This window comes from Hevea brasiliensis, chromosome 3, assembly GCF_030052815.1.
Source record: "Hevea brasiliensis isolate MT/VB/25A 57/8 chromosome 3, ASM3005281v1, whole genome shotgun sequence".
Lineage (NCBI taxonomy): Eukaryota > Viridiplantae > Streptophyta > Magnoliopsida > Malpighiales > Euphorbiaceae > Hevea > Hevea brasiliensis.
Window position 1 is genome coordinate 104,174,963 of NC_079495.1, and position 60,948 is coordinate 104,235,910.

At 35.4% G+C, this 60,948-nt stretch overlaps 6 protein-coding genes and 1 long non-coding RNA gene across 10 annotated transcripts; 2 read left to right on the plus strand and 5 right to left on the minus strand.

The window, feature by feature from the left end:
* The first annotated feature begins 21,951 nt into the window (after window positions 1–21,951).
* LOC110651979 (tubulin-folding cofactor A) lies at window positions 21,952–26,383 on the plus strand. The gene is made up of 4 exons (XM_021807462.2): window positions 21,952–22,360; window positions 22,494–22,652; window positions 23,441–23,527; window positions 26,097–26,383. Exons 2-4 carry the CDS (start codon window positions 22,500–22,502, stop codon window positions 26,196–26,198), a joined length of 342 nt encoding a protein of 113 aa, XP_021663154.2. The 5' UTR covers window positions 21,952–22,360; window positions 22,494–22,499; the 3' UTR covers window positions 26,199–26,383.
* Window positions 26,384–27,299: 916 nt separating this feature from the next.
* Window positions 27,300–31,975, minus strand: LOC110651978 (uncharacterized). Of its 2 annotated transcripts, XM_058144383.1 has the most exons (4): window positions 31,867–31,975; window positions 31,599–31,782; window positions 28,771–29,438; window positions 27,300–28,173 (listed from the first exon to the last, which is right to left on the minus strand). In XM_058144383.1, the coding sequence occupies exons 3-4, from the start codon at window positions 29,376–29,378 to the stop codon at window positions 27,495–27,497; spliced, it is 1,287 nt and encodes a 428-aa protein (XP_058000366.1). In that variant the 5' UTR covers window positions 29,379–29,438; window positions 31,599–31,782; window positions 31,867–31,975; the 3' UTR covers window positions 27,300–27,494. The 2 variants fall into 2 exon arrangements, with proteins under 2 accessions (XP_058000366.1, XP_021663153.2); XM_021807461.2 differs by having other exon boundaries at window positions 31,599–31,948.
* A 9,164-nt stretch (window positions 31,976–41,139) lies between these two features.
* LOC110652827 (glycine-rich protein A3) lies at window positions 41,140–44,419 on the minus strand. 2 transcript variants are annotated; one of them, XM_058144384.1, is made up of 4 exons: window positions 44,241–44,419; window positions 42,765–42,843; window positions 42,327–42,659; window positions 41,140–41,686 (listed from the first exon to the last, which is right to left on the minus strand). In XM_058144384.1, exons 3-4 carry the CDS (start codon window positions 42,634–42,636, stop codon window positions 41,451–41,453), a joined length of 546 nt encoding a protein of 181 aa, XP_058000367.1. In that variant the 5' UTR covers window positions 42,637–42,659; window positions 42,765–42,843; window positions 44,241–44,419; the 3' UTR covers window positions 41,140–41,450. The 2 variants fall into 2 exon arrangements, with proteins under 2 accessions (XP_058000367.1, XP_021664130.1); XM_021808438.2 differs by lacking the exon at window positions 42,765–42,843 and having other exon boundaries at window positions 42,327–42,660; window positions 44,241–44,400.
* Window positions 44,420–46,567: 2,148 nt separating this feature from the next.
* LOC110650968 (uncharacterized) lies at window positions 46,568–48,952 on the minus strand. Its single transcript, XR_002494072.2, has 3 exons — window positions 48,686–48,952; window positions 48,376–48,532; window positions 46,568–47,986 (listed from the first exon to the last, which is right to left on the minus strand). It is a non-coding gene; the product is annotated as an uncharacterized LOC110650968 (long non-coding RNA).
* Window positions 48,953–49,457: 505 nt separating this feature from the next.
* Window positions 49,458–52,908, minus strand: LOC110651111 (uncharacterized). 2 transcript variants are annotated; one of them, XM_058144385.1, is made up of 8 exons: window positions 52,632–52,908; window positions 52,452–52,508; window positions 52,209–52,284; window positions 51,603–51,682; window positions 51,406–51,455; window positions 51,221–51,305; window positions 51,019–51,117; window positions 49,458–49,965 (listed from the first exon to the last, which is right to left on the minus strand). In XM_058144385.1, exons 1-8 carry the CDS (start codon window positions 52,887–52,889, stop codon window positions 49,741–49,743), a joined length of 930 nt encoding a protein of 309 aa, XP_058000368.1. In that variant the 5' UTR covers window positions 52,890–52,908; the 3' UTR covers window positions 49,458–49,740. The 2 variants fall into 2 exon arrangements, with proteins under 2 accessions (XP_058000368.1, XP_058000369.1); XM_058144386.1 differs by having other exon boundaries at window positions 52,669–52,867.
* Window positions 52,909–53,118: 210 nt separating this feature from the next.
* On the plus strand, window positions 53,119–56,293 carry LOC110651124 (uncharacterized). Its single transcript, XM_021806343.2, has 7 exons — window positions 53,119–53,323; window positions 53,438–53,610; window positions 53,719–53,771; window positions 54,420–54,534; window positions 54,721–54,843; window positions 55,543–55,714; window positions 55,880–56,293. The coding sequence occupies exons 1-7, from the start codon at window positions 53,201–53,203 to the stop codon at window positions 56,063–56,065; spliced, it is 945 nt and encodes a 314-aa protein (XP_021662035.2). The 5' UTR covers window positions 53,119–53,200; the 3' UTR covers window positions 56,066–56,293.
* A 744-nt stretch (window positions 56,294–57,037) lies between these two features.
* Window positions 57,038–59,106, minus strand: LOC110651141 (protein TRI1). The gene is made up of 2 exons (XM_021806376.2): window positions 58,686–59,106; window positions 57,038–57,369 (listed from the first exon to the last, which is right to left on the minus strand). Exons 1-2 carry the CDS (start codon window positions 58,965–58,967, stop codon window positions 57,244–57,246), a joined length of 408 nt encoding a protein of 135 aa, XP_021662068.2. The 5' UTR covers window positions 58,968–59,106; the 3' UTR covers window positions 57,038–57,243.
* Between the last annotated feature and the right edge of the window lie 1,842 nt (window positions 59,107–60,948).

Below are 60,948 nucleotides of genomic sequence, written 5' to 3' on the forward strand. Positions count from 1 at the left end.
CCTTAGGGTCTGCTCCAGTCGGTCGGTCGTACCATTAAGGCGTCTGCGCCCTTCTTCAAGGAGAAGACCCTTCCCATAGACGAGCTTAGTCGGTTCTTGAGAATCCGCTCTGCGATCGTTTGTTCAAGAATACAATATTTGTCTGATTCGTTCGAGCTAATCAAGTGCCATGGCGACCTTCGTGTCGATCACTTCTTTGAAGAGAACAGCGGGGTTATGGTATATGAGAACGATTAAAGGCGATGCGAGGTTCCCTCTAGGCGATTTCTATAAGGAAGTCCTAAAACTTCACCGAGCCTCCATTGTTCAAATTCACCCAAACTCGTGGCGGATCTTGGTAGCTTTCCGAGGTCTATGCCGAGCTAAGGGAATCGGACCTCGGCTAAAGTGTTCGCCAAGCCGCACTGGCTAACTCACCGAAAGGGCGATGACCACTGGTTCTTTCAGTGAAGCCTAATTGCGAGCTCTTTTCCGATCCGCCTCGTCTCTTAAGAACTGGAAGAATCGTTTCTTCATTGTGAGGAGCAAAGATCCGAGCCGCTTTGAGGACTTCCCATTTGGTGGTACGGGGACCCTTGCTTCGAACCATATTACCCTAGCGAAGAGGAAAGTTTGATAGTGATGGATCTCAAGAGTGAGGCTGCCACTAAAAGTATTCTTGTTTGGATTCGGTGGATTGAAATGCACCATTAATTTGTTCGGTGCTCCATGGCCAAGGCGCGAACTTCCGCTCTCTAACCTCGGCATCGGTATTTTCTATACCTCGGATCTCGGGACCTTAGCGATCTCACTAACCTTTTCTTTGTGCGGTATGGCGGGTGGTGAGGTTCAAGGAAGCGGAAGAAGGAGAGAGATCTCGGAAGATAAAGGAGATAAAGCGTTGAACGACTCCAAGCGCCCGGTCACGAACACAGGGAGATACAAAGTGATCCTCCCAACCTTGGTCCGGACCACTGAAGCTAACCGATCTCCTCCTAGATCGGAGGAGCGACCTCCGACTCTTGCGGTTGTTCCAAGCGGGAAGGGGGCCTACTCAAGCTTCAGGAGGACCTCTTCTCGGGCGCTCAAATCTTGATCATCGCTTGAGGAATAATCGGTTGTCAAGGTGAACTCTGATTTCGCCAAAGTCCTAGGGTCTACCATCTTCTTTCAGGAGGATCGGGACAGGCTATCCCAGAATGGTCTCGCCGACATATTGACTCGGACCATGAGCTTAAACGTGGAGTGTGCGTGAACCGGACCATGATCAGGAAAGGATTCGGCGCACAGGTAAGGAGATCGGAAGAAGAATCGGGTGGATTCCCTCCGATCCCAACTCTCATCGCTCGGGATTATATATCTCAAGTCGAGGGCGGGCAAAGCTCCATGAAGACCGGTTGGCGAGCAGATCGTGCTTTGGATGAGAGGACCGTGCTCTTAAGGAAGTCAGTGCTTCACGCCAACGAAGCGCTCAGTCGCTCAACTTATAGAGGAACTTGAGGCGAAGGATAAGGAGCTTAAGGAGAAAGACAAGGAGCTTAAGGAGAGGGATGAGGAGATGGTGGCGGAATAGCCGAGGCCTATGTGAAGGCTCACAAGGATCTCTTGGCCGCACTCCGGGGCGTTACCGAAGAAGACTTTTCTTGGATGGCGATGTGGCTCCACGAGGACAATGATGAAGACAGTGAGGATGAAGCCGAGGTGAGAGGGAGAGAGGAGTGATCAAATGTAGATCAGTGGGGTGATCCCCAGAATAACTTGTACAAATTATGACATGAAATGAAATGCCTTTTGTTCAATGAATGATTGTGATCGGAAAATTTTAAACCATTGTTTATCCGAGTATTTGATTGTATGAGCACAACAAAACAAAAACTAAATGTGATTATTAATCTAAGTATGAGAGATCGGAAAGCACTTTGAACATGAGATCGGTAGGGAAGAAATCTTTGAACAGAACTTGGTGAAAATTTAACTCGAACACTTAAGATCGGAATCGAACCAAAACTTTAGCTCTTAAACTTTCGGAAAGGAGGTCGGCAATAAAGCGGTAGGAAAAGATCTAGTGCGTTCATTTTATTCATCAACAGAGATCGGGAATATACCCACGAGTCGGAAATTGACAGCGGGTTTGAGGATCGGTAAATGATTTGAGAGATCGGTGAGTTTTAAGGGATGCTAGGACTTAGCATTGATTCAAGTCTTTGTGAGGAGAGATCGGAAATGTGACCGCCTATCAAGGAGGGACCGGAAACGTGATTAGCTGTTCAAAGAAGAATTTTTATTGATTCTAGGGATCGACCAAAATATGGTGTCGACAGCTGCCCCTCTTTACATAATTTCTATTAAAGGAAAGATTTCCGTATAGGAATTATGTAAAGAATCCGACTCATATTTTGGACGATTAGGTATTTGAAATTAGGGAACTAAAGCACACCTAAGTTAATGACCTAGAAAATTAAAATCAACTTGGATCTAGAAACCAGAGGTTGATAACAGGAATGTAAATTGCATGACATTAAAATCAACTTAGATCAAGGAACCAGAGGTTGATAACAGAAATGTAAATTGCAGGAAATTAAAATCAACTTGGATCAAGGAACCAGAGGTTGATAATAGAATTTTAAATGGCGAAATTAAAATCAACTTAGATCAAGGAACCAGAGGTTGATAACAGAAATGTAAATTGCATGAAATTACAATCAACTTAGATCAAGGAACCAGAAGTCGATAACAGAAATGTAAATTGCATGAAATTAAAATCAACTTAGATCAAGGAACCAGAGGTCGATAACAGAAATGTAAATTGCATGAAATTAAAATCAACTTAGATCAAGGAACCAGAGGTTGATGGTGGAATTGCATGAAATTAAAAATCAACTTAGATCAAGGAACCAGAGGTTGATAACAGAAATGTAAATTGCATGAAATTAAAATCAACTTGGATCAAGGAACCAGAGGTTGATGGTGGAATTGCATGAAATTAAAATCAACTTGGATCAAGGATCCAGAGGTTGATGGTGGAATTGCAGGAAATTAAAATCAACTTGGATCAAGGAACCAGAGGTTGATAGCAGAAATTTAAATTGCAGGAAATTAAAATCAACTTGGATCAAGGAACAGAGGTTGATGGTGGAATTGCAGGAAATTAAAATCAACTTGGATCAAGGAACTAGAGGTTGATAGCAGAAATTTAAATTGCAGGAAATTAAAATCAACTTGGATCAAGGAACCAGAGGTTGATGGTGGAATTGCAGGAAATTAAAATCAACTTGGATCAAGGAACTAGAGGTTGATAGCAGAAATTTAAATTGCAGGAAATTAAAATCAACTTGGATCAAGGAACCAGAGGTTGATAACAGAAATTTAAATTGCAGGAAATTAAAATCAACTTGGATCAAGGAACCAGAGGTTGATGGTGGAAATTTAAATTGCAGGAAATTAAAATCAACTTGGATCAAGGAACCAGAGGTTGATAACAGAAATTTAAATTGCAGGAAATTAAAATCAACTTGGATCAAGGAACCAGAGGTTGATAGCAGAAATTTAAATTGCAGGAAATTAAAATCAACTTGGATCAAGGAACCAGAGGTTGATGGTGGAATTGCAGGAAATTAAAATCAACTTACAAGGCGAGTCTAACCCTGACACATGAAGTTCTTTCCCTGAAGAAGTGTACTTAACAAGATAATGAAGGCGGATGATTAATGGAGGAGGAGTTGCAAGACCTGACCTATGATCTCATTCTTTCGGATGCCCTTTTTCATTCCCGACTTTCTTCTTACTCTACGGAAAGCGTCCTTACAGGTTTTCACTTTCTCTTCGTCCATTCGACCAGAAGCGCCCTTTCGGGTTTTCACCTCTAGAATTTTTTTTTTTTTTTTTTTTTTTTTTTTTTTTTTTGAAGGCTATTTCCTGCAAATCTCATAATAAAGTACGTGAGGTTATCAATTTTCAAATTCAAATCTTATGGCAAAAATAGCGCATTAAACAAAGAGAAAGGATAGTAAAAAGTGAGTAGGCAGAAAAATAAGAGCAGAAGGAACAAGGTATAACTTTATTATGGTCTTAGAAAAGCGAAGATAAACTTTCAAAGGGAAAGGGCATAAGGTTAGATCTCACATATTCCTTATGGTTAGTTTTGAAGTCTTTTAACTGCCATTATTTCGATTCTTCTGAAGCCTCATGCCGTAACGGTCTCTTCTCTATCCGTGGTTGCATGCCCCTTTCCTTATTTCTGCTTGGTTCTTGGGGCCCTTTTGGGTTTTCACCCCAAGAAGGTTTTTTTTTTTTTTTTTTTTTTTTTTTGAATTCCCTTTGGGTTTTTCATCCTTTATCCACCGTAGGCATAGTATCTCTTGACGATTATCGGCATTCCAGTCTCGGGAATTCTTCACCGTCCATGTGGGTCAAGATCAAGGCTCCTCCAGAAAACGCCTTTTTAACCACATAGGGTCCCTCATATGTTGGTGACCATTTGCCCCGGGGATCGTTTTGGTTTGGCAGCACTTTCTTCAGAACTAAGTCCCCAGGTTGGAATTCCCGTGGGCGTACATTTTTATCAAATGCTCGGGCCATTTTCCTCTGGTATAATTGTCCGTGACATGCTGCGGTTAACCTCTTCTCATCCAGCAAGTTCAACTGATCCAACCTTGACTGGATCCATTCTGACTCATCGATCCCTGATTCATTCAGAATCATTAGGGACGGGATTTCAACCTCAATAGGCAATCGACTTCCATCCGTAGACCGGTGAGTATGGAGTTGCCGGTCGAGGTTCTTACTAAGTCCGGTATGCGTGAAGAGCGTGAGGAAGCATATCATGCCAATCCCTATATGTGACCGTCATTTTCCGGATTATTCTCTTGAGGTTTTGTTTGCGGCTTCCACCGCTCCATTCATGCAGGGGCGGTATGGGGAGGAATTGAGGTGTCGGATTTTGTATTGGTCACATAATTCCTGAATCTTGGACCATTCAAGTTCTTGGCATTATCGGTGACAATTTCATTGATGAACCATGCGGTAGATGATATTGTTTTGAAGAATTTGAGAAGCGTGTTACTGCGTGATGTGAGCATAGGATGTCGCCTCGACCCACTTGGAGAAATAGTCGATGGCTACAAGGATGAATCTGTGCCCATTGGATGCCTTGGGATTGATGGGACCAATCACATCTATGCCCCACATTGCAAAAGGCCACGGTGAGGCGAGATTGAGCGACTTGTGAGGTGGCACATTTATCGGATCTGCGTCGTCGACACTTGTGGCACTTAGGAAATACTCGATGCAATCCTTTTCCATTGTGGTCCAAAAATACCCACGTCGCATGATTTGCTTCGTCATCATGTGACCATTGGCGTGAGTGGCACAATTTCCCTCATGAGTTTCAAAGAGGATTCTCTTTGCTTCTTTTGCATCTACGCATCTCGATGGTCGCCGTTGGAGCTTCTTTTGTATAGGGTTTCTCCACCGGAAAGTACCTAATGCTAACCTCGAATCATCTTCTTTTCATTTTTGCTTGCCCCTGAAGGGAATTCTGCAGTTCTCTGATGAGACTAGGATGTCATGATACCAAGGCTTTCCGTCGGGCTCTTCTTCAATCATGAAGCAATAGGTGGCTCATCCCTTACCTTAATCTTCAACGTCAAAGCGTCTGTCCTTCTTCGATTTGAGCCATATGACTAGAGTAGCTAAGGCATCGACAAATTGATTCTTGTCTCTACTCAGGTGAGTGAAAGAGATTTCTTCTAATTCTTGATCAACTCCAGTAAGTACTTCTGATATGGGATCAACTTGGGATCCTTAGTTTGCCATTCTCCCTTGACTTGATAGATTATCAGAGCCGAGTCTCCGTACACCTCCAACTTTCTGATTTTCATCTCTATAGCGGCATGTAGACCCATTACACAAGCTTCATACTCTGCGACATTGTTGGTACAGTCAAACCCCAATTTAGCGACTATCGGAAATGTTTTCCGTCGGATACTAAATGCGACTCGATTCCATTTCCTGATAAATTGACTGCTCCATCAAAATACATTTCCCATACATCGGTTGGCTCGTCTTCTTTGCAGTCTACCTCATTAATATGTTCATCAGGGAACTCGAAATTCAGAGCTTCATAATCCTGGATAGGGTTTTCTGCTAGGAGGTCAGCAATCACGCTACCTTTCACCGCTTTTCGGGTCATGTAGACTATGTCGTATTGGGAGAGTATAACCTGCCACTTGGCTATCCTTCCCGGCACGAATGGGCTTTCAAATACGTATCTGATAGGATCCATCCTGGAGATAAGCCATGTCTTGTGATTCAACATATAGTGCTTGAGGCGATTTGCTGTCCATGCTAACGCGCAGCAAGTCTTTTCTAAGAAGGAGTACCTTGACTCACAATCATTGAACTTCTTGCTCAGGTAATAAATGGCCCTCTCTTTTCGGCCGAAATTATCATGCTGCCCCAAAACACACCCCATAGAATTCTGTTGGACTGCCAGGTACAGGATTAAAGGCCTTCCTGCCACAGGTGGGACCAATACTGGTGGATTTGACAAATACTGCTTGATTGTCTCGAAAGCCTTTTGACAATCCGAATCCCATTGGGTAGGGTTGTTCTTCCGGAGTAATCTGAAAATAGGCTCAGCTTTGGCAGTGAGATTAGAAATAAACCTCGAAATGTAGTTCAACTTTCCCAGAAAACTGCGCACCTCCCTTTCTGTTTTGGGGCGGCATTTCTTGAATAGCTCGAACTTTGTGCAGGTCCACTTCTATCCCTTTCTCGCTTACTATGAATCCCAACAATTTTCCCGATCTAGCTCCGAATATGCACTTAGTAGGGTTCAGCTTCAACTGATATTTCCTGAGCCTTTCAAACACCCTCCTTATCCCCTGAACGTGGCTCTCCTCTCCCCGGGATTTGATGATCATATCATCCACATACACCTCCACTTCTTTATGCATCATATCGTGGAATAATGTGACCATTGCGCGCTGGTAAGTAGCCCCGGCATTCTTCAACCCGAAGGGCATGACCCGATAGCAGAATACCCCCCATTGGGTGATAAAAGCAGTTTTATCCTTGTCTTCCTTGTCCATCGGAATCTGATTGTACCCTGATGCCCCATCAATACACGAACATCTGCCCAAACCCGCGGCATTGTCAACTAGCACATCAATGTGGGGAGAGAAATCGTCTTTCAAACTAGCTTTATTAAGATCCGGTAGTCAACGCACACCACGACTCTCCGTCTTTCTTCATTCTGGAACGACGTTAGCCACCCATTGGGGGTATTTGACCACTTCTAAGAACCGGCGTCATCTTGTTTCTTGACTTCATCCGAACCTTGAGCGGTGTGTGGGATTCATTCTCCTTAACTTTTGTTTCTGGGATTGTCCGGGATCAAGGGAATTTTGTGCGTTACTATCCGAGGGTCCAAACCGACCATGTCATCATAGCTCCAAGAGAACACGTCGAGAAATTCCTTAAGCGGCCGATCATATCTCCCAATTCCTCACTCTCCACTATCTTAAGTTCCCTTTTTACTTCTTAGTGCCTAAGTTTATTGTGCGCGTTTCACAAGGCACGAGGAGGTTCATCTTTTCATTGCTTTCCTCTGTAAGGTCTTCCTCGTAATCACTTGAAGTAATGGCGATTATGGGGATTTCAAAATTAACGGAGGATTCTGAGTCTATTGGATTATTAGGTGTTAATTGATGAATTGTCCTGAAGGAGTAAAGAATAGAACATGTTATAAGGATGGAATTAAAAGGAAAGAAAAAAGAGTATTGGATTAAAAATGCGCTATTAATTCATTAATATTAATGCCATAAGAAAAGGTCCATTTACAGTATTACACTTGTCACCATGGACAAAGTGATCAAGTGTAGATAACCAGAGGTACTTTACTCGAGATTGAGTACAGGGATATCCTCCGTTGTCCAGTTGTCAAGCTCCTGCTCTTCAGCCATTGGCGAAACTAGGGCCTCATACAAGGAATCCAGTTGGATGACATCTATGGATGGATCATCAGGTGATTCTTCTGTACTTGCCGGATGTTGAATGACCGGTTTGGTGAAGATTTCCGTGATTCTCGGGACTACTTTCACCTTTCCCATCTTCTGGTCAAATCTCTGATCCCGAAGCATTTTTCTCATCCAGAATCGCCCATCCACGAGGGCATCCTCCTCATACCCCAAACCACAACGGCCTATCTTCTGAATGGCCGGTATAGGCTCGACAATCCCTTGTAATGTGGCGCCTAGGCCTTTACCCTCTTCATACCCGCTTCTTGACATTACTTTGGCCACCATAGCCATGGCCCCCTCCTTCCCAGTATCTTGCAATTCAAGGGCCTGGAAAGAACTTTCCAATGACTCCTCGGCTGCTTCCACATAAGGGAGTGATTGCGGCTTGGTGACCAGTATGGCCTCTTCGCCCCTTACTGTGATGATTTTGCCGTCCTTAATGTATTTGATCTTCTGGTGCAAAGTCGAAGGAACAGCATTCGCAGAGTGGATCCACGGCCTCCCTAATAACATAGTGTAAGCCGGCTCAATGCTCATCACTTGAAACGTGACGTTGAAAGTACATGCCCCGACTTGGATTGGCAAGTCAATGTCTCCCAGTACCTCTCTCCTGGTACCGTCAAAGGCTCTTACCACCATAGCACTTTGACGTATGTCTGATTGGTCAACTGGCAATCTAGCCAAGGTAGCGCTAGGCAGTACATTGAGGGCTGATCCGTTATCGATGAGGACCTTGGCCACTATACAGCCTTTACATTTCACCGTTACATGCAGAGCTTTATTGTGCCCTAAGCCTGCGGGATCTACCTCTTCTTCAGAAAAGGCTACAGAGCTGGATGCCTGGATTTGTCCTACTATTTTCTCAAACTGCCCCGGAGTAATGTCGGGGTTCACAAAACTTGATCCGAGATTCTTTGTAAGGCTTGTCGGTGGACTTAGAGCTCGGGATCAATGATACTTGATGATATTGGCGGGGTTTTCCTCAATTGCTCCACCACGTCATACTCGCTCTGTTTCATTATTTGGAGCAGCAGCTCCTCCTCTTCTCTATGCTCAACAGGCTCTGCTTCCCCTGCTTTCTCAACCTCCTCTTAGTGTTTTTGTGACTCTCTCCCATTTTACTTTCCCTTTCCTCTTCTCTCTTTCTTCGTTCAGTAACACCTTCCACTTGAGTTATAAAATCGACTTCATGTTCAGGTCGAGAGGATCTTGTTGCAATAACGGGCCGAGAACTGGTTTGGGGAGTGATGTTGCTGGTAGGTCCATCATAAGTCATCCTGAAATGCTCGTGACGAGCACAACAAGGGTTTGGTGGTGCCGAGGCAGGCGAACTAGGAGCGGATGTCTTTGACGCTCACGAGTAAAAACTTGGAAATTGTAGTTCCAAGGGACAACATGAGTGTTGGTGATGGGGAGCTGAGGTGGAGTTCGGATAACCGTTACCGGCGGTGAGGCTACCGGGGGTGAGAAGGTGATTCTGGGTTTGGAGGTGGAGGTATTCAGTGTATCTTGTGGTGTTCACTTCCCCTTCCGTCTTTGACCTCTTCTGACATCTCAGAACCTTAAAAGACAATAAGTTCCGGACCTCTTGCCTGAACCCCTCACAATCTCGCAGCTCGTGGTCAGCTGCCCCTCCGTGATAAGGACACCCCGTATCCTCCTCAGCTCCCGCTACCGGAGGGGAAAGGTAACCTTCCCTCATTGCTATAGCAAAAATCTCCTCAAAGTATGGAACCAGCTCATCCACTTCTGGTGTTGATCCCTCTCCTTTAGACTCTATCATATTTACACCACTGCCCGCATTGTGGTTAGGCAGTGGGTTTGAGGTAACATTGGGGAGGGAACCATTTCCCTCGATTTTCAACCACCCGTTCCGGATTAGAGCGTGCACTCTCCCTCTGAGTGCCCCGCAGTTGTCAGTTGAATGCCCTTGTGCTCCTCCATGATACTCACAACGGGCTGTGGCATCATACCACACAGGATATGGCGGTGGATTGGGTCTAAAGGGACTGCGATTTGGTTTATACCAGCAAGGTATCGGTATATTTCAGCGAGAGGAGGAAGGGGTGGATCAGGATTCCTTGGAGGTCTTGGGTTATTTTGTGGTGGCCGTGGTTGAGCTGGAGGAGGAGGTGGTCTTGGTTGGAAATTTGCAGGTGGGGCGTATTGTGGGCGTGGTTGTGAATAATTAGGGAAAGGGGGTGGGATGTTCGCGATAGTTGGGCCATGAGAGGGAGGATATGGCCGGTAGTTATTTTGGGGAAATTGGGGAAAATTATAATTTCTACAGATGGAATGCACAACACTCTCCTTTTTCTTGCCAAAATTGGCAGTCTTTTTCACAGGGTTCTCAGTTAACTCCTGTAGCCTTCCTATTCTCATATTAGCTTCAATTCTCTCACGGCTTGGATGATATCTGAGAAAGCTGTTGGAGGTATTTCCAATCATCAGGTTGAAGTAGGAGCCTTCAATGTTTCGATGAATAGGAGCGAGTTCATTGTCGATCACGGAGGATATACTGCGACCTTCTCCCTCCATCGTTGGGCATCTTTGCTTAAAACCTTCCCGTCTTTCTGTACCGAGGTCCCTCCTAGTGGGAGCCGCATAACAATTGAATTTATCTTTGCTTTAGAAAGGTATCGGCTAAATCCTTCCAGAGTGCAACTTGCTCTGTCAATTGTATGCACCATCTCGAGCCGCCTCGAGAGGCTCTCGTGAAAGAAGTGAATGAGAAGTCTATCGTCTTCCGTTAAGGCAGACATTTTGGCAATGTAGGTTGCCAGGTGGATGCGGGGATCTGAGTTTCCGGTGTACTTGTCGAAATCCGGAACCTTGAATTTGGGTGGTACCACCACATCTGGCACCAATCTCAGTGACGACACATCGACTGAGCCATACATGTTCAACCCTTCTATTGCTCTCAATCTTTCTTCTAGGGCAGATAGTTTCTCGTTTTCTCTCGCCCTATGTTCTCCTTCCACCGCATGATACACTCCTCCAACCGGGGCGAGGGTGGAGTAAAGCTGGAGGATCGGGATTGAATGGTGAGGCTCGGCATTTGAGGCGGCCGGGTAATAGGAAAAAGGTGGGTCATTATTTATGGTCACCGGATTGTGATGATTGTCGGTCCGAATGGGAGGCGAAAGGTAAAAGAGGTTGAAGCTTCGAGGATCATTTGTTGTAGGAGGCGGAGGAGGTAATGGTGGGCTAGGTTACAAGCGGGTTTGCTCTGAGACATTTCCTTCATTAGTCTCATAATTTCAGAAAGCTGATCCTTCAACTCGGAGACCTGTCCTTGTAGGTTCTGTACTTGCTCCTGATTTTCCATTATCTTCCTCGTTCGAGATCTTGTTAAGTACACTCGCTTGGGTTGGATCGTGTGCTTGGTCAGACTTGCCTTGTTTGAATCAATATTGATTTCCTGTGAGGATAAAAAAATTTAAATGAATTTGAGTTTTGCAAAGAAACTAAAAGCCCTTGTCTGGACGAAGGATCTGATGGCGTTTGAGAGCGTGTTGGAGTGCAAAGGATAATCGCCTCAGCTTTATCATGGCATCGTTCGATAGTCTGACCGTGAATGACGGGATTGAATGCGCATTTATGATACCTGTCCATATAGCGCATTTCAATTTTTCACATAACCCTAGCGAGGAAGTTCCTACGGGAGTCATACTATTCATTCACAAATTTTGCTAAACAATGGTCCAAAAATCACTTCATTAACTGAGTAATTTGTACATCGTATCTTTTACATTGGCCTAGGCTCTGGAAGATTCTTTATAATAAGATGACATTTTCTGAGATACTCATATAACCTTTCTTCTTGCTTGGCAGGGTCGAACACTTTCAGAGCATACTCGGATTCAGGTAATAGTTCCTTTTTTCCCTGTGCTATCATCTTCTCCAACTGGTCCACATTTTCTTTCGGTCCTTGATAGAGGCGACTTGTTTCTCTTTCTCTTTCCTTTCTTTAGCACACTCTTTCAAGATGTCGTTGATGAGGAGTGCCTGTTCTTTTAATTCAAGCTTCTTCTTCTTGTTTTCCTGTTTATACTCTTCAACGAGTACCTCTTGGTACTTCATCCTTTCCTGAAGCTTACTATTCTGCCCTTTCATTTCTTTGACCTCAGCTTGGAGAGAGTTTCTTTCTTTTTCCCACTGTACCTCTTGCTCTTCGAACCCTATCCTTTCGGCCCTTGCCTCTTCCTTGAGCTTTCTTATCCTTCTCTTAAGTTTCTGCTGTCGGTCCTCCAATTGTTCCATTCGTTCTTGCAGCTGTGAGTTCTCGGTATTCGCCTTTTGTAGTGAGTCATCCAGGCGATTATTAGCTTCCTCTAATAGGGCGTCTTGGCGAGGGTTGTCGTCCTTGAATTCTATGGTAGAGCGTTCTTGGTCCCTATCAGCTCTCCATTTAAGGTAATCGTCCGAGGCACTCGGGCCTTTGGGTGATCTCTCCATTAGAGTGATGTTTTCCCAGGACTTGCGAGCCATTTTCAACCCTTCTTCTTCCTTGAGCTCATGGTAGAAGTGACCTTGGTGGTATTCTTTAATGTTGAACATGGACTGTGTTGAGCCAAACTGCCTCATTACGATCTTTGGAGTGTAACTTGTATGCGGTTATTCCAATTAGGGACACCACCGAATACCTCTGTACCAATCAAGGCGGTTGGCTTGACGTCCTGACTTCCTCAACGTAATCATGGCTATTGAAACTCAGAATCCGTTCCCGCCACTGTTTTTCATTCTTCGGGCTGATCACTAACCGGGTCATCTTCTCAATGGGAGGCTGGTCAAGGTACCAAGTCAATCCTTTTGTCTCCACAGGACACATGTGACTGATAGTCCAGAGGTATAATAACTGAGAGCAACACTTAATGGACCCTTTCCTGTTATGCGGTAAGTTAGGGTTAACAAGGTTTCGGCAAGGATTGCCGGTATCGGATTGATCCCCTGCCTTTCTCGTCCAAAATACCTCCACTGCATTGCTAGTGATGATCCCTAATGGCCCCGGGAACAGGATCAGACCATAGATTCCCAAGGCGAGTGCCATGGAAGCTTGATCCCTCTGTTTCTCTTGGAGGTTATGATCTAACGGATTCGCAATGTACGTGATATACCATCCATTCGTGTTCGCTTTGAGTGTTTCTCTGGACTTCACTTATTCTTGGGGAGAACCCTAGATATGTGCCAACCGTTTCAGTGCGCCTATTCTCGAGGTATAAGTAGATCCGATTCTGCAATGAGTATGGGATCCCCAGCAATGCCTGATATTCCTCCATAGCAGGGGCCGTATCAATGTCATTGAAAGAGAACACTCCGTACTTAGGATTCCAAACCGTCAACATGGCTTTTAATGCGAGGATTTGGACCTTGACTTGCATTAAGGTTGCAATCCTTCCGTACTTCTCTTCAAAGCGTACCTTGACACAGTGGAAGCAACCTCCATCTATTAAACATACCCTCGAGGTTGTTCATTTTGACCTCTATTTTGTCGGATCTAGCGAAGGTAGCGAGCTAACAGATGCCTCGGAAGCATCATTTTGCGAGGGTACCGGACTATGAACCGATTCGGACCAAAGTTTAGCATTACGAGCCTTTTTTACGATGACTCGAGGATGCCATGATAAAAATGATGCCTATCCTTTTACGGACCCTCGGTTTGTAACGCTGCGGGAGAATTTGTTAGTAAGACAAATTAGGGTAATTTTGAATCATCTTTGTGAGGGTACACGTACACATTTACCAAAGTAGGAAAATGTGTAGGCGTTTTAGTAGGATTCAAAATTACCTGAAAGAAATAAACAAAAGGAAATTAAAGCGAGAATAGGGTAAGAGTAAGTATGCCCTTTTGTCCTATAGTAGGAGACTCCTAACAGGGTAGCGCTACCTATCTGGATAGTTCTATCTTATGAGGCGATTTACTACGGCTTTCGGCTATCGTGACGGTTTAGCTCGGGATCTAATTTTTCTAATAGCCACGAGGTTCCCAAATTGCCCCTCATGCAGTGAGCCCCATTCCACCCCATGATATTGTCGGGAAAATTCCACGGGTATCACGGTAAATAGAACGAGTTTCAATTTGGCGAAGCCTTCACGGATACTAACGGGTAAAACCCACGGAATGCTTACATGACCCCTCCTACTTTCCTAAAAGGGTAAGAAAGCCGGGTTAGGACCATAGTGTGTGAGGATATCGTGTGGGTGTTCGGTGTGTGAAGGACACCTTTACCTCTTCCCGATTCGAGGATTTTATTTTTCATTTTCCCTTTTCCTTTTTTTTTGGCGAAGAGCACCGAGAGGGAATAAAGCAGGCAAAACAAACAAAGCAGTTAGCGACAATAATAATCAATGTATAAAACATCGTCGAGTGAGCCCATCTAACTATAATTTGATCGGACAAAAATTAAGCCTACTTTTGGGCCTCTAGGTGAGGTTGGGTCCTAGGCGTCCCGATGGAGTCGCCAGTCATGATGGGATTTTGCTTGCCTGACGATCACTCACCAAGTGGGAAAAAGTGAGAGTCGCCACCTTAGTTTTGAGGAAACTAAAGAAAACCATTTGAGAGGTTAAATTAAAAATGAAACCACTTCAAAGCAGAGATTCTAAGTTCGAGTCCGTAAGCGGGTGGGGAAGGTGTTAGGCACCCCACCTCGTCCCTTAATAAGGGTAAGTAGATTTAATTCGTCCTTTACAAATTAGTTAGAAGGGCTTAGGCGGCAATGTTAATCCTTTTGGTAGAAGGAATGTTTGATTTTTCACTAAATTTGGATCACCCGGATACATAAGTAAATGAGACAACCTTAGTGAGCGGGTGTGAGAATCGGATAAGAACTCTCCTCCGATCTTTTTAAGTTGTTCATTAAAATTTTGAGGAGACGGATAAGAACCCTCCTCCGGTCTCTTTTAAGTTATTTATTTGAAGTTTTGAGGATGAGACCTGATAAGAACTCTCCTCCGATCTCTTTCAGATGTTTATTAAAATTTGAGGTTGAGGAGGATAAGAACTCTCCTCGATCCTATTAAATGTTTATTAAAATTTTGAGGAGACCGGATAAGAATCCTCCTCCGATCTCTTTTAAGTTATTTATTAAAATTTTGGGAGGAGAGGATAAGAACCCTCCTCCGATCTCCTTTAGAGTTATTTATTAAAATTTTGAGAGGAGACCGGATAAGGACCCTCCTCCGATCTCCTTTAGAGTTATTCGTTAATGTTTTGAGTTGAGACCGGATAAGAACTCTCTTCCGATCCCTACTTAATGTTTATCAAAATTTTGAAGGAGGCAGGATAAGAACCCTCCTCCGATCTCCTTTAAGAGTTGACTTAAAACTTTTAGGCAAGGATAGGATAAGGACTCTTGACCCCTTCTATTTTGATGAGACTCGGACAAAGACTTTTCCGACCTTCAAAAGTTTAACCACAGCTCACGGTCTTAAGAACCTAAACTAAAATTCGACCTTCAAAAATGCCGGGGATAAGCTTTATGGATAACCTGTGGCTGAGAACGAACACTAGACTTGATTCAGACCTTTTCATGTAGTCATTTTACCAATATCTATTAATGACCGATCCACTCTGTTTAGTTTACTTTGGTCTTATTCCATTTCATGACATCTTTGTCGAATTCTTTGTTACGTCGGCCTAATAGTTCGGCTATCTTCCTGACGGTTATTCAGGTCCTCTTTTAAAGGAGACCTCTAAGTTGCAGCTACCTACGTTTACCCAACCATTTACATACTACAAAGAGTTAGAAAACTGGTTTTCAGAAATGACGGAGATCAATAAAATGAACTGATCACTAAAAAAAATGATTTGAGAGTGACTTTCTTTGGGATTGCTTGTGCAGAAATGGTCTAGATGTAAGAAGAACAAGGAAAATGCGGGAAATAAACGTAGACACTTAATAAAACAGTAACATGAACTCTTATAACAATATTTTCTCTTGGGTTCTCTTGTACAAAATAACCTTGAAGAAAGTTGCAGATATATGAAGAACAAAGGAAGTCACGAGAAACAAGCGTAAATGAGTGTGAACTCTTACCGTGAGGAGCCAAATATATTGAAATAAGCGTGAAGTGGTAAGCGGTGATGGCGGATTGATCGGCTGAGAGTTGATGTGCATCGTGAAAGCAGAGATGCTTTAGCTAAGAGGTAGCAGGGTAAGAACCAGTGAAAGGAAGTTGAGCTTGAGCAGAGGAAAGGAAAGCGAGAGATGATGAGAGTATGACCGGATAATGAACAAAGCTGAAATGTAGAGTTCCAATATTCAAAATCTTTTCAAGAAAACACTCCTGAAAACTAGTTTCAAAAGTCTTTTTAATCACTACAAAGCAGAGTAACAAAGCTGAATGAAGTTTCGAGTTCCTCCACGATAATAGCGACCTCTTGCCTATATTTTTTTGTCCGTCCCTTGAGCAGTTTTCATGCGGTATTTATAGGAATCGGGTGCTCCCCATGAAGGGTCGGGATTCATTTTGAGGAGATGGAGGGTCGGGATTTTGAAGTACATGATCGGATGTTCGGGAATTAAAGAGAATCAAAAGCGAATGGTGAGATCGCTTCTCAAAGTATTTGTCCTTTTCCTCTTTTAATCCGGCGGTCTTGAATCCTCTTGTCAGGAACGATCGAGTGAGAGTGAAAAACGCTGGTATTATCATCTTCTCTTTTGATCCAAGGGTTCCGGATTCATCCTTACAAGTGAGATCAACGGTGAAGATTGGGATGTACAGGACTATCATGACATACCACGGCACTGTCGACATTGCGGGCGATTCTTAGGCGTGCGGTGGAGATCTCGTGCCACGCTTTAACTACCTCGGCTCACGATTCGGCGACGGTTATTGGAATTTGTCTTATTCTTTGTGTCTTCCGATCCCTCCCCTAGCTCCTATTCCGATCTCTCATGCTGATCTCCTATCTCCCGATCTCTTTTATGCCTTGATCAGTATGGATTTGGTCCAAGCATTAATTACATCTCAATTTTGAGCGTCCGCCGTTTCCTTCGACATTAAATGCCCATTTTCCCTATATATACCCACTGTTGATAGTGGCATTTCCTTCATTCGATTTTCTCTCTTTCTCCTTGTTTCTTGGTTCTAGCTATTAGGGAAAGTTAAGCTACAAGCGTGGTTTTGATCCTCTTCCGATGGAATTCCCTATTCCTCATTGAAAATTCTGATCCGGTGATTGGATGGTCCTAATTGGCGATGGTGAGAGAAGCTGGATTTGACCGATCCGTATTGCGGGCTTCGGTTGTACCGATCTCGAGTTGCTCAACCGAGTTCATTCGGCTTCTCATCACATTGAGTGTTCCGACAATGATTAAGCTTCCTCGGCAATATCCTTGGGATCGATTATAAAGCGATCCTTAGATCACCTGGAGTATCCTTGGGATTAGTTATAAAGCGATCCTTAGATCACTGGGAGTATCCTTGGGATAAGTTATAAAGCGATCCTTAGATCGACCTCTTCGATAGGATTTTCACGGTCTCTAGAGATCGTCCAAATGATGTAATTTTTCAATGTAATCAGATCTCTAGAGATCGGCCACATGATGTAGCTAGACCTTTATTGTAATCCGATCCTAGAGATCGCCCAAATGATGTAATCCGATCTTTTGAGAATAAAGACTTTATTTTGTCGGTTATCATCTTATTTTTGCATTGATTATTTTCCGATCTCTCTGTGTTTATCCGATCGGTTCTTTACCTGAATGACACTTAACTGATCCTTTATTCAAAATATTTAACTTATTATGCCGATCTCCAATTAACCGATCTCTGAACATTCGGATATTTGAGAGAAGTGTCAGAACAGCTGTCGAGTCTCACCAATCGATGCGCCGCCTAGAACCTCGCGAGCATTAAATGCTCGGACTAGTATAAATAGGGGAGGGTTAGCCAGTTGTTCTCTCATTCCATTTTCAATCCCCTGCTCACAACTTCGAAGTTCTCTCATTTTTTCCAGTTTCTCCGACGCCGATTAGACTCTGGTAAGGACTTTGATCTTCTTTTTTGTTTAAGTTCTTTGTTTCTTTTGAAAATGAGCGGTGCCGAAGGTCAGAGAGCGCGAGCCCTCCTTCCATTGAGTTCTCTTGGTCATCGTCGATGAAGAAGAGGCGATCGAACCAAGCGCACAACTGGACCCCTTAGGGTCTCTGCTCCAGTCGAGTCGGGTCGTACCATTAAAGCGTCTGCGCCCTTCTTCAGAGAGAGACCCTTCCATAGACGAGCTTAGTCGGTTCTTGAGAATCCGCTCTGCGATCGTTTGTTCAAGAATACAATATTTGTCTGATTCGTTCGAGCTAATCAAGTGCCATGGCGACCAACCGTGTCGATCACTTCTTTGAAGAGAAGCAGCGGTTATGGTATATGAGGAACGATTAAAGGCGGTCCGAGGTTCCTCTGACGATTTCTATAAGGAAGTCCTAAAACTTCACCGAGCCTCCATTGTTCAAATTCACCCCAACTCGTGGCGGATCTTGGTAGCTTTCAGGGTCTATGCCGAGCTAAGGGAATCGGACCTACGGCTAAAGTGTTCGCCAAGGCTGCCAGGCTAACTCAGAAAGGCGATGACCATCGATTCTTTCAGTGAAGCCTAATTGCGGGCTCTTTTCCGATCCGCCTCGTCTCTTAAGAACCGGAAGAATCGTTTCTTCATTGTGAGGAGCAAAGATCCGAGCCGCTTTGAGGACTTTCCGCACTTGGTGGTACGGGGACCCTTGCTTCGAACCATATTACCACTGAGCGAAGAGGAAAGTTTGATAGTGATGGATCTCAAGAGTGAGGCTGCCACTAAAAGTATTCTTGTTTGGATTCGGTGATCGCTAGCCGCACCATTACTATTGGTTCGTCAGCCATGGCCAAGACCGCGAACTTCCGCTCTCTAACCTCGGCATCGGTATTTTCTATACCTCGGATCTCGGGACCTTAGCGATCTCACTAACCTTTTCTTTGTGCGGTATGGCGGGTGGTGAGGTTCAAGGAAGCGGAAGAAGGAGAGAGATCTCGGAAGATAAAGGAGATAAAGCGTTGAACGACTCAAACGCCCGGCCACGAACACAGGGAGATACAAAGTGATCCTCCCCAACCTTGGTCCGCCGACCACTGAAGCTAACCGATCTCCTCCTAGATCGGAGGAGCGACCTCCGACTCTTGCAGTTGTTCCAAGCGGGGAAGGGGGCCTACTCAAGCTTCGGGAGGACCTCTTCTCGGGCGCTCAATCTTGATCGGCTTGAGGAATAATCGGATGTCAAGGAGAACTCGATTTCGCCAAAGTCACGGGGTCTACCATCTTCTTTCCGAGGATCGGGGACAGCTATCCCGGAATGGTCTCGGCGACATATTGACTCGGACCATGAGCTTAAGCGTGGAGTGTCAGTAAACCGGACCATGATCAGGAAAGGATTCGCGCTGGGTAAGGAGATCGGGAAGAAGAATCGGAGGTGGATTCCCTCCGATCCCAACTCTCATCCGCGGGATTATATATCTCAAGTCGAGTGTCGGGAAAAGCTCCATGAAGACCGGTTGGCGAGCAGGTGTGCTTTGGATGAGAGGGACCGTGCTCTTAAGGAAGTCCAGTGCTTCACGCCAACGGCCGCTCAGTCGCTCAACTTATAGAGGAACTTGAGGCGAAGGATAAGGAGCTTAAGGAGAAAGACAAGGAGCTTAAGGAGAGGGATGAGGAGATGGTGACGGAATAGCCGAGGCCTATGTGAAGGCTCACAAGGATCTCTTGGCCGCACTCCGGGGCGTTACCCGGAAGAAGACTTTTCTTGGATGGCGATGTGGCTCCTCAAGACAATGATGAAGACAGTGAGGATGAAGCCAGGGTGAGAGGGAGAGAGGAGTGATCCAAATGTAGATCAGTGGGGTGATCCCCCGGTAGAATAACTTGTACAAATTATGACATGAAATGAAATGCCTTTTGTTCAATGAATGATTGTGATCGGAAAATTTTAAACCATTGTTTGTCCGAGTATTTGATTGTATGAGCACAACAAAACAAAAACTAAATGTGATTATTAATCTAAGTATGAGAGATCGGAAAGCACTTTGAACATGAGATCGGTAGGGAAGAAATCTTGAAACAGAACTTGGTGAAAATTTAACTCGAACACTTAAGATCGGAATCGAACCAAAACTTTAGCTCTTAAACTTTCGGAAAGGAGGTCGGCAATAAAGCGGTAGGAAAAGATCTAGTGCCGTTCATTTTATTCATCAAAAGAGATCAGGAATATACCCGACGAGTCCGGAAATTCGGCAACGGGTTTGAGGGATCGGTAAATGATTTGAGAGATCGGCTGAGTTTTAAGGGATGCTAGGACTTAGCATTGATTCAAGTCTTTGTGAGGAGAGATCGGAAATGTGACCGCCTATCAAGGAGGGACCGGAAACGTGATTAGCTGTTCAAAGAAGAATTTTTATTGATTCTAGGGATCGACCAAAATATGGTGTCGACAGCTTCAATGATGGAAGCAATCAAGTGTGTTTGTTGAAAAAGGCACTTTATGGCCTTAAACAGGTTCCAAGGGCCTAGTATTTCAGAAATGACAGCTATTTGCTGAACTTGGGTTTCAAAAGAAGTGTAAATGAAGCTACTTTGTATGTGAAACATCAAAGTAATGAAATTCTTGTTGTCTTCTTGTATGTGGATGATTTGTTAGTGACTGGAAACAACCAGAATTTGATTGACAATTTTAGATTGAAGATGCAGGAAGTTTTTGAAATGAATGATCTTGGGAAAATGTACTATTTTCTTGGCATGGAAATCTGTCAAACAAGTCAGGGATGCTTTGTTTCTCAGAAAAATATGCTTGGGAGCTTCTTAGGAAGTTCAATTTCAGTAAATGTAAACCAGTTAGCACACCTGCTGCCCATGGAGAAAAATTACAGAAAAATGATGATTCTAAGCCAACTTATGTATCAATTTATAGAAGCATAATTGGTTCATTGCTCTATCTCTCAATTTCTAGACCTAACATCATGTATGCTACAAGCATTTTGTCAACATTTATGAATGCTCCATCTTAGATTCATCTTTTGGCAACCAAGAGATTGTTGAGATACATTCATTGCACCATTGATCATGGTTTGATCTATAGAAGATCTGTCAAAGTCAAGTTACTGGGATTTTCTGACAGTGATTGGGCTAGTTCAGTTGAGGATATGAAGAACACCACTAGTTATTGTTTTTCTCTTGGATCAGGAGTTATTTGCTAGGGAACAAAGAAGCAATCCCTAGTGGCACAATCAACTGCCGAAGCAGAATATGTGGCTGCATCTGCTGCTATTAATCAAGCAATATGGTTGAGAAAATTTTTAATTGATTTGAGATTTCAGCAACTTTATGCTACTGAAATTCTTTGTGACAACAAGTCAGCAATAGCAATGGTGAAGAATCCAATTTTTCATGGTAGAACTAAGCACAATAAGATAAGATTAAGTATCATGCCATTAAAGAAGCTGAAAGAGAAAATGAAGTTTTGTTGAAGCATTGCGTAACAGAGGAGCAAACAGTAGATATTGTTACTAAAGCATTGCAAAAGCAGAGGTTTGAATACCTCAGATCTCGTCTTTGTGTTCACTTGCATCAAGAAAGAGTGTTGAAGATTGAAAGAGCTGTTACTATTTTTTTCAGAAGCTGCTACTATGTTTTTCAGAAGATGATGCAAGTGCTTAGATATTTTGTTATATTTTAATATTTGTAATTTTTCATATCTTAGTTAAGTTAAGGCGTGAAGTTGTTATAAATGTATGGATGAGCTTATTTTGAGCTGGAGTTTGAAAGGCAAACTTCCCTAATCATGGAAGTTTAGTAAACAAACTTTTTGTATAAATATGTTAAAGCCAGTAATAAAAATAAGATCTTCCTTTCAAAAAATTTCAGAAATTCTGTTTTCTTTCTCAAAAAAAAAAAAAAAGTCTTTTCTCCAACAAGAATCCACTCTTTGGTGTTGGTGCCGGTGAACCAGTGGGAGCGGAGGTCTGTGTCGAGGACGTGAGAGGCTTTTTGAGATGGAGATTCTCTCGACATTGCCTTCGCTTTGTAGTTCATTGGTTTCACTCTTGGTTCAAATTCTATCTCCACCTCTTGCAAAGGCCTACCTCTATCGCCTGTAACCGAAAAAATTACTCGAGAAGGAAGAAGATGAAGAGGAGCGCTTGTTTCCGACGAAAATGGCTAGCGTTCCTTTTATTATTTTGGGCTAACTAACGATACTTTTCAAGTGGGCTTGGCCCAGTCCACTTGTCTCACACGAACAGAACCATCCATTTCCCTCTCTTCCATAGCTTTGGCAGACACTGGTTTGAACTCTCTTAGCTCTCGCTTTATTCTTTCCATCAAACCAATTCAAGCAAAGGTACTATCTTTCTGTATTTCTCAATGATATTTGTGGATTTGGATTTCAATTGAATGATCTCATTAGTGAAATCTTTTCTAGTCGAGATATAGATTCCAGTTTCTTGAATCATCTCTGTGTTTTTTGGGAATAGGTTAGGATGGCTACCCTTCGAAATCTGAAAATCAAGACGAGTTCTTGCAAACGCATTGTGAAGGAGTTGCATTCCTATGAGAAAGAGGTTGAGAGAGAAGCTGCTAAAACAGCAGAAATGAAGGGAAAAGGATCTGACCCTTATGATCTTAAGCAACAGGTATGCCTAATCCTGAAGACGACACAGACATGGTAATGTTCTGTGAAATTTTATTTTACGAATCTTTGTACATGTTTAAATATAGTGTTTCTTCAGTCTTGCTACTGTTGGGTTGTTTTGGAGCTCCGCATTTTCCTGTTCACTTTTCGAAGTTGGGAGAAGTGTAACGATGAATTTTCAAAATATTTATGGGAGAAGAGAAAATAGAAACATGATAACAAGAAAAAAGAGAAAGGAGAAAAAGAAATTCTAGGATGGAGAGTAGAACATTTACACATACTCTCACAGTCACACAGGAGGATATATATTTGGAATCATCAAGGAAGAAATGATAGAAATTAGGAGGATCAATAGGAAAGGAACAGAGATTACTTCTTTGGATTATTCAGTTCTTCAGATATGATGTCAATGATGACTAAGATCCATTAAATTTAAATTTTCAGCATCATAGAATCTTTAGAGCTTCAGCTCAAGGAACAGAGAACAGGACTTGTCTCGGAATGAAGATGATCACTAACTACTTGTCATGGAAAGTGATTGTGTAGGGACCTATTGCTCTTAATCTGAGCTTGAATTTTGCATTATCTAACTGAAATTGCAACAATCAACCATGTTTTGAATTGATTTTGCTTTCTCCAAAATTCTATTTTCATTAATTTGATCAGCTCCACTTGGCAGTACATTAATTTGGTCTTTTGATGATATAGTAACTATAATTAACAAGTGAAGAAATAGGTTTAATTTGTGATATGAGGTTTCCTTTTTTTTTGTCTTCTTGGTTGATACAGGAAAATGTGCTGGCTGAATCAAGGATGATGATTCCTGATTGTCACAAGCGCCTTGAAGCTGCACTAGCTGGCCTAAAAGTGACTTTGGTAAGATTTTATGTGGAGTTAGTATTCTGTTGATTTTCACCCCTTGCAATCACACAAGAACATTCTGAAAGCTATAAGGTTTTTCATGAATGTTCAAAAAATTTGGTAACTTAAAACAATGAGCTGAACTGCATGAGTTGGTCTTCAATGCTTTAAAAATTTGAGATGTGAAAATGAAATTTCTTATCACTTTTTGGCATGGTTTTATGTATTTGAGCTAAGATATTTCAATGGGGCTGGAGGCAGTGGTGCCACCGCATTGCAGAGAGGAGGGGTGAGCATTTTGCCACTCATTTAACATGTTGGTCAAGTGATTTTAGATGGTAACAATTCCCTGCTCAGTCACTGAGTGTAATGCATTCTTTGACCGCACTTGCAAGAATTCCTTTCTGTTACTTCCATACATTAGTGAGGGTCGAATGTCTAAGCACCAAAATGGTGGAGAAAAATAATTTTACAGGACCTAATTACTTTGGGACTGAGGGTAACTGAGTTAAGTTTGCATAACCTGGGTAGCATTATCAGTGCGATTTAAACCCCTTGATAATTGACATAGGATTAGCTCCTTCCTGTCCTAGATTTACCATTTTGGTTTTTTTTTTTTTTTTATCCCTAAATAGGTGTGTGCCTTTGGGTAGAATAGAAGACTGCCCATTTTGGCTTTTTGCCATCTCGATATGGTTATGCATCATTGGCCGGTTCTACCTAACTGCTTTCATTAGATAAATTCAAGAATGGACTATTACATCCCATTCTGCAGGCTTAAAGAAAAAAGAAAAATGACGAGAGCTAGACCTTGGGCTTTACGGAATTGAAGAGCACATAAGAGAAATTTCTTATGTAAAATGGATTATTACTAGAATATTATATTTGTCAGACGAAGCCCTACATGCAATTCACATTCTCCTATTGCTTGAGCCTTTAGGGATGCATAGTTTGTAGTATATTCAGGTGCAAAATGCAACAGGCATAGCTTTTCTTGTTAACTGATCATTGATCACTGATCACTCATCTATAGTCTTATAAATGCGCTAAGAGAAAAAAATAATGTTGCTTTCTTGTTGTGCCTCTTTATTTTCCTGCCGTGTGTAAATACCAATTGAAGTGTGGAAGTGTTTGGGAGTGGCATGGTTAACTAAATTATTTAATAAGATTCTAAACTCAAAGAAAATGACTGATGAATGGAGGAGGAGTATTTTAGTACCTATTTTTAAAAATAAGGGAGACATACAGAGTTGCTCAAACTATAAGGAAATTAAACTCATGAGCCATACTATGAATTTGTGGGAGAGAGTTGTGGAGCATCGACTGCGTCATGATACTTCTATCTCTCTCAATCAATTTGGTTTCATGCCCGGTCGTTCAACTATGGAAGTGATATTCCTTATTAAAAGTTTGATGGAGAAATGTAGAGATGTGAAGAAAGATCTACACATGGTTTTTATTGATTTAGAGAAGGCTTGTGATAGTGTTCCAAGAGATGTCTTATGGAATGTGTTAGAAAAAAAGAGGGTATCTATTAGGTACATACAAGTATTGAAAGATATGTATGAAGGAGCAACTACTATTGTGCACACAGTGGGAGGAGACACAAGAGATTTTCCTATCTCAATTGGATTACACCAAGGATCAGCCATAAGCTCTTACCTTTTTACATTAGTTTTAGATGAATTGACGAAACATATACAAGAGAGTATTCCTTGGTGCATATTGTTTGCCGATGATATTGTTCTGATAGATGAAATACGAGGAGTCAATAGAAAGCTAGAGCTTCGGAAAAATACTTTAGAATCAAAGGGTTTTAAGTTAAGTAAAACGAAGACAGAATACATGCATTGCAAGTTCAGTGAAGGCCAAACTGGTGATAGGGAAGGAGTTAGGTTGAATGGAGTGGTACTGTCTCAAAGTAATCACTTTAAATATCTAGGCTCAGTCCTTCAAGTAGATGGGGGATGTGAGGAGAATGTTAGTCATAGGATTAAAGCCGGATGGTTGAAGTGGAGACGTGCCACGGGAGTTTTATGTGATCGTAAAATTCCCAATAAGTTGAAAGAAAAATTTTACCGTACAGCCATACGACCGGCTATGTTATATGGTAGTGAGTGTTGGGCACTGAAAGAGTCGTATGCGTCTAAGATAAGAGTTGCAGAGATGAGAATGTTAAGGTGGATGAGTGGCCATACTAAACTAGATAAAGTCTGTAATGAAAGTATTAAAGAAAAGGTAGGAGTGGTGTCAATTGAAGATAAGTTGAGAGAAAGGAGATTGAGATGGTTTGGTCATGTGAAGCGTAGACATACGGATGCTTCAGTTAGACAAGTAGAGCACATTAGGTTAGAGGATAGAAAGAAAAAAAGGGGTAGACCTAAATTGACTTGGAGGAGAGTAGTACAACATGACCTATAAGTATTATACATTTCTGAGGATTTAACCCAAAATCGTTTAGAGTGGAAAAAACGAATCCATATAACCGACCCCAAATCTTTGGAATAAAGGCTTAGTTGAGTTGAGTTGAGCTGAGTTGTGTGTTTTTGCTTACCACCAGCTTCACAAGAAATTCAATTTTCAGGTAGAGTTGGAGGAATCTGATCGCAAGGAAGGACTAGAAATTAAGGATGCTCGAAGCACCATCACAGAGTTTGCACAATTATTTCAAGCAACAGATGCATAGTGCGTGCCAATAATCTCAATGTAAAGAGTTGGGCATAGATATTTATTTGTATGATTTGCTTTCACAGTCCCAAACAGTTGGTATGGATTGTTGCTGTGATGGGTTTTGGTAATTTGTTGTGTGCAAATATTATCTCCTGCCTAATATGCTAGTTAAAGGTTATTACATGAATTTTCTTTCTCCAATAGCTGTTTCCTGGTATCAACTTTCCACAAGTTCTATAACCATATTTTTGTTCAATCCTTTGAAAATGAGTGAGGCAAAACGCTGTGAGGTAATTTTATTGAAGACCTACTCCTGTACCACTAATAAAATTACCCATTCATCCTCTCTCTCTCGCCCAATTCCCTTTCTCTCTTTCTTCTCAACCCTTTCTTTCCATCCTCTTCTTGCACTCTTATTTCTCTTTGTTCTTCAATTATAATCGACCCTATCTATCAAACCAATTCCATGATCAAAACCTACCACAAGGATTTTTAGGAATTCAGATTTGGCCTCAGGAAGGAGATGGTGTTCATCCGGGAAGCTGTCAAGGACTCTCGGCTTTGCTCGAGGCAACTATAGTCAGTTTTTGTGCATTCACAGCAATGGGTTGCATATGCTTCTAAAATCAAGCATGGGGAATAATATTGATCGTCTCCCTCGAATGATGCTTCAATAACGAAGTGGGAAGGGACACTTCTCTCCTCCTCTTCAACACTCTCCACTCACCGTCAATTCTCGTTAGTAAATTCATCATCAGATGCTACGCTGCCTATGGCTTTTATGTTCAATTCTTTGGCATGCTTTATGCATATGAGAGCTTCTGGTAAATACTGGGAACATTATGTGCTCCCTTCTTTTGTCAAGTCATGCGCCTTGTTGTTGGACCTATAATTGGGCGAATCTATTCACGGGTACATTATTGGGTTAGGTTGGCAATGCCCTTAAGAACATGCATGGCGAGTATAAGGTGCTTGATAGAGTGCCTGAAGAATGTTCATACTGAATTTAGTAGCCAATTGGTGCACAAGTTTGGGAAACAGATAAGAGATATGGACCAAAATGTTAGTTGAATAGAGCTAGATGTTTGTCTCCTCAAATTAGTGGAAAAATCTACCATAATCAGAAGTATGAAAACTATATAAAATTAAGCCTTGGTAAGTTGGTAGTCATGTGGGCTGTGTATTGATAGCTTATGACCCACTTAACAATTACCGGAGATCATGTACACAATGCCTAAAGTTACAGTAGTAACAAAGTAAAATGAAGCCATCCTCAGATAACGAAAATTAATAACTCAATTAACTTCCTCTTTCATATAGAATGGCGAGACCCTCTCCTAAGCCTCCTCCGGAAAGGCCTGCATGCCACAATACTAAGATCAACTGCTGCTGCAAGTGCCATAAAGATTGCAGCATCCTCCACGCATGTCACATGTCGCATTGCTAATTGAACCAATGGTTTGCTATGCTTCCCTTCTCCTTGCACTCTACAGCTCATTACAAAACCACCGGTTGAACCCAACCCTGAAAAGTCTCCACTGCTTTGTGGACTTGGTATTGGAGTTGCTGCAGAGCGCAACTGCCTGTCAGTGTCTATGAAAAACTCCCCACCCCTTTCAGCACTGATGAAGATCTCCGACATAAGAACCTCACCCCCCTCCTGGCTTTCAGACAGAAGGTGAAATCTGCAGCAAATGGAATCTCTGATACCACGCTCACGCCATGCCTCTAGCTTTCCCCATGGCTGCCAGCTCTCAGGTCTGCAAACATCAGGGCGAACAATCAACCAAGCTCCTGGGTTGGACTTGGCAACCCAATCACAGCCTGTTGATGGCACAAACGGAGTTGTTATGAAGGCTGCCGCAACAGCTGAGCCAAAGAGATCATGTATCTTCACCCTCCATCCCTTCCGTTCTCTTCGTTCTGTTTCCAGGTCAATGCCATCAACAGAGGTTGACCAATAGGTGCTCAATGGATCCACCTGAGGCACCCTGTTATTCATAACCATCAAAAGTCTCATTAATGATGATATAATAGTTTGAAGATGACAGGTGCTTCTTACTTGGTTCTATTACCAAAGAAACTCACTACTATGATAATCCTGAACGAATCACACATCATGTTGCTTTCACTGGATTGAATTGCTTCATGCACACAAAATCGAGCATAGAAGCACTGTCTTTTTTTTCCCTTCTATTTTCTTGTCTCAATTCTCTTAAATTATCCATGGTGCAGATGGTGTGTGCATATAAAGGCTTCATTTAGAATAAATCATTTACAAGAAAAGAATTCAAATGAATTCTTATATAATCATACTTGATTTCTATTTCTTTGAAAATAATTTTTTTTTTTTTAAGTTAAAAAGAATTGAATTTTTTTTTCAACAAAAAAGAAATCAATAGAATTGAATTCTTGTAAAATTTTTTATTCCAAATAAGGGGAAAAAGTTGTATTGACCACAGAAATTCAACTGAAATTCAGCTCCTTGATTCAGTGTGGCCAAAACCAATGGAAGTTATAGCAATCTAGAAAAATCTAATGCTTATTGGACAAACATCATGTAAAAGGGACCACATAAATCATATCACCTGTCTCGACTGAACTTGCAACTGAATATAGGCTGCTTGATGGAGCCTTGAAGTTGAACTATCTGAGGACTTGAAGTGGTCACATCTTCAAATTGGAAAACATATCTTGGATCAGGATCCAGTTTTACTCTCAAATGAAGCTCAGCTCCTGGTTTTCTGCTCTCTTGCTTGTTTTTTCCAATACCTATCCACCCATTGAAAAGAATTGCTGGCTTCTTTTCACCCCATTCAGGACCAACCTCCAGCTTAAATGTTCCTATCTGCTGCCTTTTGATGCCAACACCACAATGGGACTCCTTCCTCCCTGTGAAAACAACAATCTCAAGACATGCATGATGAGTATGGAAACAGCCAGGTGCCAATAATGCTTTCAGATCTGATTCTTCAAGATAAAAGCTTGAGGCAATGCTGTGAATATCAGGTGTTGTTTCAGGTGAAGATACTAAAGGGACAAATGTTGTTTGCACTGGGAAACCTCGAAGCCGTATCTCACATGAACATGGAGAAGAGAATGCATGGATTCCTGATTTTGCAGAATTCAATGCTGTCCCAGGAATCCTTAGCCCAAGGGAGCCAATTGACAACCTGATAAAATCCTGAGGATCCATTCTGGTCACAAATCTTTCCCCATTGGATCAAATGCTATATACTTGGCCAGCTTAAGAACCCTATCATACGAGTAGACAGCAATTAAATTGACGAACAGGAAAAAAAAGTGCAGCAATCTCTGTAGAAAAACTGAGCCAAATCTAAAAATATTTTAGCAGTTTATCTACTATTACAATTACATGTATATATGCTTTCAAGACTTTATTCACTTCCTAAAAGACACCACTTACTAGTAGGCATCCCCGTAAATGGATGTTTTCAAAATTAAATTAACAAAACAAAATAAGTCATTGTAAATACCACCATTTAGTTATGATCCATTATCCACTTCATGCTTTCATCCGATTCCCATTAGCAAGATACAAATTGCACGCTATAAGAAACTAATTTATTACTCCTCAAGTAATAAATTTCATCAAATTTTTAATATTTGGAATTGAATAGAGAATATAAAATGGCAATAGCTTGTCTTTAACTAGATGAAGCACTGACTGCCATTCCCAAAACAGAAAACAAGCTAGGATGAGAAAGATTCCAATATCTCGCATGGAAGATCATAAAATTTAACAACTTTAAAAGTTTTATTCTTTTGAAACAAGCTCTTCACCATACTAAGCTCTAAAAACCCAATATTCCACCATGACATGCAACCTAAGCAAGCCAACACACCTTCCTAAATTATTTTGCCACTTGAGAATCAACTGTTAGCTCCCATACCAAAGCAATTTATCAGCCCAAAGCATGAAACTGCTAACATCATTTGGCTTGCCTTCATCATTGATAACATCATAGGAGCTTTCTTATCTGAATGCTAAAAATCCAATCAGACACCCACATAGGTGCTCATACAAGTTTGACCAGCATCACACTCATCATCAATTTTCAAAGGATGCAAACATCCACCCCTAAAAGAATCAACCCAGTTTTAAGGCTTCTGAATGTTTTATTTTTCTCATTCTTCTTGTAACCAAATTTATAGTCCCATCAATTTTTTTTCCCCCTATTTTTGATTAATACATATAATTCAATCAAAACATAAGTAACTTGTGTTGCAGCATCAATGAAATGGAACAGAATATTAACGACATAATTATGAGAAAGCAACAGCAAGAGGCAAGTCCTCGAATCCATCCTCGTTCAATATTATTTTGGCCAACTAGGGATTTTTTTTTTTTTTTCATATTAGAGCTAATAGGGTCTTAAAGATTGAATAAATATTGTATGTTACCTTGAACCTTTAACTTGTTTCCAACAAGAGGGAAGAAAAATGTTCAAGGAAATTATCAAAAGGATACCATTTACAAACATATTTCCTCCTCCATTTTCTCTCTATTTTCTTTGATATCTTTTTATTTCTTCTCTCTCTTATTATTTATGGGGGCCAAACAAAACCTGCAGCATTCTCAAAAATTGGTAAAAAAAAAATTATAGCTTTCCAACCGCAACTAAGGAAAGACAGACAGTTGTCCATATACTGTTACATGTTCCATTGTAAGTTACTGCAACATTAAGATAGATCCTATTTTGTGTGATAAAAGATCTCCAAAATTGAATTAAGAATAAATACTAGCAAGAAATCTCAATCAAAAGTTTGTATTACAAGAAGTGGTTCCAGGAGATTCTATGTTGGAGGCCTGTTAATCTCAAGGCTATGTTCATTAACTCTGTAACTAAGCATAATTGAGGCTCTCAAGAAGGTCTATTCTTATACTGCTCGTTCAACCCAAACTTAAAATTTAATACGATTCGTTGACCTATCTACTTAGACCGTTAGAAGCAGAAGGAAGTGAAAAGCAATCAAAATTTACAATCTAAACGTTTCTGGGTATTCCCTACTTTGAAAATAAACCTCGACCACACCCAGTCAGGCTAAATTCAGTGCAGACAGAGCTGAATTCACAGTTTCCTTTGCACCACTTCCCACCAACCAAACAAAAGACTGTAACTGTAACCCATTAAATTGTACTCAAAATAGGAAAGCCACAAAAAACTTCAAAACAAATCAGAGTAAAAAGTGGATAACCCACCAAAATATTTCCAACTAAGACTAACCATTTTCTCACCAACAACGCCACAAGAAATCATCAAACATCCAAATTCCAAATATCCAAAGTCAAACTCACAAGCATAGAATCACAAAAAGAAATAGGTGAAGTTAATAACACATAGAAATCACAAAATACAAATCCATAAGCATATGTGTGTATGCACATGGCCACCTGAACATGTTGCTTTGAAAAAGCTATGATTCAGCCGGGAATCTGCAGATGGAGACAGAACTAGCAGGAAACAAAAACATCATTTGAGGATAAACCCAGAAACCTCCACATTCAAAATCACCAGAATTTGAGAGAAAAAGCTCCCATCTTTTCCCCCTTACAACCTCAGTTTCTTTGTTTATCTCTGCAATAAGTAAAAACCCAACAAGGAATGTGACTTATTCTTACTATTACAATTAAGTAGGAATGGAACAAGCAATAAGGCAACCTCTGGGATTTCACGTAGACTCTGAACTGATCACGAGGAAACATGCTACATAGACCCCCATTTCTTTCACTTTATATATATATATATATATCCAATCCAAAGAGAAAATGCCAGGCAATATAAAAGAAACAGAAAAGAAAAATGTGAACGTCCTTTTCTTTGGTACTGTTTTTGTTTGCTGCATTACTTGTCAAGAAATAGGCGGAGTAAGAAAAGGGCTGGGAATATGTCTTTGGGAAACCCATTTCCCTATGTTTTTTTTTATACTAAATTATTTATAAAAATTACAGAAAAAAAATAAGATTATTTATTTTAAAATTATTAAAAAAGAAAAGTGAGAGGAGGAGAGAGAAAGTAGTGAAGACAGCTGGAAGCAACTGTGGTAGGTCTACAGAAACAGCCGGAATCGCTTTTAGACATACGTATGCCTGACTTCACCCTCTCTCTCTCTCTCTCCACACATATGAGAGACAATCTAAAATAAATTAATTTATCATATTATTTATCAATTAAATTAATTAAATTATTTTATATTATTTATATTTATTCATAATTATATAAAAATAAAATAATAAAAATTCTAATAATATTAAAATTATTTTTAAAACTGTAGAGCTTTAAATTTAAGTTTATTAGTAGCTAATTATATGAAAATTAATAATAAAAAAATAAATAAATTATTATTTTTCTTAAAAATAATTTAATTAATTTACCTATTTAGAGTGGATTTGAATTTCATCTCAATGCTCAAGCAATTAGGTTTTGGAGACGAGGATGAGTAAACCTAAAGCAAAAGTTTTAATTGTTAATTAACATATAACAACCTTTTTCTATTATTTTTATCTCAACAATATGCAAATGGGACAAAAAATAAATTACAAAAAATGAATTATTTGTAATTTATTATTGAAAAATTGAGAATTTTAAGTTTAAGGTTTTACCATTTTAACACATTTTATTGTTAGAAATTCAATAAATAAAAGGTAAAAAATTTAAAAAATTTTAATTTAATTTTAAATTCGGGTGTAAAATGAGAAGGTTAAAAAAATTATAAAGAGATTCACATTCTATAATAATATTAATGAAAGCCTGTATATTTTGAAGTAAATATTTTTTTAAAAAATATATTTTTTATATTTTTTAGCATTTGATATACTAAGAAAAATGAAAAAATTAAGTCACTTTAAGAAAATAATTTCCTTTTTCAAAAGAAAAAAAAATATTTTATAAACTTTAATAATCTTATTAAAATATAAAAATATTTGTATATATATAATATAAATACATATTATTAATTTAATATTATAATTAAATAATATAAAAATATTTTCTTATATATATATAAATTATTTTTTATAAAATAAATGAAAGCTTAGTTTAATATTATTAAAGTGATTCTTAAAATTGTAAAGTCTTAAATTTAAATTTTAATTAAAATTAATTATATAAAAGGTAAGAGATAATTTATTTTAATATATATTTTATATCCAAAAGAAATAGAAAAAAAATATTATAATGGCAAAGCAAAAGATGAAAATAAAGAATCCACTTTTACCTATTTTAGATATAAACAAGGACAAAAGAATGTTATCTTTTAGAATGAAAAGGAAAAGCAAAAGCGGAAGCAGAAACAAAGCATGAAGCGTGGGTTAGGAAAAAAGTTCACTTTGCACATTTGTCTTTGGGATGAAAGCTAACTTAGTGACCCACAAACTCCTTAATATAAAGGGCCAATTGCCTCTGTTTTCATGATCCAATGCCTAGCCTCCAAGAAAATGACTTTGCCGGCTTTTATATATATATATGTGTATGTATATATATAACCCTTTTGGCAATTTCACCCTTTTGTCAAGAAAATGCCAAATGGGTATTGAAATTGAAACATTCATCTTTGAGATTTATTGAGTTGGCTATTGTGTATTTCATCCAATCATAGCTTGCTTGACATTGAAAAATTCTTTGAGTTGAACATCGATCCAAGATCAATTCTGAAAAATTTTATATCTTTGTATGTGAAATTTATCATAATTTTAACTAATTTAATATATATATAAATTAAATAATTGTATAGACTTGCTCAAGTTATATATATATATATATTCCAAATTCCTCAGGCTATATACTATCAAATAGATAACTATGGTCATTATTTTCTCTTTCTACTTAAAATTTATTTTTTCCTTTATGTCCTTTCTTATTTATTTATTTATTTATTAATTTACTTTAATAACACTAATTTTTTATAATTGGAAAAATTTTGTGTGTTTAATCGGTTATTTTTACGCTGAAAAAAATATATATAAGCAAGATGATTTAGGCTTATCGAAAAAAAATTCACTTTAATCAATTAATATTTTTCATTAATTTAATTATGAGAAATCAATATTTTTATATATAAAAATAAAAATTAAAAAAATTATTTTTATATAAAAATAAAATTTAAGTTTAATTAAAGTTATATTTTTATTAATATTAATTTTAAAAAAATTATAAATTTGTAACTTTTTATTGTACTTTAATTACATTAAAATTTTAATTTCTCAATTAGTGGAAGCTTATTATGTTTGTAATTTTTTTTTACATAATGATTATAAATTTATAATAAATAAAATAATTGTTATTAAATAAAATTAAAATTTCATATCTATTGATATAAATGAAAACTTTCTATTTAAAAATATTTAGTTTTTTTAATAATAATTTTATAATTATTAATTAAATAATTTTTTAACAATAATTTTATAATTACCTTTATATATATATATAAAACAATTTAAAAAATGTAATGAAAGTGAGATTTGGTGTTTAAGGTTTTTTTTATTAATTTTATTATAAAAAGTTAAATAATTTTTAATGAATTAATAATACTTATAGGATGGAAATTATAGAATTATTATATTAGCAAATATGATGAAATTTTTAGTATAAGTGAAATTATTATTATTGAAATAATATTAAAATTTTAATTTATATTAATTATAATAATATTATAAATTAAAAATATTTAAAGATTTACCAACAAATATTTTATAACTAAAAATCATTAGCGACGAAATAGTATATAAACTTCTGGCTCCTAGAAGTATTAGCAACATATTTATTGTCAAAAATTATAAGCAATGTAATGATATGAATTAATGGCAGATTTTATCGTTAATATATATTGCTATAAGTATATTTTTTATTGATATTTTTATAGATAATACAAATAATAAAGGGTAATTTTGTAATCTAAATATTTCACACTGCTTTTTATTTTTATATATATTATAAATTAATAACTTTTAGAGCATTAACAAGTTTCTTGAAAATTTTTTTCCGTAATAAAAATAAAATAACTTATTTTTTAAAAAGTTAATTTAATAATACAAATGAAATAGGGGAATTTTTTTAATACTTTGTTCTTATCCAACTAAACAAGTCCTTCATAGTGTAATCGATGACCTAAGCTAGCCTTGACTTTGTTCTTGTTGAGTTACGCTATTATTAGTTGATATTGTATACACCGCCGGACCGCCATGATGTGAGTCAACACGGCAAAATTCGTCCGTCGTGGAATCAATAATTATTATTATTATTATTATTTTAATAAATCACATGTATCTTTTAATCTATCCGATTAAACGTAAAATATTTATTAAACGTAATCATATTTTAATAAATATTTTCCTAATATAAGTTTTTTTTTTGAAAAATAAAATAATAATTCTTATCTAAATCATTGAATGTGTGCATATATCTTATATTTTTATAAAATTTGTAAAAGGTTTAAATAAAATTTTTAAAAATATAATTTTGTATTATAGTGTTGTTAGTGGTTTTTTAATGTCTCAATATATAATCTAAAAATCACTGATAAAATGAATTTCATAAAAAATAAAATGAAATAATTGAAATATATAAATGATTTATGAATTTAATATTTTATTTTATAAATTTTTATTTGAATGATTATATAAATACATACTAGGGGTGTGCAAACGGTCTGTTCGGCTCTGAACCGAACCGAACCGAGTCAATAAAACCGAAAATCGAAAATTAAAAATTTTAAAAATCGAATCAAATCGATTAATAAGAGAAAATCGAATCGAATCAAATCGATAAATATCAGTTTGGTTCGGTTTTAAACCGATCAAATCAAAATTTATAAAATTTCATATTTTTAACATTAAATCTAAATAATAAAAACATAAAAACAAAAAAATTAGAAATCAAAACTCAAAAATCTTAATGGTCGGTTCGGTTTTCTTTGATTTCGGTTTGATTCAATTCGGTTCGATTTTTTTATTTCCTATATATATTAATAATTTGGATTCGGTTCGATTTTTTTGAGTTTTTATAAAAATAACCGAACTGAACTGATTAACTGAAATTATCAAAATTATAAATCGAATCGAACCGATTAAAATTTAAAACTGAACCGATTGAACCGAATTGAATCGGTTCGATTTAATTTTTCGGTTTAAACCGAAAACTGTTCTCCCCTAATACATACAATGAAAGTAAAAGAGAAGAACATCTTTCAAACATATATGACATTTTGGGTGAAAAAGGAAAAAGTATGTCTCCTTATTGCATATATCTCTATCAAAGTCACCATGACTTATGATTATTCCACTAAATTTTAAATTATTGATCTAATAATAAAAGTGTTATGTCTATTTATTTTTTTTTTAATCAAAATTAAAGTATAAATAAAACATTTTGTAAATTCAAAACAATGGAACCTATGTTGGAAACAAAGCCTTAATTTAAGGAACTCAAGAGGTGAATTATATACTGTATGGGAAAAGTTGGAGAAAAAGTTTGTGTGAAGGTCAAAAATGGTAGCAAAGTTGATTTCCATGTGCATTGAGGAGTTGATGGGCCCCATTTATTTTGAACTTCCTAATTGGACAAACTTGCATCACCTTCTTTTTTTTAACTTTAATTAATAAAATTAATATCTCATAAATATTAATTTAAAAAGACTACTAAGTAAATTATATATTTTATAATTTTATAATTTAAATTTATATAAATAATTAAATTATTTTATATATTAAAATAATTAAATAATTTAATATTATAACTCAACTACTTATATATTATTATTTTACTTTATATTTTTTTAATATAAAATTCTTAACACCCACCTTTCACTTTTTTTACTTTCTGAATTTTATTTAAAAAGTCTAATGGCATTCTGATAATATTTTATCTTATATCTTTAACTTTTAAAATATAAATTAAAATTAATTTGTGATTTTAACCAACATTAAAATTAAAAGAGAAATTTAACTAGTCAAGAATCTTTTTAAATTTATTAATTAGAAAAGTTCAAGATGATTAAATATTATAGCAAAGGTCATACGTTAATTTATATATATATATACCCATACAACAATAAATATTAATAAATTAATTATAATTTAATGATATTAAAATTAAATTTAAAATTACAAAATTTAAATTTAAATTTTAATTAAATTGACTAAATAAAAATAAAATTTAAAAGTAATGTCATTCCATTTTTTTTTAAATTACATTATGTTATAAAAAAATAAAATTAATGCTTTATTTCATTTTAAGCCTTTTGTTATTTTTTAAATTCTCAACGGGATACATATTTAATATATTTAAATTCACAATGAAAGCATGCATGATATTTAATATATTTAAAGAATAGGACTCCAGTAATATGCATTTAGTTATTAGAAGATTTAAATCAGACAAATTTGACTTTGTTAGAGAATACACTAAATTTATTTTAATATTTTAAATGTAATAAATCGATGAAAATTATTCTTTAACATTGTAAAAAAAAAAAAATCTTAACTTTAATATATAAGCTTTAGCTATTTATTTTTAACTTTTGACTTAAAATATATTTTTTTATTTATGAGTTAAATTAAAAATAAGTAATTAATTATTTAATAAATTTATTTAAAAATAATTTTTAAGTAATTTAAGTATTTGATTAAAAAGTATTTAAAAATATTTTTAACTTACGAGTCAAATTAAAAATAAGTATTTAATTGTTTAATAAAATTACTTAAAAATAATTTTTAAATAATTTAAATATTTAGTTAAAAGGTACTTAAAAATAATTTCATTGATTAAAATTATAAAAAATAATATATAATTACGTGTTGTGATTGTTAAAATGAGGATAATATTAATATTTTCAAAAATTATTAGAATAATATAATATTTTACTTAATTAAAGAGTAGTTTTAAAATAAATAGATAAGTCATAAATAATGTATCTTTACTTATGACTTCTGACTTATTTTAAATATACTTTTTAATTTATAAGTCAAACTAAATATTAATTTACATATAATTTATTATTTATAAATAAATTTAACTACTTTATAAATCAAATCAAACACTTTTATTGCAAACACAATTATTAATCACATTATCAACCTAAAGCAAAAAAAGATTCCACCCAAAAAATAGTAAATATAGTGGCACCAATAATGCATGGATTATGAGAGTTATAGAGAAATAAATTAAAAAGCCAATAGGGCAATGCAAATCAATTCATGCACTAGAAAAGGTATCATTATCAACCTCACACAAAAGTAAAAGGCAAAGACAAAATTCAGATATGAGAATATCTATCCATTTTCCACAAACAATCACAGGTCACCCACATGGCATTTTTGTTGGGAGTTGAGTTTTTGCATTTGTTTGCTTACCTACTAAGAAAATAAACAAAGAAAATGATTTTTCTCAAGGATAGAAACAAAACAAAAACTATAAAAATGTGAAGTAGTTGGGAAATTTTAAATGAAATGAGCCCTCAATTGATCATTCTCAAGAGTTGGGCACATGAGTGCAATTTCCAACAAGTACCAAATATTGCTGTCATGGGTTCACACATTCTCACTTGCATATGGTGCATGTAGGGCTGTAGATAAGTTGGTTTGGTGGGGTTTATTATATTTCGTCAAATTAAATCGATAAAATTGATTTTAATGATATTTAAATTAAAATTAATAAATTAAATTATAAAATTACATACAATCAATTTTTATATTAATTAAATTAAGTTTGATTTTCATGGTCTTTACTTCTTTTAACATTTTTTTAAACTTTTGTAGTTCAACTCTTATTAAATTTTTTGCACATATATTATCATATGCCAATTGAAAAAAAAAAATTTAAAATGTATTATTTTGAAAAAATAAATAAAAATATAAAATATAAAATAAGGTTATTCACGAAATATATATAAACTGAAAATTTAGTTTATATTACTTTTAAACCATAATTAATATTTACATTCAGTTTATTGATTTTTTTTATTATATTTATTGATTTTTTTATTATATTTATTAATCAGTTGTAATATATAATTATTATAAAATTTAATTTCTTAAATATAATTTTTAATTAATTTAATCTTTTAAATTTAAATAATAAAAAATTATTAATTATTAAAAAATATTAATTTATTAATTTTTTTATATTTTTTAAACAGTTGTAATATATAATTATTATAAAATTTAATTTTTTAAATAAAATTTTTAATTAATTTAATTACTAAATATAATTATCATCCATTATCATATTCTCTAATTGTCAATTTGGAAATATTAATAATAATAAAATCAAGGCCCATATTTATTTTAAAAGAAAATTAAAATCGTTTAGTGGAATATTTTTAAGCACATTTATTATTATTATTATTATTATTATTATTATTATTATTATTATTGTTATAAACAAAGAATAACTTATTTTCCTTAAAAAAAATTATAACCATTAAGATCATTGATTTGTGAGCAATTATCAACTTATTTGACCAAAATTTATGGCTAACATTTTAGAATTTTAATATTTTAAATAATAACATTAAAATTATTTCAATTAAAGAATAACTTTTTTTAATTAATAATGGTTTAATGGCTTAATTAATTTTGATATGAATTTTCTCTGTCTCTACCTATAAATAATTAATACCTTCAGTCATTTGACACACACTAAACCTTTTTCTTCTCATTATGTTTTCTTTTTTATCTAATTACTTTTAATTTTTTTATTTACTCTATTAATTTTATTACTTTTTTCAAAAAAATATATAATTTAAAATTATTAATAACCACGTGTACTAGCATTGATAATTCCCTTGCTCTCACTATATGGTATGGTGTATGTATGGTTGTATATGAGTCAATTTAGATGGATTCATTTTATTTTGCCAAAATCAAATCGATAAAGTCAATTTTAATAGTATTCAAATTGAAACTAATAAATTAAAATTTAAAATTACATATGATTGATTTTTACATTAAACATGTCAGGTTCGATTTTCACGATTTTTATTTCTTTTAGCACTTTTTAAACTTTTATAATTAAACTCTTATCAAACCTTTTGCATATATATATATATATATATATATTTCTCATACATTAATTGAAAAATAAATATTAATTCAAAATATATTATTTTGTAAAAATAAATAAAAATAAAAAATAACCAAAGTCATTCACATGTTTCTTTAATATATGTATATAAATTGAAAATTTAGTTCATAATTACTTTCAAACTATAATCAAATATTCAATGTATAAAATCATTAATTTCGAGTTAAACTCATTCAGGTTTATCAAGATTGTCGATTTACTGATTACATTGTACACCTAAAGGCGTATGCTATCGTATTTTAGCTCTAAATACCTCTCTTGCGATAGGATAAAAAGCTAACAAATGAAAATTTTCTATTATAGTCAATTAAATAGATCCTTTTACGCCACACGAATTTTACATAAATATTCAAAACTTGTAAATACTTTAATACTACTTCCCTCCATATCATCTTAAGCCTCCCCTTTCCCTATTAACCTATTCACATTTTCATACTGAGACTCTTTATTCCCTGTGTTGTACATAATCAAACCATTTTAAACGGTCATCTCTCATTTTATCTTCAATATATGCTACTTACATTCTCTAACTTAATCGAAGTAAAATGTCCCTAAAATAAAAAAATCCAAACACCACAACTAAATAAACACTTTAAGCTTATGATGAAAAATTAGATTTATTCCATAATTACACAATGCATTGTACAATTCAATCATATAATGTAAAATTCAGCTTTTCCTTAATGCTCTCTCACGGCCATTCAAACCTAATACATCATGGTAAAAAACTCAAATCATTATTATCAGTGGCAGCAAAAGAGTGTTGACAACTGCTAAACAGATAAAGCCCATTCGCCTCCATCAAGAACAACATTTGCATACGCTAACAGAACCTAAGATAAAATCCATTGTAAGTAACAAAAACACTCAAATCCAATTCCTACTATGAACCTTCTCTCTCTTGTACTGAAAATAAGCTAATCCAACCAAATAATTTCAAATCCCAGTCTAGAATAAACAATGAAAACATGTGGAAATGTTAAAGAGCAACTCATACAGAGCAGTAAGTATGTATTATGCATGCATGGCATGACTATAGTCATAGCGATAACTAAACTGAATGTAGATTCATTAGGAGAAACAGAAAGCAATCTCTGAATAGCCAAATCAGATATGGGAGAAAGCTGGTGCATGTATAATAAGAGAGGGAGTCAAATAGGTAAGAATCACTTCCATCTCTTAAAGAGTTTGCCCTTGTGCTTTCCAAACATTCCATGCTTCCACCGCTTGCCAAACTTCCCATGCTTAAATTTTCCATGCTTGAACTTCCCACGACCAAGGCCATGCCCAAAACCATGATGTCCAAGCCCATGAGACAGGTGGTGAGCCCCGTAAGCAGCAGCCGCAGCAGCTGCACCCCCAGCTAACAGTGCCCCCATACCAGATCCATGCGATCCATGCCCTGTTATCATTACTAGTCAGCCACGATCATAATAGATGGAACAGACTAAGACAAATTGAGCAAATGGCCAAAACAACATTATAACTATTCCAAGCTTTAGAAGATTGACAACAGTTTTAGTGAACTCCAACAGGTCCAATGTGCAAGGCTTTGAAGCAGGAGGCAATACTTGTAACTCTCAAGTTTGTCACATTGTCACAAGTAGAACTATTTCAATTCCATATTGTCCAGTTAACTTCCAATTCTTAAACCCAAAGTATAGAGCAGCTACAACTACAAATCCCCAACCCTAATAGGTTAGCCACTGGTAACTGTTCAGCTGGCCCTCACTCGCATTAATCACAATGCTGATAATAGAAACACATCAACAAAGATGTTATACATGATGGTTCAAGCACAAACACCTAATTACTATTGAGGCACCATATTCACCAAAAGAACACGGTGATTTGCACAAGCAATTTCTTTCAAAGAGATGTTTAAGTGCAAGGAGAAGTCCTCGAGCTTTTCCCTCCATTTAGCATAACAAAATGCGATGACCATACAGTTCTCCACTGGAAGAAAATCAATGCTAGAGAAATATCACTACCCTAGAACGCATTGCCAGTTGGAAGATAAAATAGAAAGCACACAGCAATACCTGAATGATGTGGAGCTGATGGACCAGGATAACCAGCCGGAGGGTAACCACCAGGAGGAGGATAACCTGCAGGTGGGTATCCTCCTGGAGGAGTATAACCAGCTGGTGGATATCCGCCCGAAGGAGGACATCCACCCGGAGGAGGATATCCAGCAGGAGGATAGCCCTGCTGGGGATATGGTTGAGGAGGATATCCGTGTGGAGGATATGATCCATGTGGGGAGTAGTAACCAGCAGCATATCCAGCAAGATGTGAAAGCAACCCTTTATCAGTAGAATCATTTTCATGTTTGTCCTTCCCACCTGCCATCTTTCTTCAACATAAATTTTAATGCTACAGAAATAGAAAACTATAACTCTTAGAAACCACTTAAAACAAAAGAATAGAATCAAAACGCATCAAGAAAAAAACCACAGAAGGAGAGGAAAAAAAAAATAGTAAGTTTCTTCACATAAGTGCTGGATGTCTTAAGACCAACAACTTCCTTATAAGCGTGAAAGGAGGAAAAGAAAGTGCCTGAAAGAGGACTCTATTATACTTTCTCTTGCTCAACTCAATATTTTCATAGAAAGATGCAGGTTATAAAAATTATAATAATAAAGATCACAAATCCCTGTCCCTTGTTGCAAAGTGTAGAGGCAGAACAGAAAGTGAGAAACTAATTGATAAGTGAAGTTCTTACCTACTGTTTCCATTAAATTAGTGCATTAAAATCATAATTTACAAAACAATTCCAGATCACAGTCTTTCTAGAAAGAGAGCCTAGAGGTCAAAATAGGGTCTGGATTTATTTCTTAATACTGCATGAAAACTTATTAGAAACATAATAAGCACAAGATTGCTCACAATAAACAGGATCTACTGATATACAAAAATACAGATACAACTGAAAGAACTCATAGGAGAAGCAATATATCTAATTCTAAAACCAAATATAAACTACTCTGACTTACATGTCTTAAAAACTATATCAATTCCATCCCCATGTTACAAAAACAAGAGTAAGGAGCTCAATACATGTTGTTCATAACATGTAAAAGACGAAAAAAGTTTCCTTGTTTGTACAGATCGGTATGCTACATACAAGGTGAATGGTGAAGAGCAGGAATTTTTTTTTTTTCGAAGTGCAGAGCAGAAATTAGCCACGGTAACCCTCTAATATACTTGTTATATAATGGTATATTTGGATTGATTCTGTGCAATATCCAAAAGACAAAAGCATGCATGTGAATGAGAAATTGCCATAGACGGTATTTTCTATATTTGTGCTAAGCTGAGCATTCAGATCAATTAAACACAATTCTCATCAAATTTTTGTTTAAGCCATGAACTTCAAACTTCTGAAAGGTCATATCTTTGTGTGGAGAGAAAATCAAATGCCCAGATGATAAGGAGACAAAACAAAAGAGAGAGAGAGGGAAAAAAAACCTTAAAACTGTGCTACATAATAATAATTACAAATTGTGCAAGTCACCATATAACATTAATAAAATACAATAAAAATTAATAAAACGATTTAAGGGATAGCATTTAACAGGTAAGGTCCTCAGGCCCATAATCACCACAAACAATATAACCATCAAATACAAGAGCCAGTTACATCAATGGATAAACAGGATAAAACAAAACAAAATCACCATATAACTAACTATTAGGCAAAGGGATAAAATTTGGATCAACCCCAAAAAAACAATATTCTACTAAGAATTATCCAAAGAACAAAAATTAGAAAGAAAAACAAAAAAAAAAAAAAGGAAAACTCAACAAACAAGTCAATTGTCGAGTAATCTTGAAAGAATCAACCTTGAATATATGATATTAAACTACAAGAACAAAACAAAAATAATTCACCAAAAAAAATGGAGAAAAAAAAGATATCTCAATAAACAGGAAGAGATTGAAAGATTGCATACCAGCTTTTGGTTTGAGATTGAAAGGTGAGCCCTTTTCTTTCTTCGGTGTGGTTTGGGATGATGAATTATGAGGGGCCAAGACCTTTTATTTTGGCGGTGCCGGGTATTAGCTTTGGGATTATATAGCGCAGCTGCACAGGACATAAACGAGGAATTTCTGTTTCTCGGTGCGTATGCGCGCGAATCTGATAGTATGCGTTGTTTAAACGAGCCGGTGTTTCGTTCATCTTTAATATATATATATATATATATATATATATATATATATATTGAAAGTTACTTTTTTTTTAATCTTATCTTTAATTTAAAAAATATTTATACTTTATTTAAATATATTTTTTATAAAATTAAATAACACATATTATCTTTTCTTTTTAAAAAATAAAATTTTATTGTTTCAAGAAAATAAAATTTTATTTTATTAATAATTAATTTAACAATTTTTAAATCAAATATTTAATTTTAATTTTATTAATTTCGTACAATACTAACATATTCATTAGATCTTTAATTTTTTTTTCCATTTTTAACTGTTTTTATTATTGTAATTAGCATCTCAATTTTAACAATTTAAATGATATTTTATTTATCAATTACTTATCAAAATTCAATTCCTTAATAATTAAATTTATTATATTGATTTTTTTAATTTAATAAAAATATAATTACTATTTTATTCTATTATCCTTGTACATATATCTCATAATATTTATATTTTTCAATGGTGGATCTATTATATAAAGTATGTAAAATTTTCTTTGAAATTTTAACGTAATAATTATATTTGGTGCTGTCACATGGTGCTTATTATATTGAGATTAATTGATCTATAATTAATAATTATTGTCATTTATATTATATATTTATTTCTTTTATTTTTAAACTATCCTTATTTGACAATTATTATCTTAATTTTTATAATTTAAATGATTATTTTACGTATTAATCGATTATTAAAATTCAAGTGCCTCAATAATTAAATTTATTATGTTATATTTTTAATTTATTAAAAATATAATTAATATTTTTCTCTAATGCTCATACATATATCTTATGATATTCACATATTTTTACCGTGAATTTATCTATCTATATTAAAATAGATAATTGTTTATTTTAAGCTATCACATAACACGTATCATTGATAGTACTTACTAAGATTAATTTCTTTATATTAGGTATTTAATTTTCCTTCTATTTTTTTTAACTATCTTTATTATTATCATTATTATTTCAATTTTCACAATTTAAATAATTATTTTATGTATTAATTAATTAACAAAACTAAAGACCATAATAATTAAATTTATTGTGTACTTTTTTAGTTTATTAAAGATATAATTAATATTGTTTATCTCATATAATATTTATATATTTTTATCATGATTATTTTTTTTCACAATTTTACTTATATAAGATTAATAAATATATCTTTATTAATATACTTAATCATATTTTATAGAATTAATTTAGGAGGGATTAATAATTTAATTTAAAATAAGATAATTAAATAAAATTGAAATTAAATTTTGCAATTTATTAATTACTATAGTTAATAAAAATATTTCATTTAAAATATTCTTAATATATATAACGGCCTAAAATCAATATTCAAGAGTGGATGATATATTTTATTTGCAAATTTGCCATGGGATTGGAATAAATACCTTCATCCGATAGTTTATTCATTAAACAATAAAAACAACGAATTTCAGTTAATAAAATAAATAATAAGTAATTTTAAATTAATAGATTATTGAATACATTTAGACCCTATTTCATTCAATTATATGATAAAATTCATTACATTTGTAAATAAATTTATAATTTATTTATAAATAAATTTTTTATTTGATATATTTTATATTAAATATAAAATTCATTTCAAATGAAATGAATTATTTGAAATGAATTTTATATTTGAAATAAATAAAATAAAATAAAATGATGTATAATAAAAAGATAATTTTGTCATTTGAAATATATAATTTTAAGTTTAAAATTCATTTATAAATTTTATCAATTTTGATAGAATTTGATTTAGTTATAATAAATTTCATAGAATTGATAATTAAGAATTGTCAATAAATTTTCATTTAAATCAAATAATAAAATTTTAGATTTATAGATGAATTTCACAAAATTTTGTGAAATTCATTAATATTAAATATTACCTTAGAATAAAATTTATCACTCATAATTTATAAAGAATTTTACATACATGCAAGTACAATTAGCAATATTATCATCCCTCTTAACAATTTGGTATATTATGAGATTATTCATAATTTGGAAATAAAAGTTGATTCAGTTGCAATCAGCATTTTCATTAAGTTAAAAGTTAAAGTCTTACCAATTATCCCTCTAAGTAAGCGATTTGTAAACTTCACTATAATATCCCCTTAAACCCATATACTATCATCCCTAATAACAATTTGGTATTGTCTTGTTACCATTTGCCACTATTGCCCACAAACTTGCAACTCATCTCCATGAAATCTTGAAGTAGTAATTAACCAAAAATGGTGGCTCGGATTGTTAACAGTACTATTAAACCAACTTTTCCTGGTTATTTCTTTACATTTTCCTACACAGATGGCGTCACGATCCAACTTATGAGCCGGACCGACACTAGGACCTGGGCAGGTCTAAAGCCCCCGAGGCCCATAGTAAGCTTAACTATTCCTTAACCTAATTCTAAGGCTCATTTTAGGCCCAATTCAAGAATTCAACCGGACAAAGTCCGACCATAAATGTAGACCATACAACGAGGAGTTTTTGACTCGTCTGATCTATAAATACAATATATAACAATTTGGAAAGCTCAGCTCACCCTCTACATACTCATCATGTCATAAAATTTAATAGAAGCTCTGCTCCCTCATCCAATCCAGTTATGCATGTATTTAATGTTCTTACAAATTCAACAAAATATTATATTACAGTCTCCAAATTGATTAAAATACTCTTAAAGCATGCAGAGTCTAAAATTTAGCTAAATTGTACAAAATATATTAGATAGTACTAATTGACCTGCGAAGAAGATGAGCAGGTTAATCACAACAACTAATGCTTCTGTAGTCTGGAAAAATAAGGTGAACAGGAGTGAGCGTTCAACTCAGAGCGTAAAATACCAATTTTAACTACAATTTTTATAGCTACCTAGAGCTAATGCATCATAAGGAGTGGAATACAACACCATCAAAATTTTCATACACATCATATTATAATAGTAAATAGGTATTTTGGAGTACTCACACACCCAATAATGTTTAAAGAGTACATATATGGGAGCTGATCCCCTATACAGCTCTCTTAATCCAACCTCTGCCAGCGAGTGTCTCTTAAGCCAGACTTTCACTTGATAAACCAAATGCGGGGCCAGCGAGATCATCTCAAGCCTTGCCTACCCTGACTTATCCATAAAGGACCGAGTCCCAGCAAGTGTCTCTCAAGCGACATCCACCTGTCCTATCCGTATCCAATACCACACACCACACGCACGTCAACGCACGCACACTGCTCCAAATTACTATAAACAACATCCATGGCACTTCATCAATTAAGAATGCAATATAAAACGCGCCTAATGTTTAACTACATAGATACATATTTATAAGTGATGTATGGGCATGCCTGAACATATAATAATATTGAAATTATAATTAAAATTAATATTTTACTCACATACTTGAACCGAGTTCACTATGACGGCTGGATGGAGGAGGAAGGCCGTCTCGGCTCACCTGACAATTTCATTATAATTATTTAATACCATTGACTTAATACAAGCTTAAAAAGGATCAAAGACACCCTAAGTGGCTTAAAATGCACTTCTATATCCACAAGTCATACATCCACAACTCAATCACATCACATGGCCCCTCCTGGGCCCATCCAAACAGTCAACAATCACAATTTAAAAAATTATAATTAAGTTCTTACAATTAACCCTTTTGCAAAAACTGTCAAAATGAACTCTAAAAATTCTAAAATTTTGATCTGTGGTTCTTAGCAATATTATTAAGCTAATGCGAAAGGAATTATAATTTTTTTAACCTACTATGAATATTTTATAGATTTTTAATCGTAATCAAGCACTAGATAATTAAGAAAAAATAAGGTTCGGGTTTACCTATGCCAATTCCGACTTTGGGGACGCGTCCGGAATGTCTGAAAATGGTAGGGTAACCTATAATTTCGACCCAATTCTGAAAATTTTTATGTAACCTGTCTGCCGACCCGAAATTGCAGACACGAACAACTGTTGAATTTCTTCGAATTGAAAGTAGCTACGCGAAGCCCATAACACAGGGTTAGTATATAATTTTTACGGAATTTTCCAAACTCATTTAATGCTCGGAAAAACACTGTGAATTTTCACGAGACCCATCGGAAAACGGTGTTGGAAAAATTAAAAATGAGTATTGTCGTGAAGCTCTCACCGAGGGGAGCACTCCGATACTCTCGAATTTTTCGTGGGGTTCACAATTTACGAAAAATCTAGCCCAAAAGTCAAAATGGGCTAAAACTTCTGAAGCTTAATTTACACAAACTGGAAAATGATACCACGCAAAATTGGTATCTACACGATGCCCATAAAGAGAGGAGCGTTTTGATACCAAGAATGTCAAAAACAACGATCAGAGAAGAAAGTTATGGCAAAAAAAAGAAAAGGAAAGAAAATAAAGAAAAGGAAAAGAAAAGAGAGAGAGAGAGAGAGAAGTGAGAAGGGGGGGGAAGGGGAAGATGCACGAGCAATCAGCTTAAAATTGTCCTTTTTTTATATTTTTATTTTTAATTTATTTATTTTAATTATACCCATTTATTTTAAAATAAATTCAAATGAATCCTATAATATTAATAATATAATATTTTCTTTTTATTTTATTTATAATTTAAAAATTTGGGTTCTTTCAGATGGAGTGTTAAAATTTTTATATCATATATTGAAGGAGTCCAAATGCTGTTAAATTTTCATTATCTAATTGAAACATTCCAACTGCTAAACTATGAAACGCTAACTAAATGGTGATTCTTTTTATTTACTTTTCTTTAGGGCTGAAGTTTCTGAGAAAAAAATAATAGATTATTCAGTATTTCCGAAGCACATGTTCTCTCGTAATATAACTTCAGCACATCAGGAGTATATTATAATTTCACCTGGGAAAAATGATATAACACCAATAATGGCACACATTTCATCAAGTATGAGAATGCAAAAAGACAGGCCAGTTCTTTATGTTCAAATTGTTTCATAATTCCATAAACATACATAACAAGATACTATAGAGTAAGCCCTTGAAAATTGTATTGAATAAAAGAAAGAAAGAAAGAATACCTGACATATCTCTTTTGCTACAAGAAAAATACATTGATGAATATGAGCAAAAATCTCTCTATATTTCACAAATTTCATAAGCATGAGCTTGAATTATATAAAGAACTTTCAAACCTCCTACGCAAACTTGGAACACTTGCAATAGCAGAAAGCTTGTTATTATGTCCGCTTTTGGTACAACCTTCTGTAAATTTTAGCACCTTCAAATTCTGCATGGATTTCTCTTTCAGTCCTTATTCCCATTGGATTATTCAAAAGCCATCCATCATCGTCAATCAATTTGCTTGGATCAGTTTCATCAATGTGTTGAAGCACATGTGATTCTGCATCAAATTGATTCCTCATGTCAAGTGCCACCTCAAGCACATCAGACTGCACAAAAACCTGGTACATTCACAAAAAATAAGAAATACTGCTAGACAAGTATAAAGATTGCATACTTAAGCGAGTTTGTATGAGATTGATTTCAACAGTAAAATTTCCTTACTTTTAAATGATATAATATAAAAGCACAATCTATGCCAGATACCTAACGAAAATTCTAATAACTCCACAATCTTACTATGCAAGGAGATTAAGCTTAAAAGAAAAGAGAAGAGAAAAGTAACGGAGAAGAAAAAGAACACAGATTCATCTCACTGTGTCAAAGCAGATTACATATTCTTCAACAGGCATAAGATTTTGGTGTGGCAGAAGAATCAGATTGAATGTCAAGAGACACCCATAATTTTGTCTTCTCCTAGTTTAATTTTTAATCTATTTCTCATTCTGGCTTCTTTAGTGATCTGGTGTAGAACAGGGCACTTTTTTTTTTTCTTTCTTCCTTCTGTTCGTTTCTTTTTATTTTTCCTCATGCCAGACCTTTATTCCTCATTTACATATTAAAATTTGCATTAAGCTAAACATGTAATTCAAATACATCTTAATACTGATATGGCTACTTGCCTATTTCATTTATATTTCTAAATTTCCACCAACTCATTAATTCATCAAATTTATTCTTCAGAAAGATCAAATGTATCTTATGGTTAAACAACAATTATACATGAGTTGGCATTTGGGAATATTGTCAACAACTGCTGCCAAATTGTTCAAAGTCATTTCCAGCATATCATTTTGCAGCAGCAACAAACATTTAATTATTCTATGTCCTTAGCAGGACTGACTAACAAAGCATGTTCCTTACTGAAACCTCATCACTTCAGGTCTCTACTTTCCAGAACAATTCTTTGACTTTCATATCATCAAAGGAAATAATACTAAATAGTTTAGGCATTATCTGGAGATGGACTGTTTAAAAAATAACAGAGAATAAAGATACATATTTCCTACCTGGGCTCTAGATTCTAGAAGGATCACTAATAAGAAATACAAAGCCAAAGAGGAAAAACAAAGGTCAGCCTCCTTATCAAAATAATGAATGTTTAGAGCACAAACCTTTCCTCCAGGCAATAAATTGCTGATGATACAATCTACCAACAGCTTCTGCACGACCCTTCGCTTATGATGCCTTTTCTTGAAATGAGGGTCTGGACACTGCAAAAAATTATCGGGACAATAGGTGTTTGAGTCTAGAACATAGAACTAAAGATGTCATGTTGAATCCTATTGGATAATCCAGTAAAGCAATAGCACTTACCAAAATTGAAACAAACATCAAGGGTCCAGGGTACTCAAGAACCAATTGCCTGAAGGAAACTGTAGCATTTGCAAACAGGAAGTGTCTGTAACACAATTGAGTTATCCATTACTGAAACAGCCAATGAAATACATATTTTTTTTAAAATTCCTTAGCCAAAAAGACAATTTGTTTCAAGGCCTTACATGTTACCAAGAGCCAGCTCTTTTACCCAGAGTTCAGCACGCTTGACCAGCTGCATCAGGCAGGAAGCATTACAATATAATTAACAATGAAATCATGCTTTGAAGTAGAAGTAAAAGAGAACCAAGAAAATATAGATTCACTTAATTAGAAGAATTCTGGACAGAATTAGAAATAACCAAGGAATTCATTCCCATACTTTTTGCCGTATTTCAAGTCCCAAATAATTTGCTGAATCTGGATTCTTTTTTGCAAGCCATATGAGAAACCTTCCACTCCCTGAGAATTTTGCAAATTTGTTAGATAAATAGACACTTGAAAAGATGCACTTTCATTTCTTTCCTTACTATTATTAATAGTTGCAGTTGCAACCAGAAAATTAATTAAAAAGGTGATAGATTCACACTAACAAATTTTGAAAGGCAGAATTAACAATAGGAGCAAATGCTAGGAAAAATCTGCGCCACTGGAATAATTGACTGCATGATTTTCTTTTACTTCAGCACATAATTCAGGAACAGAATCATGTAGTAATAAAATTTTCAGGGCCACTAGCCAAAAATACCTTTCCTATCTGTATAACATATTCTAAATAATAAACCAAAGACCCTAGGCCTTAATCCTATATGATTTTGGATTTCTTCACCTTAAATTTTTAAGCTTTTAATTTGCTCCTCTAAATGCCAGAAGCTTAATATCCCCATCAAACTAAATTAATCCTCGTTAACTTATAAATACCAAAACAGTCAAAATGGAGAAGCAAGCAAAATATACGTAAAAGGAAGCACAAGGCGAAAAACGCTACCACTTCCAATATCCACCATGAGTGGTAATGTTGGGTTCCTGAAGACTTCCCTCCAATCAGGTATTCTTGCTGGCACCTGCCTACCAAAATTTTATCAAGAAAGCAACGCTTCTCCTTAAGTAAACGCAGCAACAACTAAAATCAGAGGATGCTTCTGTTATCACTCTAATCATAATTGAAAAAATAAAACATATTACCAGCATATTATATATCTAAACCCTAAAAAAAAAGTTTCATACTTACAGAAAACGAGGAACTCAGAGGGTTCACATGTTGCCTGATTCTAACATGACCCAGTTCCTAAATTGAAAAATAATAAAACAAAAAAAAAAGCTCAAAATTTCAGTCCCCAAAAGACCAAAGAAGGGGAAGGGGGAAATGCTCTAACATATACAAATATGAATTAATATGAAATGGTATTACTCTAGAAATTTTATCAGTGAGGTTTAGGTCAGCGTACTCCAAGGCCACCAGGTCTGGGCTTCTCAGTTCTTTGACATCGACACATGCATCGACTGTGCAACTATAACAACAATTTCGATGATAATGAGACTTTGCAGACCTCGTAATGGAAGATGAAAATGGTGATTTTAGTATTAGAGAGCAAAGAGCTTGCTTTGGAGCCATGGGCAGTGGATTGGCAGCAACAGCATGGCAGAAGCAGAACTGTGGAGAAGCCATTTACAGGATTAAGCACCGTCATTCGGCTGCCCACTTTATCGTTTCGGGCCTATTTGTTGGGCCAAGAGGGTACATTCTCAATGTGGCCATCCAATGAACAGTTGCTAGAAATGCCCGCCTTCAACATTGGAATGTTGTGAAAGGTTAAGGTCTAAAATAAGGCCCATCAGCCATTACATAGCCCACTCGCTATTGAAGAAGGTAGGATATTACTGGTGGCGAGAGTGTGCACATCATGTGCAAGATTGCCACTTTCTTGCAGCATCATCACCCACCTCAACTGTCAAAAGCAACAGTTGAGGTTGAGTTTTATGGGTATGGCTCTTGCCTTGTCTCCATACCATTTCAATGTCCGCTACTCCTCCTCGTCCTTCCCTTCTGCCCCTACGGGCCACCCCATTTCGACCACCGTCCGCCCTGCTGTCATTCTTCCGGTTACTCTCCTTTCCTCTCTCTCTTTAAACCTGTAGGCTGTAGTATCTGTTGGTGCTGTTTTTATTGTATTATTTACAAGTGATAGTGGTCTAAGGAATATTTGATTGTTTCAGGGTTTAGGGAACAACACAGGGGACTATCAGAAGTTGAAGGTAACACTGAATGAGTATGGGGTACCCTCAGTTGTTGCTAAAGTGTCAAGATTTGATTGGTTTAGGAATGCTGCCGGTTTAGTAGATCCTAACTACTGGCGTGGCACTCTCCGGCCTCGGCCTGTTCTTGATTGGTAACTGAATTGCTACTCTTCAGTTTTTTGGGCAATGTAAATTGCTTTTCTAAACCCTTTATTGGTTATGTGTTGTTTATGATATCTAAGAGAGCAAGTTATTTCAAGGTATTTGAAGAGGATTGATGAGGCTGTCCGTGAGGCAAAGGTGCTGGCGGAAGGTGTCTGTCTTTGCGTTTTACTTCTGATTTAGCTCTCATTTGATGCTTATGTTTAAGTATATGACTTGCTATAATTTTACTTAGTTGATTAATCCGACCTCATCTATACTATAAGAAGTCACAACTGGCTTGCTTGTTTTTAAGATGTTGACAAGGTTAAATGTAATTTCTTGCAATTTTTGCTTTGCCTGTAACTTATGGGGCTGCTTTTACGGCTCCTTCTATTTTGGCCTTCTTGTGAGAGAACAGAAAGTTATCCTGTGAACATATTGCTTTTGTTCAAATGTACAACGTAAAGCTTCAAAAGCTAACATTCGCAATAATACCTTCCTTGTCTTGAACTATAACGGCCTCGATCAAACTGTATAATTAGGCATGCCGTGTGTGGAAATTGCCCAAGTTTTATGAACTTATAGAGGATCTTAAGAACCATCATAAAACATTACCCAACCTAGTGTTTCTTTCTTGAACTTTTGCACAAGTGAACAATCATATTTGATCATTTTCTTTTGCTTACTTCTCTCCTAACCCTTCCATCCTTTTTCATGGTCAGCTTTAATTCTCTATCAAACACATAAGTATCTGCTTTAAACTGCCTTATGCCAAATGTAAGCTTTATCTAAAACGCTTCAAAACATCTTATTTTAGGTGGGACTTTATCCTTGATTGGTCACTCGGCAGGAGGATGGCTTGCACGTGTTTACATGGAAGAATTTGGGTTGTCTGATGTCTCCTTGCTGTTGACCCTCGGTACTCCCCACTTGTAGGTCATCACTCTCATATTTCGTATTCTTTCTAACAATTCTTGAATCACATCTTCTATTTCTTGTTAAATTTTTTACTGCTTTGTTGAGATATATGCTAACAACTTAAATAATACTACTTGTGTGAACTCAATTTCAATTTTATCATGAGATAATGACCAGTCCACCTGTTTAATTTTATTCAGGCCACCTCCAAAAGGAGTTCCAGGGGTTATTGATCAAACTAGAGGTCTCCTTGATTATGTTGAAAAACATTGTGCAAAAGCTATTTATACTCCTCATTTGAAATATGTATGTATTGCTGGGAGGTAAACCCAAATTCAGATACCTGTTCTATATCTTTTGGAATTGCTTATTTATCTTGACTTAAACTACACATGAATTCTTCTTGAATTGGTTCTCTACTTCTCTTATAAAATTATTCTTTCCAAACTTTTTGGGACCTTGGCTGAAAAGATACCAGTTTATAATATAATATGGGGATATCTTATTGTGTCCAAAGGTTATTGCACATTGCTGCGTACTATGAGACAATAAGATGCTAAAGTACGTTTCTGTTTGTTTGATTGGCCTTTTTCCAATGGAGTACTTGAGATTTATAGCTGGTTCATGAGATTGGATATGTCACAACTAATATTACCAGTTATTTTGTCTTGTGGGAATACATTGGTTGAAGGAATCACAGTTAACCAGTTACACATTAATATTATGTGGAATGACAACTGAAATAGAAATTTAGAACAACTTACTTGCATAGGTGACACAGAACAAAGAAAAATATAACTGTATGCAGCATGGTTTAGCTAGGTTTTTAGCTTATGCCAGTCGATGTAAAATTTGACAGGTAACAGACATTATACTGATTGCAAAAGATTATGAACTAATAAAACAGGGTTAACATCTGTCAAACAATTCAAACTTCAGTTCCTGTAAAAGTTGCGTCACAATAAATCATTACACCCTGAAAATATAAAGCTTATAATTTCTATAGCCACCATAAACTGCAGGTATATTCAGGGGGCTCGCTTTGTTGGGAACTCAAATGCTGAAGTCAATTCTGTGGTTGCCATGGGCAGTGATCAACCAAATGCGGAGGCTGTTCTTATGAATGACACCAGCACTTCTGCGTCTATAGCAATTAACTTTCGTGCCCGTTTTATTGGGCAAGGGTATAAGCAGGTAATCATTGCATTGATGTCTCATCAATAAGTCCTTTAGCTAAAGCTGACAGAATGAAATCTGAGAACTACATCTTCTATGTAGAGTGATTTCCCATTTGTTTATGTAGGCGAGGAGCCGCCTTGTGACTCTGTAAAGCTGATAATCAAATTCTGCATTGTGTAGGTATGTGGACAGGCAGATGTATGGGGCGATGGAGTGGTGCCAGAGGCATCAGCCCATCTTGAGGGTGCACTCAACATTAGCTTGGATGGAGTGTACCACTCACCAGTTGGTTCAGATGATGAGCTGAGACCATGGTATGGTTCTCCTGCTGTTGTGGATCAATGGATATACCATCTCCTCAACTAAAGTAGTTGAACATACTAGAATGGGAAGATTGGTAAATTCATCAGCAAGCATGTTGCATACAAGTTCATTTGATTTCTTGTCAACTGAAACAATATATTAGAGCGTCCCTCAATCCCACCCCTTTAGATGCTTGGTACTTTGCATCAATGTAATTCTTTCATGGATTCTCCATTTAGGATGCTGATTTATCTTCACTTAAAACCAGTAGGGAATGTTTTATCTTTCTCATGATAAGTTCCGGTAATTTCAGCCCATGCATAGCTCACTTGTCGACTACCGACCTAAGTTTGACATTCCTGAACCTTGGTAGTGAACGAAATTCGATCACCTCTAGAAACCGGTACAGTTCTTCCAATAGCTTCTTTGGCCCGGTTTGAGCTTGAAGTTGGAAGCTTAAAATGCGCTTCTTAAAAAATATCAAAAATATGTGTAATTATTTTAAAATTTCATAACTAAAATATGTCATACTTAATTTTAAATTAATTTTTATATTAATTTTTAATATAAAGGAGATATTTTCTCAAGGTTCAATATCAATGTCAAACGCAGATTTGCACACCCATCCAATATTTAGATTTTAGACCCTATGGCTTGTCTTATTTTCAGTAAAATGTTGCTCCACTCAACCAGGCCAAGACACAATATTTTAATGCTTGACAAATATTGCTCTCGTATAGAGGAAAGGAACATAATTACAAACTGTTAGCACGCACCATTTCATGCCACAGTCCCCACTAACTAGAGAAAAATAAACGTTAAGGGCTCGATACAGGGTAAACAACTTTCCATGAGCCAAAATCCACACTCTAAAGCATGGCTACTATATACAAAATCTTCCATGCACTTCCCCGGGCTCAATAAAAATGTCTACCATTTGAGGGGGGAAGGTCAGTAGGCATTTACCTAATCACAGATCATCAATCAGATTATCTGCCAATGAAAGATCATAATGAATTGATATCAGAAAACAGGTTAAAATGCAAGTCCTTTTTTCCTAGCCAATTTTAAAATATGTCCAGCTAACGACTTGTTCCAGTTGCAATACAATCCATAAAAGCCTGGCCAGGCTCTAAAACAACAGGAAACCATCAACATTACAGCACATAGATTCAAGATTAGTAGTCTAGAGCCGGCTCCACGAAGAGTCAAGCCATAAATTAAACACCCAACAATGACATTTAACCAGTCTTCACAAAATGGCGTGATAGCAACTTTCCAATCTCCAGGAATCCAACTTTCTCTTTTCCATCAAAAATGATCTTCAGCTTCTCATCACAAAAGATCTCCTTCTTATCAGCAGGGTTCTGCAGGTAAAAGCATCCCCCATATTTCAATAAATGGCATTTATATCTACATTTATCAATTAAACCTCCCCAGTCTAGTCACTACACAAATTTGATAACTAAAAAGATCCATGGGTACAACTGAACAATGAATGCAATTTAAACTTATAAATAACTAAATGCACAAGCCTGCTTAGCCCATGTTGAAAATTCAATCATGCAACACATAAAGCAGCTATACATACAACAGTCCATGCTCATCAATCGATCTTATTGAGGTCAAATTCCTATTGTACAATTTAATGGGCTCTAATTACAATAAGCTCGACAATCCATCTGTTTGAGGTCAAATTATTGTGTTACAAATAACTGGCAATGGATAAAACAGTAAGAGCAAGAGATAATAAAATAGAAGACCCTAAACACCATTGGCCCAATTCTTACCCACAAATTGAAACACCATTCTCTCAATTCTTACCCACAAATTTGAAATTTCCCCGCCTCTAGCTTTTGAGAAAGCTTGAAATATAAGTTTACTATAAACAAAATTCAAACACAGCAAGAAAGAAGTAACTGCTGAAATAAATTTATCTTCAAATTGTTTATCTTTTCCTCACTCTCCGTCCACTCCCCACACACCCCCCCCCCCCAACTAAAAAATAATAATAATAAAAATAAAATAAATAAAATTGTTTATCTTTTCTTCACTTTCCCACCCCGCCCCCCCCCCCCCCAACTAAAAAATAATAATAATAAAAATAAAATAAATAAAATTGTTTATCTTTTCTTCACTTTCCCCCCCCCCCCCCCCCCCCCCCCCCAAAAAAAAAAAAAAGAATTAAATAAAAATAAAACCCTCTTTTCTAGTCGCAAACAGAAAATATGAATTCTAAAAGGATTTGAGATATTGATTTCAGCTTCTTTTCAATTTTGTTCAATCATTCATTTTTTCGACAGAATATTTTAATCATCATATCTTTTCAAATTTGTAATTGAACAGGTAAGTATCACCAAAGACTGAAAATTTGATATTTGTAATGATTAAGAAATCAAGAGCAAAAAATACATGACAGAAGAATTTTAAGCTTCAGAAACTGGGGTTTAACAACTATTATAACTAGAAAACCGAAATTCCCAAATGAGGAAAAAAAATAGACTTGAAACCAAAATTTGAGCTAGGGTTTGCAGATGGTAACAAACAAGAGGGAAAAAAAAGGCTAGGGTCTAACGAGCACATTAACATGCATAGATGCTAAAACCCTAATGGGTAAAACAATGCAAGGGTTTAACAAAAAAATAAACATAAAAAACTGAGAGAATGAGACTAAGCGAAAGACCTGCAAGTTGTGCTGCTTGATATAAGACCAGATATTCTTCACCGCATCACTGCGAGAAGATTCAGGAACACCGAGAAAGTCGCGAAGAGCGGGGGATACGGGGGTGACTTTCAGTATGCCAGAAGGCTTAAGAGGCTTTGTCGGATTTGGCTTCTGTTTCCGTGCTGCTGCCTTTGTGGCTTTGGATTTTGACGCAGCGGTGGTTGTTGTAGAGGCAGCGGATTTCGTTGGGGCTAAGAGGGCTCTGCAGCCCTTGAAAACCCTAGATGCTGCAAAAGACATTGTGCGTTTTGCTTTGCTCTAACTCTCTGTCTCTCTCGTGGCTTAACACTGCAACAGAGCGAAATGAAGAGTTGGAACTTGAATGCTATGGTTCGGCTTCCGGTTCTGTGTCTCATTCTCACCTATAGTAACACGGAAATTCCGTGCAACTACCTAATTTGATTTCAAGTCCTCAAAACAATCTCCATCAAGCCCGCTAGCATTTAAAACAGGGCGGTGCACGAATTTGGTTCCGGACCCGTTTGGAAATCGCAACTAAATTGAATTTTTAGTAATTTAGAATGATTTTGATTTTTTCTTTTACTATTTATGTTTTCAAATTAATTGTATTGTACAATATATTATCTAATATATTTTTTAACTTTTTATTAATTATATATATATATATATATATATATATATATATATATATATATGAATCAAACATACTGTATAATAATATTAATACATTTACAATGAATAACTATAATGTATTTTTCGTTGAACTTATTAAAAAAAATGTTGAAACAAATATAATATTATATTATTATATTGTTCATGATCATATTATAATCTAATTGGTTGGAGTTAGTTTTGATTTAGCATAAGTTTAGCAAAGTTTTAATTTAATTCTTACTGAATAGCTAAAATTGAACTAAAATAAATTTAGCCTGATATAATTTTGAACTATTTAATATGATTCTTTAATTTGATTTAGTACTCGAAAAATCATAAACATCCCTAATTTTAGATATGAAAAATTAAATGACTTCCATGTCATTTTATGGCATATCAGTGCAATGATATGAAGTTTGACATTTTAATAATAAATATCTGTTTAAAATTAGTATTGGAATTATTGTTAAAAAAAGAAAATTCTTAAATATATTAGTTAAAAGTCATTAACATTACTTTTAAATTAAATTAAATTTATTAAATTATTAAATTTTCAAAATATAAATTATTAATAAATAAATAAATAAATTATTAATTAAAATATATAAAATTAAATAAATTTAAATATTTTTTTTGAAAAATAATAATAAAATTTGAGATGAATTTGAGTAATTAAAATTAAATTTTAATTGATTTTGAAGTCGGTTTGAATTTTGATAATATTATTGGATTCGAATTGAGTAATTTTTATAAGTACATTACTTATCGCTATTCCTATTGATTTTGAATTTGTATTTATTTGTATTAATTAATCATATTCAAAATTTATATATTAAAAATATTATTTATTATTTTATGGTTAAATATGAAAAGATGTCACTTATTATCAGTAAATTTGTGGATACATATTTATGTCATACGTTTATTAATATATATTTATATTTATAATTTTAAAATAAATTACTTTTAATTATATTTTAGTTCTTCATCTTAAATATTTTTTTTTATTTTTTACATTTTTAACTAAAACAATGTTATTGTTTTTTATATTTTAATGTTTTAAAAATGTATATATTAAACCAAAAAACTGTTGGTTGCTAACATTATTTCAAAAATATGAAATTACAAATTTAAATAATAATGAAAATAAAAGTTATATATATATTATCTAAAATAAAAAATTCAAGTTTAATATATAATATTTTAACATAAAGGCTAAAACATAGTGAAATTAAAAAAAAAAAAGATAATTTTTATGTATTTTAAAAAAATTTTTAAGCTAATACCTTAAAAGAATAATAAAATTACTTATATTTCATATAGTATTTCTTATTTTTAGTCACTCTAATAAAATTTATTATAACAAATAAATCACATAATAGATTTAAAAAAAATTCATAATAAATTATTTATTAAAAAAGAATTCAATTTAATTCCCTAATTTTTTTATTTTTTAAGTTAAAAAGAATTATTTTTTTATTTTACATATAAAAACTAATAAAAAAATCAATTAAATTAAAATTTTTATAAAATTTTAATTTTAAATAGATAACTAATAATTAATATAGATACATACAAATAACCGTTGTTTAATCAGGACCCACAG

Bases quoted from the DNA above. Each gene is read 5' to 3' on its own strand.
- LOC110651979 (XM_021807462.2), top strand. From the start codon at position 22,500: ATGGCTACCCTTCGAAATCTGAAAATCAAGACGAGTTCTTGCAAACGC. The intron at 22,653-23,440 runs GTATGCCTAATC...TGGTTGATACAG, and splicing joins CTTATGATCTTAAGCAACAG to GAAAATGTGCTGGCTGAATC. The intron at 23,528-26,096 runs GTAAGATTTTAT...TTCAATTTTCAG, and splicing joins CTGGCCTAAAAGTGACTTTG to GTAGAGTTGGAGGAATCTGA.
- LOC110651978 (XM_058144383.1), bottom strand. From the start codon at position 29,378: ATGGATCCTCAGGATTTTATCAGGTTGTCAATTGGCTCCCTTGGGCTA. The intron at 28,174-28,770 runs GTGATATGATTT...TATGAATAACAG, and splicing joins TGCAAGTTCAGTCGAGACAG to GGTGCCTCAGGTGGATCCAT.
- LOC110652827 (XM_058144384.1), bottom strand. From the start codon at position 42,636: ATGGCAGGTGGGAAGGACAAACATGAAAATGATTCTACTGATAAAGGG. The intron at 41,687-42,326 runs GTATTGCTGTGT...TAATGATAACAG, and splicing joins ATCAGCTCCACATCATTCAG to GGCATGGATCGCATGGATCT.
- LOC110651111 (XM_058144385.1), bottom strand. From the start codon at position 52,889: ATGGCTTCTCCACAGTTCTGCTTCTGCCATGCTGTTGCTGCCAATCCA. The intron at 51,683-52,208 runs GTAGCGTTTTTC...CAAAATTCTCAG, and splicing joins CATGGTGGATATTGGAAGTG to GGAGTGGAAGGTTTCTCATA. The intron at 49,966-51,018 runs GTTTGTGCTCTA...TGAATGTACCAG, and splicing joins ATTTATTGCCTGGAGGAAAG to GTTTTTGTGCAGTCTGATGT.
- LOC110651124 (XM_021806343.2), top strand. From the start codon at position 53,201: ATGGGTATGGCTCTTGCCTTGTCTCCATACCATTTCAATGTCCGCTAC. The intron at 53,324-53,437 runs GTTACTCTCCTT...TGATTGTTTCAG, and splicing joins GCCCTGCTGTCATTCTTCCG to GGTTTAGGGAACAACACAGG. The intron at 53,611-53,718 runs GTAACTGAATTG...AGTTATTTCAAG, and splicing joins CCTCGGCCTGTTCTTGATTG to GTATTTGAAGAGGATTGATG.
- LOC110651141 (XM_021806376.2), bottom strand. From the start codon at position 58,967: ATGTCTTTTGCAGCATCTAGGGTTTTCAAGGGCTGCAGAGCCCTCTTA. The intron at 57,370-58,685 runs GTCTTTCGCTTA...TTTTACCTGCAG, and splicing joins TCAAGCAGCACAACTTGCAG to AACCCTGCTGATAAGAAGGA.